This window comes from Rutidosis leptorrhynchoides, chromosome 4 (assembly GCF_046630445.1).
Source record: "Rutidosis leptorrhynchoides isolate AG116_Rl617_1_P2 chromosome 4, CSIRO_AGI_Rlap_v1, whole genome shotgun sequence".
In the NCBI taxonomy this organism is placed as follows: Eukaryota; Viridiplantae; Streptophyta; class Magnoliopsida; order Asterales; family Asteraceae; genus Rutidosis; species Rutidosis leptorrhynchoides.
Genome location: NC_092336.1, coordinates 566,427,683 through 566,499,771, shown reverse-complemented (window position 1 = coordinate 566,499,771; position 72,089 = coordinate 566,427,683). Strand labels below are relative to the sequence as shown.

General features: G+C 33.6%; 3 protein-coding genes and 1 non-coding gene across 6 annotated transcripts; 1 reads left to right on the top strand and 3 right to left on the bottom strand.

Annotated features, from left to right (window-relative positions):
- The first annotated feature begins 27,475 nt into the window (after positions 1 to 27,475).
- LOC139846182 (small nucleolar RNA R71) lies at positions 27,476 to 27,582 on the top strand. Its single transcript, XR_011758918.1, has one exon. It is a non-coding gene; the product is annotated as a small nucleolar RNA R71 (small nucleolar RNA).
- Positions 27,583 to 48,867: 21,285 nt separating this feature from the next.
- LOC139839697 (probable LRR receptor-like serine/threonine-protein kinase At4g37250) lies at positions 48,868 to 53,527 on the bottom strand. The gene is made up of 2 exons (XM_071829830.1): positions 51,415 to 53,527; positions 48,868 to 49,801 (listed from the first exon to the last, which is right to left on the bottom strand). Exons 1-2 carry the CDS (start codon positions 53,102 to 53,104, stop codon positions 49,107 to 49,109), a joined length of 2,385 nt encoding a protein of 794 aa, XP_071685931.1. The 5' UTR covers positions 53,105 to 53,527; the 3' UTR covers positions 48,868 to 49,106.
- Positions 53,528 to 53,917: 390 nt separating this feature from the next.
- LOC139839699 (protein TIC 21, chloroplastic-like) lies at positions 53,918 to 60,066 on the bottom strand. Of its 3 annotated transcripts, none has more exons than XR_011757032.1 (5): positions 59,764 to 60,066; positions 59,327 to 59,584; positions 57,776 to 57,982; positions 57,436 to 57,622; positions 53,918 to 56,412 (listed from the first exon to the last, which is right to left on the bottom strand). XR_011757032.1 is itself a non-coding variant. In XM_071829831.1 (4 exons), the coding sequence occupies exons 1-4, from the start codon at positions 60,034 to 60,036 to the stop codon at positions 57,509 to 57,511; spliced, it is 852 nt and encodes a 283-aa protein (XP_071685932.1). In that variant the 5' UTR covers positions 60,037 to 60,066; the 3' UTR covers positions 57,241 to 57,508. The 3 variants fall into 3 exon arrangements, 1 of the variants encoding a protein (XP_071685932.1); XR_011757033.1 differs by having other exon boundaries at positions 53,918 to 56,047; XM_071829831.1 differs by lacking the exon at positions 53,918 to 56,412 and having other exon boundaries at positions 57,241 to 57,622.
- A 1,046-nt stretch (positions 60,067 to 61,112) lies between these two features.
- On the bottom strand, positions 61,113 to 63,784 carry LOC139845353 (reticulon-like protein B10). Its single transcript, XM_071835614.1, has 5 exons — positions 63,605 to 63,784; positions 63,302 to 63,443; positions 63,154 to 63,223; positions 62,886 to 63,059; positions 61,113 to 61,397 (listed from the first exon to the last, which is right to left on the bottom strand). The coding sequence occupies exons 1-4, from the start codon at positions 63,742 to 63,744 to the stop codon at positions 62,893 to 62,895; spliced, it is 519 nt and encodes a 172-aa protein (XP_071691715.1). The 5' UTR covers positions 63,745 to 63,784; the 3' UTR covers positions 61,113 to 61,397; positions 62,886 to 62,892.
- Between the last annotated feature and the right edge of the window lie 8,305 nt (positions 63,785 to 72,089).

Genomic DNA, 72,089 nt, shown 5'->3' with positions numbered 1-72,089 from the left:
ACCAAAAAGCTCAAAAGAACAAAAGACAATCAAAAAGGTTCCAATTATTGATAAGAAACGTCTCGAAATCACAAGAGTACAAGATTCAAAACGCAAAGTACAAGATATTAAATTGTACGCGAGGACGTTCGAAAAACCGGAACCGGGACCAGAGTCAACTCTTAACGCTCGACGCAACGAACTAAAAATTACAAGTTAACTATATATATAAATATAATATAATATATAATTAATTATATTAATTATATATATATTATATATATATATATATTTAAAACCGTCGGCAGCAGGAAACTCCAAGGGTGTAAACTGAAAATACCTCTCCGCGACTCGCGGAGTTTGAAGGCCATTTTGCCGCGAGTCGCGGAGCCCCAAAATTCACTTCTGGCTATAAAGCCAACCGAATTCTGATCGAATTTTACATCATATTTTCATCTCTCTCTCAATATATACGAGTAATATATATTTATATTTATAATTTATATTTTAATTTTAATTATAATTCTAATAATAAGGGTATGTTAGCGAATGTTGTAAGGGTGTAAGTCGAAATTCTGTCCGTGTAACGCTACGCTATTTTTAATCATTGTAAGTTATGTTCAACCTTTTTATATTAATGTCTCGTAGCTAAGTTATTATTATGCTTATTTAAAACGAAGTAATCATGATGTTGGGCTAATTACTAAAATTGGGTAATTGGGCTTTGTACCATAATTGGGGTTTGGATAAAAGAACGACACTTGTGGAAACTAGGCTATGGGCTATTAATGGGCTTTATATTTGTTTAACTAAATGAAAGTTTGTTAATGTTAATATAAATATTTACAATTGGGCGTCCCTATAAATTACCATATACACTCGATCGGACACGATGGGCGGGGTATTTATATGTACGAATAATCGTTCATTTAACCGGACACGGGAATGGATTAATAGCCACTAGAATAATTAAAACAGGGGTGAAATTACATTCAAGGGTAATTGGTGTAATTGTAAACAAAGTATTAAAACCTTGTTACAATTCGAATCCCCAATTAGTTGGAATATTTATCTTCGGGTATAATAATAATTTGACAAGGACACTTGCAATTTATATTTATGACTGATGGACTGTTATGGACAAAAACCAGACGGACATATTGAATAATCCAGGACAAAGGACAATTAACCCATGGGCATAAAACTAAAACCAACACGTCAAACATCATGATTACGGAAGTTTAAATAAGCATAATTCTTTTATATCATATTTTATTTCCTTTATTTTATATTTAATTGCACTTCTAATTATCGCACTTTTATTTATTGTTATTTCATTTTATCGCACTTTTAATTATCGTACTTTTTAATTATCGCAATTTAATTTTTATCGCATTTTTATTATTCGCAATTTCATTATCGTTATTTACTTTACGCTTTAATTTAAAGTCTTGTATTTATTTAATATTTTACATTAGGTTTTAACTGCGACTAAAGTTTTAAAATCGACAAACCGGTCATTAAACGGTAAAAACCCCCCTTTATAATAATAATATTACTTATATATATATTTGTATTTTTATAAAAGTAAACTAATATAGCGTTGAGCTTTGCTTAAAGATCTCCCTGTGGAACGAACCGGACTTACTAAAAACTACACTACTGTACGATTAGGTACACTGCCTATAAGTGTTGTAGCAAGGTTTAAGTATATCCATTCTATAAATAAATAAATATCTTGTGTAAAATTGTATCGTATTTAATAGTATTTTCTGCTAAAATTTAATAGTATTTTATACCCCTCTGCTACCACATCAAGTATTTTTGGCGCCGCTGCCGGGGAATTACTCTTAAAAGCCGGAAGCGCAACGCTAATAAAAAAAAAAAGATTTTTATTTACTTTTATTAAAAGTCGTTTTTGTAAAAATTACGTTTTAATCATTCAAAAATATAAAAAGAAAAACAAAAATATAAGTATTTTTAGGATTTTGTTAAATATTTAAGTTTTATAAGTTTCTTTATCTTTATTTTAATTTATAAAAATATAAATTTTATTAAAAATCGTTTATTTAAATTAAAAACAGAAAACAGAAAATAATAAAAAAAAAAAAAAAAAGAAAAACGCGTAAAAAAGTGAAAGCTGTCAGCAGAATTCCTGAACTCCGCGACTCGCGGGGTTTTCCTCTTTATTTGCCGCGACTCGCGGAGGGCTTCTGACACACGGACAAAACCCTAAAATTGCATTAATTACGGAGTTTTAATTTATTATTATTATTATTTACCTTAATTATTATTATTATTATTATTAATTTTAGTTTTTTTTACTTTTTACTTTATATTTATGTATTTAGTTTTAATAAGTTTTTATTAAATTGTAAAATTAATAGTTTAGTAAAATAAATAATATAAAAATAATATTTTTATAAAAATTGTACTTTTTACAACTTTTTGTATATTTTCATATTTTGTACCTTTTTAATCGTTGTAGCGTAATATTTATATTTTTAGCTCATATTTAATTTTAAACTTAGTTTTTGCTATAGTTATTTTTACTCCTAGATTTTTAGGCTTTGCCGTAGAATTCCTTAAGTACTTTTTCTTTAGATTAAGATTTAGGTGCTTTAGAATTTTGCGATGCCTTTTTAAGTTTTAGTTTCTTTTTAAGTTATTTCCATTTGGGATTTAGTTTCTCCTGTAAGCTTTAATATTTTTAGACCGTTTACTATGTATCAATTATCATTCCAATTAGTAATTTCAATTTGCGATTATAATTTTAAGTTAGTTGTAGTAATAAGGTTAAATTAGTTGAGTATTTTTAAGTTTTGATAAGTTTCTTTTATTTTTCCGTCACCTTTTATTTTTCAACCATTTTTTCTTTTTCGACATTTTTCGACGCGCAATCTTTTTCTCTCTTATTTCTCGCCATTCTAGTTTTTAGGACTTAGAATTTTATTCTACTTCTTATCTAAATTTCTAAAAATTACGAAAATTTATTTTGAGTGGTTAAATTGATAGACATCAAAATTTTCTGGTTCGTAGTAATAGTTGGATTTGTACGTGGACCGGGTTATTGGAGCCAAACAGTCCTCAATTATATTGAGACCAAACGAATCCTGCCCCTCTGCTGCATCTTTTGGCTATTCGAAACGTGGGCAAAATCAGAAAAGTCTATTGATTGGATAACTTATTATAATTTTTCTTTCCTTTTTAAAAACTAATAGGATATTCTGTGAATGCACCGAGCAAGACGTTCACCACCTTTTGTACGTTCACCACCTGTAACTCGATCAAGACATCGTTTAACAAATATAACCGCCGTTGATTTTTCTTTAGAATCGTCATCCAGTCGACCAAGTACTTCAGTTCAAATTTCCGATAATCCATTTTTTGAACCCGACCTCACAATTGAGAATCCAGAAAATATTCAGGAACGGTTCATAGATCCTGAACCATTAAACTTTCCTCCGGAACCACCAATCATTCAAACAGAGATTGTTGAGGAACGAACCATTAAATCAGAATCATCTAGTGATACCGATTCAACAAATTCAATTATGGAGAATCTGGAACCTTTAAGTATGGAAGACCGAATGAGAGCTAAACGCACTGGCCAAGGTCACGCAATTACTCATCCAGACATTAATGCGCCAGATTATGAAATCAAAGGACAAATTCTACACATGGTAACTAATCAATGCCAATTTAGTGGTGCGCCGAAGGAAGATCCAAATGAACATCTACGTACCTTTAATAGGATCTGCACACTATTTAAAATCCGAGAAGTGGAGGATGAACAGATATATCTCATGTTATTTCCCTGGACTTTAAAGGGAGAAGCCAAAGATTGGTTGGAATCGTTACCTGAAGGGGCGATCGATACATGGGATGTTTTAGTTGACAAATTTCTTAAACAATTTTTTCCTGCATCTAAAGCCGTAAGACTTCAAGCAGAAATTGTTACGTTCACACAGAAACCAAATGAAACTCTATATGAGGCGTGGACAAGATATGGAAAGTTGTTAAGAGGATGTCCGCAACATGGTTTAGACACCTGTCAAATAGTACAAATATTCTACCGAGGATGCGACATCACTACAAGAAAAGACATAGATATAGCAGCTGGTGGTTCTATTATGAAGAAAACCGAAACTGATGCTTACAAAATTATTGATAATACTGCTTCCCACTCACATGAGTGGCACCAAGAAAAAGATATCATTAGATCATCTAAAGCAGCTAGAGCCGATTCTAGCCATGACTTAGATTCCATTTCCGCAAAGATAGATGCTTTCGAGAGACGAATGGAAAAGATGACTAAGGATATTCATGCTATACGAATTAGTTGTGAGCAGTGTGGAGGACCACATTTGACAAAAGATTGTCTCAGTATTGAATTAACAATGGAACAAAGAGAGAATATTTCATACATAAACCAAAGGCCTGGAAATAATTATCAGAATAATTATCAACCGCCAAGACCGATTTACAATCAAAACCAGAATTATAACCGAAATATTCCATACAATAACCAACAAGGTCCTAGCAATCAACAAGTATCCAATAATACTTACAATCAGCAAAGACCGAATTTTCAAAACAAACCACCACAACAAGCCGATGATAAAAAGCCGAATTTAGAAGATATGATGACGAAGCTAGTTGAAACTCAAACGCAGTTTTTCACATCTCAAAAACAAACCAATGAACAAAATGCTCAAGCATTTAGAAATCAACAAGCTTCTATTCAAAATCTGGAACAAGAAGTAAGTAACCTAGCAAGGTTAATAGGTGAAAGAAAACCGGGAAGTTTACCTAGTGATACGAATGCTAACCCCCGGAATGAAACGGCTAAAGCTATTACCACAAGAAGTGGTACAACACTTAAACCACCTGAAATACCTGTAACTTCTGATGAAACTATTCCTACTCCACAAGAACCACAACCTGATCAGGATAAGGAAAAAGAACCGGTAGTTGAAAAGGTTAATAAAGATAACACAGTTAAGGATAAACCTTATGTTAAACCATACCAACCACCACTTCCTTACCCGAGTAAAATGAAGAAAGAAAAACTTGAAGCCGAGCAATCCAAATTCTTGGATATGTTTAAACAGATAAATGTAAATCTTCCTTTCATTGATGTGATTTCAGGAATGCCAAGGTATGCTAAATTCTTGAAAGATCTAATCACGAATAGAAAGAAAATGGAAGAACTCTCGGCTGTTACTATGAATGCTAATTGTTCAGCAGTGCTGTTGAATAAGATACCAGAAAAACTATCTGATCCAGGAAGTTTCACAATTCCATGTTTTCTGGGTAGTCTTAGTTCAATAGAAGCATTGGCAGACTTAGGTGCTAGTATAAATCTAATGCCGTATTCACTATACGCTAAACTAGACCTTGGAGAATTAAAACCAACAAGAATAAGCATACAACTAGCCGATAGATCAATAAAATATCCTAGAGGGATAATGGAGAACATGCTAGTTAAAGTTGGTACTTTAGTATTTCCAGTAGATTTTGTTGTTTTAGACATGGAAGAAGATTCTCAAGTTCCTCTCATATTAGGAAGACCATTCTTAAACACGGCTAAAGCAATGATAGACGTGTTCGGTAAGAAACTGACCCTAAGTATAGAGGATGAGAGTGTTACCTTTTCAGTTGATAGAGCAATGCAACAACCACAATCTGCAGATGATACATGTTATTATATTCAAACTATAGATGCACATGCAGAATTATTAGAAGAATTTCCAGAATTACAAGGAACAGGAGAATGTTCTTTAGGAGAAGGTAATGAACCAATTAATGAAGCCGAAATGTTAGCTACACTTATAGCTAATGGATATGAACCAACAACAGAAGAAATTCAAATGCTAAAAGAAGAAGACAGATATCGATACAAATCATCGATAGAAGAACCTCCGAAATTAGAGTTAAAGCCACTTCCAAACCATTTGGAATACGCTTATTTACATGGTGAATCCGAATTACCTGTAATAATATCGTCTTCTCTTACTGAAAATGAGAAATCACAGCTCATTTCTGTGTTGAAAGCTCATAAACCAGCCATTGCATGGAAGATTCATGATATTAAAGGAATAAGTCCTTCGTATTGCACACATAAAATCCTTATGGAAGAAGGTCATAAAACGTATGTGCAACGCCAACGAAGACTAAATCCTAATATGCAAGATGTAGTTAAGAAAGAGATTATTAAACTGCTAGATGCAGGTTTGATATATCCAATTTCTGATAGTCCATGGGTAAGCCCAGTTCAATGCGTGCCTAAGAAGGGTGGCATGACTGTCATCACAAATGAGAAAAATGAGCTTATTCCTACTAGGACTGTAACAGGATGGCGTGTATGTATTGATTATAGAAAATTAAATGACGCCACCAGAAAAGATCACTTTCCCTTACCTTTCATAGATCAAATGTTGGAAAGATTAGCCGGAAATAGTTACTATTGTTTTCTAGATGGATTTTCCGGATATTTTCAAATTCCAATAGCACCCGAAGACCAAGAGAAAACCACATTCACGTGCCCTTATGGTACTTTTGCTTACAAACGCATGCCATTTGGACTTTGTAACGCCCCTGCAACCTTTCAAAGGTGCATGATGGCGATTTTTCACGACATGATAGAAGAATGCATGGAAGTATTCATGGATGACTTTTCAGTCTTCGGTGATACATTTAAATCATGTCTAGTTAATCTGGAACGAATGCTAATTAGATGCGAAAAATCAAATCTAGTACTTAATTGGGAAAAATGCCATTTCATGGTTAAAGAAGGCATCGTTCTTGGACATAAAATTTCAAAAGAAGGAATCGAAGTGGATAGAGCTAAAGTAGATGTAATTGCTAAACTTCCACATCCCACCAATGTTAGAGGAGTTAGGAGTTTTCTAGGGCATGCCGGTTTTTACCGACGTTTCATAAAAGATTTTTCTAAAATTGCCACTCCTATGAATAAACTCCTAGAAAAGGATGCGCCATTCATCTTTTCAGATGAGTGTATCAAATCTTTTAATATTCTTAAAGAAAAACTCACTAATGCGCCGATCATGATAACACCAAATTGGAATCTACCATTTGAACTAATGTGCGATGCAAGTGATTTTGCAATGGGAGCCGTTTTAGGACAAAGGATTGAAAAACGATTTCAACCTATATATTATGCTAGTAAGACGTTACAAGGAGCACAAACGAACTATACAACTACTGAAAAAGAACTCCTTGCTATTGTCTTTGCTTTTGACAAATTTCGATCATATCTCGTTCTAGCAAAAACGGTGGTCTATACCGACCATTCTGCTCTTAGATACCTATTTTCAAAACAAGATGCTAAACCAAGATTAATCCGTTGGATCTTACTCTTACAAGAGTTTGATATTGAAATCCGAGATAAAAAAGGAGCAGAAAATCTCGCCGCTGATCATCTTTCTCGTCTTGAAAATCCCGAATTAGAAGTTCTGAATGAATCAGCCATACAAGACAACTTTCCTGATGAATATCTATTGAAGATAGATTATAAAGAAATCCCATGGTTTGCAGACTATGCAAACTACTTAGTTTGTGGATTCCTTGAAAAAGGATTATCGTACCAAAGACGAAAGAAATTCTTCAGTGATATAAAACACTATTTCTGGGAAGATCCACATCTGTTTAAAAGTTGTCCCGATGGAATAATACGCCGATGTGTATTTGGAGATGAAGCTAGTAAAATTTTAAACCATTGTCACACAGGACCAACAGGAGGGCATTATGGGCCTCAACTAACAGCAAGAAAAGTTTATGAAGCTGGATTCTATTGGCCTACAATTTACAAAGACGCACACCTTCTTTGCAAATCCTGTGATGCATGTCAAAGAGCCGGAAAAATAAGTCAACGTGATGAAATGCCACAAAATGTCATCCAAGTATGTGAAGTATTTGACATTTGGGGTATTGACTTTATGGGTCCATTTCCAAAATCTCATAATAATCTATATATACTCGTAGCCATAGATTATGTATCTAAATGGGCGGAAGCACAAGCTCTCCCAACTAACGATGCACGAGTTGTAGTCAACTTTTTAAAACGTCTTTTTGCAAGGTTTGGAACACCGAAAGCTTTAATAAGTGATCGGGGTACTCATTTTTGTAATAATCAACTTGAAAAAGTTCTTAAAAGATATGGAGTAACTCATAAAATCTCCACCGCATATCATCCACAAACAAGTGGACAAGTTGAAAATACCAACCGAGCTTTAAAACGTATTCTAGAGAAAACCGTAGGATCAAATCCAAAGGAATGGTCCATTAAATTGGAGGATGCACTCTGGGCTTTTAGAACAGCCTACAAAACTCCAATTGGAACCACACCTTTTAGACTTGTTTATGGAAAAGCATGTCATCTTCCAGTAGAAATTGAACACAAAGCATTTTGGGCTTTGAAGACATGTAATCTTGATTTACATGAAGCCGGACGTCTACGATTAAGTCAACTAAACGAATTAGAAGAATTAAGACATGAAGCATACGAGAATTCGTTAATATATAAAGAAAGAACGAAGAAATGGCATGATAAAAGAATCAGAAGTTCAAAAGAATTTAAAGAAGGAGACAGAGTTCTTCTTTTCAATTCACGATTCAAGCTATTTCCTGGAAAATTGAAGTCAAGATGGTCTGGACCATTCATAGTCAAAAGATTTTTCCCATACGGAACGATAGAATTGATAAATTCAAATGGGATTGAATTTAAAGTTAATGGTCACAGAGTTAAACATTACATACATGGTCCGATGGAGGTCGACAACGAAGTTAATCACAATTTCGATGCCACAGCTAACTAAGTGTGAGGAGAATCAAGTCTTTAAAGGATAATATATATTTCTGTTAGAATTAGATTGTCTGTTTTCGTGTAGTTCTCGAAAATGGAACACGTATGGTCTTTCCCTAGCAGACCCTAAAGAACTAGTCTTCTCCCCCCATTCTGAATTTTTATTTTTTTTAGGTTTTTACAAAATGAAGACTGCCTGTGAACTAAACCATGGTCTAATGCTACACGCTTTGATCACTAAACGTAATAATGACATACTCCCGAGTGAAATAGTATCAGTAATCAGAGAAAGAATGGACGGAGTTAGAAAAGGATCCAGATGCGAAGATAATAAGTTACAATTTGGTAAAGGAAAATCAAAATCCGCAGCGAAAAGAAGAGCACGACACCTAGAAAGATGTCACAAATGCGGAAAATGGTCACATGGAGGTAAATGTTCAAATAATCAAACCTATTCAAATACAGAATTTGTTACTTTATGCAGAGACGGACCGTTCATGTGTTTAGAAGAAAAGACAATGAATGCTCGAGGTTACGCCTATGCAGCCATGGAAAACCAATTAAACCGACTATCTTATGAATATAATAGATCATATAACTAAGAAATCTATTTCACAGGTATGTCTGTACAGTTTTTATTTTTATTTTTATTTTTAACCTTTTGATAATAAACGCTAATTTGTTCGCTAAAAAGTATTAAATTGGTATTAAATAAAATTAGGTTTGGCGACCGAAATTATTGATATCCTTCAAAAATTTATTACATCACTGCGAAATTTAACGTTTATTCTTAAGGTATAAATATCTTTAATCAATCAACCCAAAATATTTCAAAAATTCGTCATGAGTTAAATTAGGTCTTGGAACCGAAATTACTTTACCGAAAAGAGGGGCGCATATTTTTGATAATATTTGATTGATTAAAGTGGGATAAAAAGACAAAAAGATTTTTAATTTTACCATATTTTTAAAATTAATATTTAAATCTTAAATTAATATTGTAAACTTTGTAAAAACAATATATTTAAAATTGTAAATATTAGAAAAATTAATATAAGTTTGGTGTGAATTTATAATATGAATTTTTAAATTAAGTTTGGTGTGAATTTTTAATTTTTAAAATATGAAATTTTAATTTTATGCATTTTAAATTTTAAGTTTGGTGTGAATTTTGAATTTTTAATATTAATTTTGAATTTTATATTTATGTTGTGTGAATTTAAAAACAAAAATTTACTTTATCTCAATAAGTTAAGAATATGATTTTTAAAATTCGTCGTAAGTTGAAGACTAGGTCTTTGAACCGAAATTGCTTTACCCGAGGGAGGGACGAGAACTTTTATTATCATTATTTTTAATCTTATTGATTTAAAGTATGCCAAAAACATTAAAAAACCCAAAAATCTTAGCTTTTAAAAACAATCGCTACAAAAAGACAAATTTTAAAATTTTGTCGAAGGACGGACTAGGACATCAATCCGAAACGACCTCGTCCTAAATAACAAGGGAAACAAAATTTTAAAATTAATTTCTTAATTGTTTTATAAGTTAAAAAAAAAAAAAAAAAAAAAAAAAAAAAAAGGTAACTCCGCGACTCGCGGAGTTTTCAGTGAAAACCTCCGCGACTCGCGGAGGGACCGAAACACAGAAAAAAAAATAAAACAGCTGAATCGATCAGTGAACTCCCACCACCAAAAACACAGAAATTTTCTGCGAAAAAGCACCCGAAAACCCACGAAAATCACCCCCAAAAATCTCAATTTTTAACCGTTAATCACCAAATTTTTTGCTAAAATCATGTTGAGAAGGATGATATCTAAGAATTACTCAAGAAAACAGGTACAATTACACCCCAAATCACCTTTAAATCCGAATTTTAGTGTGTTCTTGAGCATATTTTCATAATTTGAATTTTGTTAATTTTTAGTGTAATTAGTGTTAAATTGTTAGTATATTATGCATGTACAACCTAGATTGATGCTTGTTAACATGATTTGAAGCCAAAAACTTCAAAATCTTTAGAATCTAGGGTTTGTGTTCTTGAGCAAATTTGGGGCTTTTTGATATAAACAGGTTATGGCCGATTTTTGTCATGAATTATTGCTAAATTGAGTAGTGTAACATGTCTAGGTAGTTAAATGATCCAAACTTTGAGCCTAAACATGATTTTGAGAATTAAAGTGGACTTTTTCAAGTCCAAAATTCATGAACTTGATTTTTGAAAGATAATGCCATTTGAGACTTGTTTATTTGCTAGTAATGATTATTTTGACATGTTATTTGAGTTGAATGCTTATGAACTTGGCAAAAAAATTTTCGTATATGCTTATTTGAAAAAGTGTAGATTTGATAAAAATGTGAAAATAAGCTTAAGTTTGATGTAAATTGATAATGTCATTGTAATTATTTTGATTGATGATTTTGCTGACACTAATGCATATTTGGATGCACAAAATTTGTGTTTGATGTGTTTTGCAGAATGAAAGGGGTGAATCTTCATCCCAAGCCCGCCATGCTCCTGCTGAGAACTTGGAACAACAGGAGGTAGATAACTACTACAAGCAGGATGTACCTCATCCAGTCATGACCTTTTCAGATATGCACTTGGAACAGTTGCACCCGAACCTGCGATTTGACAGACTTTGGATAGATTATCCAAAATATCAACGGGGTTTGCATACTCTTCATTCCAAGGTTGTTGAGGTACCGAGGGTCATAGAATGGGGACCCTTGGAAGCTGTAGAATTGGCCGGGCCAATTAGGGAATTACTGGTACAGAGGTATGGTAATTCTTATTTTAATGACTGGATATGTTTATTCACCATACGCAGACCTGTATATAAAGTATGGTGTGAAGAGTTGTTATGTAGTATAGAGTTGAATGATCGGGTAGCTAGTTTAACCGATCGTTCTTTTATTAGATTTTTGTTAGGCGGTTCGATGCGCCACATGTCTTTACTGGACATGGCTCAGGCTTTACGTATATATACGCCTGAGGAGTTAGCGTCTGCCGATTGTAGAGGATTGATACTAAACGGTAGGAAAATAGATGAGAATTTTGATACACACGGTGTGTGGAGTCAAATGACAAGCCACCACCGTTTCAAAGGGGGAAACTACTCTTATTTGGATATAGATAGAGCCGAATTAAGAGTAATACATAGGTTTTTAGCTAATTCGATTACACAAAGGGGTAAAAACAAAGAAAAGGTAAATGAACAAGATTTGTTTTACCATATGTGTATTCGAGACCCACACAGCGCTGTAAGTATACCATATTGTGTGGGTTATTATTTATCAGCTATGGTTCGAGGGATGCGTCCACATAGCATAATAGGAGGTGGTATTTTTATTACTTTGATTGGTGAATATCTCGGTGTGGATATAAGTCGGGGGGGATTATTAGTAGAAGAGCCGGAACCCCGCGACACTATAGGTTTAAATGTATACCATGGTGCGAAAGTGTTGAAGCGGCGAAATAACGCCGCAGTACGATACAATGGTAGACATCCACAGGTAGAGAGAAACCAGGAACAAGGTAATGTAGGAGGGGGGAATGAGATGCAAGAAATGCATAGGTTTATAGCTTCTCAGGAATACGAAAATGCTAGACAGAGAGCATTTGAAGATTGGCAAGTTCATCAGAACCAGATCATAGCGCATTGCCAACATATAGGTAGAAACTATATTCCTACACCGAAGCCCGTCTTCCCTCCTTGGTCGATAGAGATGCAGCCACCATATCCTACGTATGACCCTGCCGAAGCATTCTATAGCACTTATGGTTATGCGTGGAACCCCTATTGGTACCAATATCATCCTTAGTTTACTTATTTTTTTTTTATTATTATGTAATTTGTAATTATTGATGTATTTAATATTTTTGTTAATATTGTAATCATTTTTATAATTATCTAACTTTTATTATTAGATTTTAATAATTTTTGAATGTGGGGTAATAAACCAAACTTCAAAAATATGTATATATGTTTGCAGTTTATCTTATGTAAACAACAGGGTAAAACAACGCATTTTCAAAGACTGGCATTAAGTTCAGCAAAAGCAAGTAATTTTGACGACAATGATGCAAAATATATGTGAAATAACAACAAGACGGAATGAACAAATGATGTGCACCATTTATCATTCAGCAAACAAACGCCAATATATTTGGAAACTTTGGTAAAAATTTACTCATTTTCACACAAATCACCCTCAATAATTTAAATTGTTACTGATTTCTTGCAAATGAGGGCATTGCAAGATCTTAAGTGTGGGAAGGGATTAAATTCTTTCGGATTTTAAAATTTTTATATTAAACACTTGGTTACCATTAAAAATACTAGTAAAGCAGTAGTTGTATTAGAATCTAGTGCTCTCTGATAAAAAAAGAACAGCCCTAGTCTTATATACTGACTACCCAATTCTAGTAAAATTTTTCAAAATTTTCAATTAAATGAATTCAAAATCATGTTTATACATATTTATGAACGATAAAACTAGGTTTTAACACCGAAATTATTGTTACCTCAAAAAGGACATAAATTGAGAAACAAACTAAAACGTCAAAATTCATTTAAAATGGAATAGAGGACGATAAAAAGAAAAATAAAAAGCCAAGTGTGGGAAAATTTACCAAGTTATTTTAAACATATGCCACATATATTTGTAACAAATAACTGAAAATACTTTTGCTTTGGACTAAACTAAACTGTTTTACCCGATGAAAGAAAAGAAGAGATGAATCTACACGATGAATCAATTCCATCATTAAAAGGAAGTAAAGTCTTCCGAAAAAGAAACGCGCTTCTTGATTTAGGTCATGAAGTTGTCGTCCAGACCAGCTGTAGGTTGACGAAAAATCTAGAAAAGTCATCACTAAAATCAGCAGGAAATCCACGGACCTCAGCATTAAACAGGGTCGCCAAGTGGTCAGATTTATCCTAACCATGAGAAGGATTTATCTCGTACAATGGGGAGGCACCGTGCAAATTAGCTGGATAAGACTAATGAATCAGATCCCCAGAAAGGATAATCTCCTTAAAGATTAAAAATCAGCTTTTAAGACTGATATTACTCAATCCTAGAGATTGACCTTAAAGATTGAGAATTCAAACTCATGGAATTCAATGATATCTAAACTCGAGCTTAAACGAGAAAATATTTTGATCAAAAATACAAACCGATTTGTTTTCTGAAAACCCTATTTTCAATGCGTTCATTACCATTGAACGTAGAATCCTAGGAATTCACCTGGAATTCATTAGGTCACCTGAACTAAATCGGGTGTCAACCGTAAGAACGGTGGTTGCATAGCATGGTCAAAGACAGGACCTTGTGCCAGACCGACAAATTATAAGGGTGAGCTTTACTATCACTCCTACCAAGGATAGTAATTGCGTCCGACACGTTATAGACCATAATCAAAAGCATGTCACGGGACATTGCCTTAACAGTTGCTTGTTCAACGCTTTCCTTTACAACCGGACGGTAGTTTGCCGAAAGGTAATATACGGAACAAGTAAACTGGACGTGTTGCTTTCCAAATACAAGGTTAGCAAGTGGGTGACACAAAACCGCAAGTTTTGAGCTAAAATTTTCAAATCTGAAACCCACCAAACCCACAAAAATATTTTGCAAACACCGGTAAAGGGTTATTCCGGAAAACTTATCTAGGGTAAAAACTAGATTTAATTTTCAAAAGATCAAATGTTTTTATAAAGATCCAATTGCCTTAATGGATCTAAATTTTTATAGTCATGTGGGACTGTAAACCATATCGTTACTACCATTGTTTATACCGCCGTATAGAAATCACTGATGTACAAAGTGTGAAGAATAAAGAAGTGATTCTAGTATTTCAAGACAATATTGCTTGAGGACAAGCAACGCTCAAGTGTGGGAATATTTGATAATGCTAAAAACGAACATATATTTCATAGCATTATTCCTCAAGAAAGACAAGCTTTTAGTTGCAATTGTTCTATTTACAAGTGATATTCGTTTAAATAATAAAAGGTGAAGACAAAAGACAGATTCGACGAATTGAAGACGCAAACGACCAAAAAGCTCAAAAGAACAAAAGACAATCAAAAAGGTTCCAATTATTGATAAGAAACGTCTCGAAATCACAAGAGTACAAGATTCAAAACGCAAAGTACAAGATATTAAATTGTACGCGAGGACGTTCGAAAAACCGGAACCGGGACCAGAGTCAACTCTTAACGCTCGACGCAACGAACTAAAAATTACAAGTTAACTATATATATAAATATAATATAATATATAATTAATTATATTAATTATATATATATTATATATATATATTTAAAACCGTCGGCAGCAGGAAACTCCAAGGGTGTAAACTGAAAATACCTCTCCGCGACTCGCGGAGTTTGAAGGCCATTTTGCCGCGAGTCGCGGAGCCCCAAAATTCACTTCTGGCTATAAAGCCAACCGAATTCTGATCGAATTTTACATCATATTTTCATCTCTCTCTCAATATATACGAGTAATATATATTTATATTTATAATTTATATTTTAATTTTAATTATAATTCTAATAATAAGGGTATGTTAGCGAATGTTGTAAGGGTGTAAGTCGAAATTCTGTCCGTGTAACGCTACGCTATTTTTAATCATTGTAAGTTATGTTCAACCTTTTTATATTAATGTCTCGTAGCTAAGTTATTATTATGCTTATTTAAAACGAAGTAATCATGATGTTGGGCTAATTACTAAAATTGGGTAATTGGGCTTTGTACCATAATTGGGGTTTGGATAAAAGAACGACACTTGTGGAAACTAGGCTATGGGCTATTAATGGGCTTTATATTTGTTTAACTAAATGAAAGTTTGTTAATGTTAATATAAAGATTTACAATTGGGCGTCCCTATAAATTACCATATACACTCGATCGGACACGATGGGCGGGGTATTTATATGTACGAATAATCGTTCATTTAACCGGACACGGGAATGGATTAATAGCCACTAGAATAATTAAAACAGGGGTGAAATTACATTCAAGGGTAATTGGTGTAATTGTAAACAAAGTATTAAAACCTTGTTACAATTCGAATCCCCAATTAGTTGGAATATTTATCTTCGGGTATAATAATAATTTGACAAGGACACTTGCAATTTATATTTATGACTGATGGACTGTTATGGACAAAAACCAGACGGACATATTGAATAATCCAGGACAAAGGACAATTAACCCATGGGCATAAAACTAAAACCAACACGTCAAACATCATGATTACGGAAGTTTAAATAAGCATAATTCTTTTATATCATATTTTATTTCCTTTATTTTATATTTAATTGCACTTCTAATTATCGCACTTTTATTTATTGTTATTTCATTTTATCGCACTTTTAATTATCGTACTTTTTAATTATCGCAATTTAATTTTTATCGCATTTTTATTATTCGCAATTTCATTATCGTTATTTACTTTACGCTTTAATTTAAAGTCTTGTATTTATTTAATATTTTACATTAGGTTTTAACTGCGACTAAAGTTTTAAAATCGACAAACCGGTCATTAAACGGTAAAAACCCCCCTTTATAATAATAATATTACTTATATATATATTTGTATTTTTATAAAAGTAAACTAATATAGCGTTGAGCTTTGCTTAAAGATCTCCCTGTGGAACGAACCGGACTTACTAAAAACTACACTACTGTACGATTAGGTACACTGCCTATAAGTGTTGTAGCAAGGTTTAAGTATATCCATTCTATAAATAAATAAATATCTTGTGTAAAATTGTATCGTATTTAATAGTTTTTCCTAGTAAAATAATAACTATTTTATATACTACCCCGCTGCACATCAATAGGGGATATTCTTATATGCATCTTGTTAATGTAGGTTACCAGGTGTTCACCATATGAATGATTTTTGTCTCTATGCATGGGACGTATATTTATGAGAACTGGAAATGAAATTCTTGTGGTCTATTAAAATGATGGAAATGATTATTTATGTTAAACTAATGAACTCACCAACCTTTTGGTTGACACTTTAAAGCATGTTTATTTTCAGGTATGAAAGAAATCTTCCGTTGTGCATTTGTTCATTTAAGAGATATTACTTGGAGTCATTCATGACATATTTTGAAATACGTTGCATTCGAGTCGTTGAGTTCATCAAGATTATTATTAAGTCAATTATAGTTGGATATATTATGAAATGGTATGCATGCCATCAACATTGATGTAATGAAAGTTTTTCTTTTAAAAACGAATGCAATGTTTGTAAAATGTATCATATAGAGGTCAAGTACCTCGCGATGTAACCAAATGTTATTGTATTCGTTCTTATGGATTAGGACGTGTCTTTACATGTAATAATAATAATTAACTTAACAATAATAACAATTAATAATGATAATAGTAATAATAATAATAATAGTAATAAAAATAATAATAATTATAATTATAATAAAAATAATAAATAGAGTAAAAATTACTACCTCAAAGAAGTAGTCCTTAAAAATGCCCAAGTCCGAGTTTGAACCCGCGATGTCCCGCTAACCCGTTAACACTCCTTAATCACTGATCCGTCTGTTTTATTTATGTTCTAATTAGTAAACTAACTTTCTTTTAACCAATTTTTCTGTATGTCAACTTCTTAAATAAAAACCCAATTCATCATCATCACTAATTGTGATCACCATCCTCATTATTATAATCATGATCACAACATCATCATCAAATATCATGTTTCATTACTTTATCATAATCAAAATCATATAATTATCATCTCCATTTAATCACGATCAGAGAACCATCATTTCTTAATCATCTTCATCATAAAATTATAACAACATCATCTTCATTAACATCAATTACACTCGCCATTAACATCATCATACCATTATCATAATCACGTATCATCCATTTATATGTTTTTCACTCGTTCACAGTTTCAAGAAAAAGGAACTAGAAAATCTTATTTAACCCCGTATGAATCAGTGGGTTTTATAAGGCCCAAAAAGAAGCCCAACATTCGGCAAGTCCAAGAACAAATGGAACCCACGACATAGCAGCAGCCCAAAAATCATTCGGCCCAAATTGATGCAGTTTAAAACCCGACTAATTCATTCAATCGACCTGATATCATTTTGAGTTTATTTGTTTTGTAACTGTCATACAGCTCGTCACTCTATATCATTCTTAACATCATGATCCCTAAAAAAAAAGTATATATATATATTGTGTATGTTTATAATGGATCGTGACTAGTTGTGGAGTCGTTACTTTATCATTTGTTCAAATCATAAATGTCTCTTTATTGTATATAAAAAAATTCACCTTTGTGATCCCACTAGTGTGTAAGTGGGTGGGTATCATGGTGGATGTCGGCCCTTCTATAATAATAAAAAAATCAACAGCAATCGTATTCTTTGATTTATCAAGTGGGTGAGATGGGGTTTTGGTATCACTGGATCAAGTATAAGGCAGCTGTTAAGCAGTAGGAAATAAATCACATGTTTGTAGTTCTATGGTGGTGATATGATCGAAGGACAACAGCAAAACAGTAGCAACGATACAAGTAAAAAAAACATTTTGTGGTTTATGTGACGGTTTGCAGGCTGTTTACATTAGCTATTAATAGTAACAGCTGCAATAGCAGTTAACGAGTAGTAGAAACAAGGATGGTTTGGTGGTACCTTGGACTGAAACAGAAATAAAAACTGCAGGTGTGAAGGTGACGGTTTACGATTGAAGAAGGGCGATTCATGGTGTAGGGTGGTGGGTATGGAGGTAACGAGATGGACAGATGGTGATGGTTTACAAGGTAGAGAGGGAGAGAGAAGAGAGATGGAGGGTGATCGAATATCATCAGGTTGGTTGATTGAAGTGATCGAACTGCAGCAAAATAAATGATGATGATCTGGGTTGGTTTATAATCTTAACATTAGCAATCAGAAGGGTGTTCTAACTTGATGGTTTGTGGCTGCGACATGAACCGAATATTATGACCAATTCGATTGATAGTTTGTTGGATAGAACCGAAAACAGAACTGCAGCAGTAGCTAATTGACGAGCAATTGTAGCAGTCTATAGATCGAGGTGGATGTGGTTATTGGTTGGCTCAAGTAACTCAAGAGGTGATGAATGGTTTCATAAATGAAACAGAAAACGAATGGAAGTAGTTAGTGATCGATGATGGGGTGGTTTTTGGCTTGGAGCTCGATCAAGCAAGAGAGCAAGATGATGGTAACGAATGATTGATTGTAGCAGACATGAAGATATCGATTATGGATGATAGTGGGATTGTGGAAGACAATGGATCACGAGCAGAGAGAAAAAAAAAAGATTGTGATATATCACCCTAAATTACGCGTACCATATCTGTCTTAATATTGATCAAGTTTTGTTTGGTGGTGATGATTTGATCGACAAGGTTAAACGAGTAGGTAGGAGAATCAGGGGAAAAAAATAAAGATGAAAAGGATGTAGATTGTAATGTGGTGAATATGATATGTCATATGCATATATAAGTGATATACATATATATCTTCTTGTACGTGTAAGGAAAAGGCAATGAGTACACTAATCATCAATTAGCCACAGTATTTCAATTAAACACAGTACATCACTTTAATAATTTCAATTATGGATCAAGTTAAAGCAAATGAGAATGGAATATATAATGAATGTATATAAACGTGTGAAATTAATAAGTTAGCAGCCTCATTCATGTTTCATCTTACCAACAGTTTCCACTGAGTGCTACATCGTACCCCGTGATAAATTTAGTGGCGGATAAAAGTCTTCGGATAAATTCCAAATAATTAAATTCCTTTATTTATTTAAGTCATTATGGTATAAAATTCGATCATTAATTTATTAAATAAAATCACATCAACTGTCCCACTCGATTCTGGGTAAAATATAAAAAGTGTTAAAATTTAATAACTAGATCCTTAATACATTTTTAGTAAGCCTAAAATTTATAGAACTCATTTTCGGATCTCCGTTTATTTTAAAATCATATAAGTTTGTTTAAATAACCATTTACTTTTTTTTTTGAATTACATTATATTTACATAAATATATATTAACTAACAATTTAATTATTAATTCAAATCATCAAATCATATAATACTTTATTTAATATTTCTAATTATTATTTATATACCTATATATATATACATATACATATATACATATACATATTTATTTACAATTAATTGTTCGTGAATCGTCGGAAGCGGTCGAAAGGTAATTGAATGTATGAAACAATTCAAAAATTTTGAGACTCAACCTAACAGACTTTTCTTATCGTGTCGAAATTATATAAAGATTAAGTTTAAATCTGATCGAAAATTTTCGGGTCGTCACATAAATAATACAAATTAATGAAAATAATTGTAATACGCCAAACATACATGTTTTCATTAATAACATCGTTTGGTTACATCCATCAACAACAAAAATCAAAAATTACAGATAACCTAATCTACTTGGGGATCAACCCCTGAATCTTCTCCATATCCAGCCCTAACTGGCTCCTAATCTCCTCCACAAAACGCACCTTAACCGCCTTCACTTCGGTGGCGGCCTCATCATATTTGTCATATGTGTCCAGATCCAAATTATTTACAACTGTGTCAGGTAACGGATCCGAAAGCATGACGTTTTCATTCATCACGGTGTATGTTTCAAGACGCCCCACGTCTTTTGCGGCGTCAAGAAGTTTGTTAAAGGGCCCCAAGACGTGAGGGGACGTAATGGCCTTGGTGAAGATGTGAGGAATCATAGAGCATAACTGTTGAAAATCATCCGTTGCCTTCTTATGGGCAAGAGTTAGTTCTTGAACCTGCGTAGTGGGAGCTCCTTGCTCGCCTTCTCCTCAGCCAACTCCTTTTGGTCCACCACTAAGTCGGCGAGGGCCTGTTTTTCCTTATCCATAATGGTGGTTAAGCTCTTAGCAGCCCGTTGTGCCTCCCTTAATGCCACCAGCTTTTCATGCTGCGCCTCCGCCACAGCCTTCTTGTGGCCCTCCATCTCATCCCTTAACATTTTGGCTTCGTCGCCAACCTCCTTCACCATTGCTTCTGCTTTGCGACAACGCTGCTCGGCGTTATTCAAGCGAACAATATCATCACGGGTCAGTGCTAGACCCTGATGAATATGTTGTATACGTGCTCGACACGCAGCGTTGTCCGGCATCTTCTTAAGCTCATCCACCAGAGCAGAGGGGCATATCCTTTTAAGGTACTCAAATTGTGAGTACGCGTCGCCATGAGACACGACCCATATGACATTAAGTTGAGAAAACGTCGGCTGTTTGCCAAACCCGGGAGAATGAGGAACCTCCCGGGAATCGTTGTGATGACTGGACTATTGATGGCTGGAACTGGTGCCAGAGCTTGACAACGTGACAACCTTTTCGGGTTGCTGCACGTGAGAGATGTCCTCAATGTTGATCACCGGAGGATTGGTGATGATGTAGCGTGAGGGTACGAAATAGTATTATTTTTAATACAAAATACTACAAAATATGACACAAGTTTTAATTATTTATAGAGTGGGATATACCTAAATCTTGCTACAACACTATAGGCAGTGTACCTAATCGTAGAGTAGTGTAGTTTTTAGTAAGTCCGGTTCGTTCCACAGGGAGCTGGTGATACTTACTATATTTTTAACAACTATATTTATACAAAATATATATAATTATATAAGTAGTAATATTATTATAAAAGGGGGGTTTTACCGTTTAATGACCGGTTTGTCGATTCTATATTTTAAGCGCAAAGATAAATGACGATAATTAAAGTGTGTAAAATAATGACAATAAATAAAATGACAGTAAATAAAATTGCGAGTAATAAAATGACAGTAAATAAAGATACGATGAGAAATATAATAAAAGAATTATGCTTATTTAAACTTCCGTAATCATGATGTTTGACGTGTTGATTTTAATTTATTACCATGGGTTAATTGTCCTTTGTCCTGGTTTATTTGATACGTCTATCTGGTTTTTGTCCATAATAGTCCATCGGTCATAAATATAAAGTGCGAGTATCCTCGTCAAATTACCCTTATACCCGAAGTCAAATATTCCAACTGATTAAGGATTTAAACTGTGACGCAGTTATCACTTCTGTCAACAATTACACCAGTTATCAATGTATGTAATCCACCCCTGTTTTAATTAGTTTATGAATATTAATTCATCCACTTGATCAGAATGAATAATCAATTACCCAACCCAATTGATTAATTAAATGATTATAACAGATTCCATATGAACGTCACTAAATAGGACAACCATAATCATTATTAATTATTAGGTTAATTAATTTGAAGATAGGTTCGACAGACTCCAATGAGTTGTCACTCAATTAGACAATACCCCCCATCTATTAATAGTCAATAATCCAATTTCCACAAGTGTCGGTCTTTTGCCCAAACCTTAATTATGGTCCAAAGTTCAATAACCCAATTTTAGTAATTAGCCCAACATCATGAGTACTTCATTTTAAATAAGCATAATAACGACTTAGCTACGAGACATTAATGTAAAAAGGTTGAACATAACTTACAATGATTAAAAATAGCGTAGCGTTACACGGACAGAATTTCGACTTACACACTCAAACGATCTCTATCATAAATCTTATTATTATCATAATTTAAAATTAAAATTAAGATTATTGTTATATCTGATTACATTAACATTATGATAGAGAATTATAAATATAGATATTGATATTTGATATAGAAAAGTAAGAAAAAGATAGAAAAAATGATCGAAAAAAAAGTCTCCTCAAATTGATCGTAAATCATCGCTTTTATAGCGAAATTAGAATTGAAATTTTCATTTACGACCCCTGAACTATGCTCAATTAACAACTTTTTATTATTTAATATTATTCTTATTATGAATTATTTAAATATTATATTTTATTCTTGTGCATAGTTGACTCGTAATTTTTACACCGTTGCGTCGAGCGCTGAAAGTTGGTTCATGCCTCGGTTCCGGATTTTCGAACGCCCTTTCGTACAATTTTATATCGTGTACTTTGCGTTTTGTAACTTGTACTCTTGTCATTTTTAGACGTTCTTCATCAATAATTTGAACCTTTTTGATTGTATCTTGTACTTTTGAGCTTTTTGGACCTTTGCGTCTTCAAATCTTCGTTTTCGCCTTTTGTCTTCGCACTTATTTAAAATAAACGAATATTACTCGAAAATGGAACAATTGCAACTAAAATCTTGTCTTTCTTGGGGGATTTTGCTATGAAATATATGTTCCTTTTTAGCCTTATCAATATCCCCACACTTGAGCGTTGCTTGTCCTCAAGCAATACAGTCTTGAAATAATATAATACATCACACGAATCACTTCTTTATTCTTCACACTTTGTACATCAGTGATTTTGATAGAGCGGTATAAACAATGATATTAACAATAAAACCATGGTTAAAGGTGGGTGTGTCATCCACAGTTGCCTTGGGTTTAGGTCAACGACACTTGCAATCAAATAGCCGATTTACTTTCGGTTTCCAAAGCAAAGTGCACATTTAAAAGGCGGTTTACAGTCCCACGTGACTATAAAAATGTAGATCCTTTAGGAAATTGGATCTTTATGAAAACATTTGATCTTTTAAAAATTCAAGCTAGATTTTACCCTAGACAAGTTTTCTGATTTGACCCACCATCGGTGTTGCAAAATATATTTGTGGATCAATATTTTGGCTAAAAACATTTAGGTTCGTGTAATCCACTGCTATCCCGGTATCGGAAAGCACACATCCAGTTTACTTGTTCCGTATATTACCTTTCGGTAAACTACCGTCCGGTTGTAAAGGAAAGCGATGAACAAGAAACTGTTAAGGCAATGTCCCGTGACATGCATTTGATTATGGTCTTTTAACGTGTCGGATGCTAGAACTATCCTTGGTAGGAGCGATAGTAAAGATCATCCTATGATTTTTCGGTCTGGCACAAGGTCCTGTCTCCGACCATGCTATGCAACCACCATTCTTACGGTTGACACCCGATTTGGCTCAGGTGACCTAATGAATTCCAGGTGAATTCCTAGGATTTTACGTTCAATGGTAATGAACGCATTGAAAATGGGTTTTTAGAAAACAAATCGGTTTGTATTTTTGATCAAAATATTTTCTCGTTCAAGCTCGAGTTTAGATATCATTGAATTCCATGAGTTTGAATTCTCAATCTTTAAGGTCAATCTCAAGGATTGAGTAATATCAGTCTTAAAAGCTGATTTTTAATCTTTAAGGAGATTATCCTTTCTGGGGATCTGATTCATTAGTCTTATCAAGCTAATTTGCACGGTGCCTCCCCATTGTACGAGATAAATCCTTCTCATGGTTAGGATAAATCTGACCACTTGGCGACCCTGTTTGATGCTGAGGTCCGTGGATTTCCTGCTGATTTTAGAGATGACTTTTCTAGATTTTTCGTCAACCTACAGCTGGTCTGGACGACAACTTCTTGACCTAAATCAAGAAGCGCGTGTCTTTTTCGGAAGACTTTACTTCCTTTTAATGATGGAATTGATTCATCGTGTAGATCCATCTTTCTTTCAAATATATTACAGTAAACCGGGTAAAACTGATTAGTATCATCCAAAACAAAAGTACCTGCAATAATCTTGTACAAAGATATGTGATAGATAGTTTTTAATTGAATAACTTGGTACATTCTCCCCACACTTAGTTTCTTTCTTTGCCTTTTTATACTCCTTTATTCCATTTTAAATGAATTCAAGCATTTTAGGTTGTTTCTCAATTTATGTCCTTTCCGATGTAACGATAATTTCGGTATTATCACCTAGTTTTCACCGTTCATAAATATGTATAAACATGATTTTGACTTCATTTAATTGAAAATTTTTCAAATTTTCACAAAATTTGGCAAATAAACCAAGTATAAACCTGAGAGAATTTATAACCCTTCCCCACACTTAAGATCATGCAATGCCCTCATTTGCATGAAATCAGACTATAATTTAAATTCATGAGGGTGATTAGCGTAGAAAAGTGATTAAAAATACCGAGTTTGTAATTACAAAGCTCGTCGAATGATAGATGGCGCCTCATCGTTCATTCCTTCATTTGTTATATCATATTTGTTGTTTTGCGTCTTGTCGTCAAAATTAGTACCTTTTGCTGAACTTTAATGACAGTCTTTGAAAGTGCGTTGTTTTACCCTGTTTTGTACATAAGATAAAATACAAACATATATATATATATATATATATATATATATATATATATATATATATATATATTTGAAGTTTGGTTTATAACCCCACTTTTCAAAAATTTATAAAGTATAATATTTTTGGCATACTTTAAATCAATAAAATTAAAAATAATGATAACAAAATTTGTCGCCCCGCCCTCGGGTAAAGTAATTTCGGCTTAATGACCTAGTCTTCAACTCACGACGAATTTTAGAAATCATTTTTTTCAACTTAATGAATTAAAGTAAATTTTGTTTTTAAAATTCACACAAAACTTAAATTAAAAAAAAACATATTAATTTTATATAAAACCTACAAAACAAAAATTCAGAATGGAGGGAGAAAACTAGTTCTTTAGTGTCTGCTAGTGGAAAAGACCACTCGGATTCCATTCTCGGAACTACACGAGAACAGAACAACTAACTCTAGATAGCATTTTCTTTTTAGAACACTTGAATCTCCCCACACTTAGGTAGCTGTGGTGTCAAAATTGTGATTAACTTCATCGTCAATTTCTCTTGGTCCATAATCAACTTGCATATCTGTGACTTTCTCTTTAAGCCATTGGTCGGATTCCTGTGTAATATCCACAATTTCAACTAGCTTCACCTTTTCTTTAGGCGATAGATTGGATACTAACCGGTTACATAACTTAAAGTTCCCCTTGGTTATAGCATCGCGAATCCGTTTAATAAGTTTCTTCATTGAACTATTAATAACGGGGTAATTTAATTTCTTATCAACAACGGGGTTCTTTGTTATCATGTCATCATTAGGTGTTACTTCATTTTCCCCACACTTAGGCGTTTTATTATTGTTAAGCACTACCGTTGGAGTTGGTAAAACAACATGGTTCTTACCAATCGTTTTTGCTGGTTCAACGGTTTTGGGTGGTGGAGATTTAGACTTTCGAATCATAAAGGTGATCGATTTGTCACCACTACTAAGTGTCATTCTACCGTTTCTTACATCAAAGAACGCCCCGGTGGACGCTAAGAATGGTCGACCTAAAATTAGAGGAATGTTTGGGTCCTCTTCTATGTCAATGACAATGAATTCGACTAGAAAGGTTAAATTACCTACTTGAATGGGTAGGTTGTCAGCAATTCCAACTGGGTGCTTAATGGTTTGATCAAAGAGTCGAACACTCATATCCGTTGGACTTAACTCACCTACTCCTAATCTCTTATATAATGAAAGAGACATAACACTCACACTTGCACCTAAATCTGCTAGTGCATTATACATGACACAATCACTAAGTAGACAAGGAACAATAAATTCACCCGGATCACCTACCCTAGGTGGAGGTTTTGGTGGAACTGTATTCACCGGGTTTACTTCTACGGCTTTTGTTTCTTGTACTTTCTTATTCTTTTTCTTCTTCTTCTTTCCAGAAGTATCACAATCTTTATTACTTATTACTTGCTCATACTCAACTCCTTTTCTTGGAAACGGGATGGGTGGTTTGTATGGTGTCACCACTGGCTTTACATACTCGGGTGGTGGTGGTGGTGGTGTAACTTCTTCATTGTTACTCACATCTAAAACCTTCCCATCTTCTGGTGCTGGTTTTTCAGAATTCGTTGACACCATATTAACATTCTCATTCCGAGGGTTTACTTCAGTATTACTCGGTAGCTTTCCTTGTTCCCTTTCACTCATCATGCTAGCAAGAGTACCTACGTGTTTTTCTAGATTCAAAATGGAAGCTTGTTGAGTTCTTAATGACTGATCAAACCTCTCATTCGTTTGGGTTTGAGATGTAATAAATTGTGTTTGAGATTCAACTAGCTTTGCCATCATTTCTTCTAGATTTGGCTTTTTCTCTTCGGGTTGTTGTGGTGGTTTATATAAGCTAGGTCTTTGTTGATTGAAAGTGTTGTTTTGAGTCGGTTGGTTATTCGGACCTTGTTGGTTGTACCAGTTATTTTCGGGTCCTTTTGGATTGTAAAGAATGTTTTGATTTCGATTGAAGTTTAGCTTTGGCGGTTGATAATTATTTTGATAATTATTTCCAGGCCTTTGGTTCATATAGGAAACATTCTCTCGTTGTTCCAATGTTGGTTCAATGTGACAATCTTTCAATAAGTGTGGTCCACCGCATAGCTCACAACTGATTCGTATTGCGTGAATATCTTTATTCATCTTTTCCATTCGTCTTTCGAAAGCATCTATTTTTGCGGAAACGGAATCAAAGTCATGGCTAGAATCAGCTCTAGCCGCTTTAGATGATCGAAAGATATCTTTTTCTTAGTGCCACTCATGTGAGTGGGATGCTGTGTTATCAATAATTTTGTAAGCTTCAGTTGCGGTTTTCTTCATAATTGAACCACCAGCTGTTATGTCGATGTCTTTCCGTGTAGCAACGTTGACACCTTGGTAGAATATTTGTACTATTTGATAAGTGTCTAAACCGTGTTGAGGACATCCTCTCAACATCCTTCCGAATCTTGTCCACGCCTCATATAATGTTTCATTTGGCTTTTGTGTGAACGTAACAATTTCTCCTTGAAGTCTCACGGCTTTAGATGCCGGAAAGAATTGTTTAAGAAATTTTTCAACTAAAACATCCCATGTATCAATCGCCCCTTCAGGTAACGATTCTAACCAATCTTTGGCTTCTCCCTTTAAAGTCCAGGGAAACAACATGAGATAGATTTGTTCGTCTTCTACTTCTCGGATTTTGAATAGTGTACAGATCCTATTAAAGGTACGAAGATGTTCGTTGGGATCTTCTTTTGGCGTACCACTATATTGGCACTGATTAGTTACCATGTGTAGGATTTGTCCTTTAATTTCATAATCTGGAGCATTAACTTCTGGTTTAATAATGGCGTGACCTTGGCCAGTGCGCTTAGCTCTCATTCGTTCTTCCATACTTAGAGGTTCTAGATTTTCCATGATTGGATTTGTTGTATCCGAATCACTAGAGGATTCTGATTTAACGGTTTGGGGTTCAGGATCTTGGAATTGTCCTTGAATATCTTCCGGGTTCTTAGTTGTGAAATCGGGTTCAAAAGATGGATTATCGGAAATTTGATTTGGAGTACTTGGTCGACTAGATGACGATTCTAAAGAAAAATCAACGGCGGCGATATTTGTTAAACGATGTCTTGATCGAGTTACAGGTGGTGAACGTATGACCGGCGGTGAACGTCTTGCTCGGTGCATTCACTGAATATCCTATTAGTTTTTAAAAAGGAAAGAAAAATTATATAAGTTATCCAATCAATAGACTTTTCTGATTTTGCCCACGTTTCGAATAGCCAAAAGATGCAGCAGAGGGGCAGGATTCGTTTGGTCTCAATATAATTGAGTACTGTTTGGCTCCAATAACCCGGTCCACGTACAAATCCAACTATTACTACGAACCAGAAAATTTTGATGTCTATCAATTTAACCACTTAAAATAAATTTTCGTAATTTTAAGAAATTTAGAGAAGAAGTAGAAAAAAAAATCTAAGTCCTAAAAACTAGAATGGCGAGAAATAAGAGAGAAAAAGAGTGCGCGTCGAAAAGTGTCGAAAAATGAAAAAGACGAAGAGTGGTTTGTAAACACGCGGTTAATCCAACCTTATAACGATCACTATCTTAAAATTAAAGCTACAAATGGAGATCACTAATTGGAATTGTAATTGATACATAGGTAAACGCGTCGAAAAATAAAAATAAGAAAATAGCGCGAAAAATGGCGTCGCAAAATTCTAAAGCACCTAAAACTTAGTCTAAGGAATAAGTACTTAAGAGATTTTACGGCAAAGCCTAAAAATCTAAAAATGAAAATAACTATGGCAAAACTAAACTTAATACTAAAAGTTGTGACTGAGTCTAAAAATCTAAAGGTAATAAAACTTAAAATAATTTTTTTTTTTTTACGTTTTTTTTTTACGTTTTTTTTTTTTTTTTTACGTTTTTTTTTTTTTTTTACGTTTTTGTTTTTTTTTTTTTTTTGCGTTTTTTTTTTTTTTACGTTTTTTATTTTTATTTTTTACGTTTTTTTTTTTTATATTTTTGCAAATATAAATTAAAAATATAGCGTTTTAGTGCTCCCCGGCAGCGGCGCCAAAAACTTGATGATGTAGCGTGAGGGTACGAAATAGTATTATTTTTAATACAAAATACTACAAAATATGACACAAGTTTTAATTATTTATAGAGTGGGATATACCTAAATCTTGCTACAACACTATAGGCAGTGTACCTAATCGTAGAGTAGTGTAGTTTTTAGTAAGTCCGGTTCGTTCCACAGGGAGCTGGTGATACTTACTATATTTTTAACAACTATATTTATACAAAATATATATAATTATATAAGTAGTAATATTATTATAAAAGGGGGGTTTTACCGTTTAATGACCAGTTTGTCGATTCTATATTTTAAGCGCAAAGATAAATGACGATAATTAAAGTGCGTAAAATAATGACAATAAATAAAATGACAGTAAATAAAATTGCGAGTAATAAAATGACAGTAAATAAAGATACGATGAGAAATATAATAAAAGAATTATGCTTATTTAAACTTCCGTAATCATGATGTTTGACGTGTTGATTTTAATTTATTACCATGGGTTAATTGTCCTTTGTCCTGGTTTATTTGATACGTCTATCTGGTTTTTGTCCATAATAGTCCATCGGTCATAAATATAAAGTGCGAGTATCCTCGTCAAATTACCCTTATACCCGAAGTCAAATATTCCAACTGATTAAGGATTTAAACTGTGACGCAGTTATCACTTCTGTCAACAATTACACCAGTTATCAATGTATGTAATCCACCCCTGTTTTAATTAGTTTATGAATATTAATTCATCCACTTGATCAGAATGAATAATCAATTACCCAACCCAATTGATTAATTAAATGATTATAACAGATTCCATATGAACGTCACTAAATAGGATAACCATAATCATTATTAATTATTAGGTTAATTAATTTGAAGATAGGTTCGACAGACTCCAATGAGTTGTCACTCAATTAGACAATACCCCCCATCTATTAATAGTCAATAATCCAATTTCCACAAGTGTCGGTCTTTTGCCCAAACCTTAATTATGGTCCAAAGTTCAATAACCCAATTTTAGTAATTAGCCCAACATCATGAGTACTTCATTTTAAATAAGCATAATAACGACTTAGCTACGAGACATTAATGTAAAAAGGTTGAACATAACTTACAATGATTAAAAATAGCGTAGCGTTACACGGACAGAATTTCGACTTACACACTCAAACGATCTCTATCATAAATCTTATTATTATCATAATTTAAAATTAAAATTAAGATTATTGTTATATCTGATTACATTAACATTATGATAGAGAATTATAAATATAGATATTGATATTTGATATAGAAAAGTAAGAAAAAGATAGAAAAAATGATCGAAAAAAAAGTCTCCTCAAATTGATCGTAAATCATCGCTTTTATAGCGAAATTAGAATTGAAATTTTCATTTACGACCCCTGAACTATGCTCAATTAACAACTTTTTATTATTTAATATTATTCTTATTATGAATTATTTAAATATTATATTTTATTCTTGTGCATAGTTGACTCGTAATTTTTACACCGTTGCGTCGAGCGCTGAAAGTTGGTTCATGCCTCGGTTCCGGATTTTCGAACGCCCTTTCGTACAATTTTATATCGTGTACTTTGCATTTTGTAACTTGTACTCTTGTCATTTTTAGACGTTCTTCATCAATAATTTGAACCTTTTTGATTGTATCTTGTACTTTTGAGCTTTTTGGACCTTTGCGTCTTCAAATCTTCGTTTTCGTCTTTTGTCTTCGCACTTATTTAAAATAAACGAATATTACTCGAAAATGGAACAATTGCAACTAAAATCTTGTCTTTCTTGGGGGATTTTGCTATGAAATATATGTTCCTTTTTAGCCTTATCAATTGGTCTGACCCCCTGAAACAATAACTTTTATTAGCGGACCTTGGTGAAGTGTTAACGTTATTATCAGGATTGAAATAATACCCACCCTGACTGGGTTCGTGTTGGAAACTATCCAAATTCCTCTCGGCAATTTCCCTAGCGCTTTTCGGTATTTTGTTGCCACCAGGGGTCACCAGAAACGTGGCAGTGCTGTAGCATTTTTCCCCTTTTTGCGGCACCGGTGGCGCAACAGATATCGGCTCCGGGTTGGAAACTGGTGTGGAAGTCTGCGTCTGTGACACGCCACCGGTTTCGGTGGTAGCGTTATGTAACGACCCTACTTTTTCCGTTATCTTTTACCGTTAACTATTTAACGACCGTTAACTGTTATTCGTGCCACGTCATTTCTATGACCTATATTATTATTTTTGTAATAATATATTAATTATTATATGTCAAATGAATATTTGTATTCATATTTTAATTTATACGTTTCTACGTCTCGCGGATTTCCATCCGGCGAATCTTTTCGGTTTTCAAACCAACGGTCGAGTTTTTGGGATTTTTAAGTCCTAATTATTTTAAATATGATATTTTGATGTCATATGATTATATATAGTGTTTATATATTTTATTTGTCGCGTGTGCGTTATCTCTCCGAATATTTAATCGCGTAGCGGTGTTTTCGCGTTTCGGGCTTCGTTCGGGCATTCGGGCCACAAGCTATTGGACATTTATCAAATTTGGGCCACAAAGGGCCCACCCTAGTCAATATTCAGCCGAAAATTCAAGGGGGAGGGGGTATATCCACATTTTGTTTCATTTTGAGATAATACTTACACTTTAAACATTTTCTCAAAACCCTTAATTTCTCTCATTCATTTTCTCCTCCCTCTTTTCTCCTTTGAGTGCCGTCGCCACCACCATCCATAATCCTCATCATCTTCTTCAATCAAGCAAGCAAATCAAAGGGCTTTTATCATATTCGGATTCCTCTCGTTCTTCTCTACACGATCATACTCTTCGATTCTTGATTAGGGTATAAACCCTAACCCTAACTTTTCAATTTTTCATTTATTTTTCTGATTTTACATGTTATATTAGTAGTATGATGATTATGTGTTATTGTATTGTTGTTTGTATGCGTAGAATTACTCGATTATACATGTTTTCGGTTTGATTATTTTGGGACAGCAGCTTATTCGTTCATTTCTGGTTTTGTAACTGATATAAAAGTGAAATTAAATTGTTTAGATGAGTTCCTCTCATCAAGACATTAATTTTAGACTCCGGATTCATGTCGTTTCGATTCCCGGAGCTTAAGATATGATTAAAATGGTGTTTTGTAAAGATTAAATGGTGAAAACGAATTGGTTCAGTTATGGTCCGACTTTGTGACCATTTTTGGAGTCCTTAGGGTGTACTAGTGTGTTAGGATTGATGATGGGATGAACTTTCATGTTCGGGTCATCGAAATCCGAGCCACGGATCACCCGTTATGACTAAAATACGTTTTTGAGCGGATTAAAGGTACAAATTGTTTAAGGGCTGTAAGTCACGACTTGGTGACTGTTCTTGGAGTGTTCTTGAGTTCATAATTGTGTCGGGTGGTTTGAGTAGGTGGAGTTGCATATGTGGCTTGCCCGAAACCGACACCCGGGGCTCAAGATACGACCCGATGAACTTTTAAACTTAAAACTTATGGTTAAATATTGAAACTTATGATAAAAATAATGATTTTCATTATTCATTAATTACTTATGATATAAGAAGTAATTATTATCATTTAAGACTTATGATATATATTTATTATATCATTTAATTATTACTTATGATTTAATTAACATTTTAATTAAACTTATGATTAATAATACTTTTATTATTAATGAAAAATACTTATGATAAGTATTAAATTTATTTTATGAGGATATTATTTTAAGACTTATAATAAAGTTTAAATAATTATTTAATTATTATAAGACTTAATTATTATTTAATTATGATTTAATTATTAAATACTTATGATTTAATAATTTTAATTAGAAACTTATGCTATAATTAATAATTCATTATTAATTTTTAATACTTATGATATGATTTAAATATGATATGATTTAAAGATTATTATTATTAATAATATTTATAATATGGTTAATATTTAATTAATTAATTAAATACTTATGTTATACTAATTATAACATTTCAACTTATATTAACTTTAATAATTCATTTTATCTAATTAAACTTATGTTAAGACATAATTATACACTTTTGACTTAAATTAACATTATAACCTATGTTATTATTATAATTTACACTTTTCAAATTAATGTTGACTATGTTTGACCAAGGTTGACTTTTGAGTTGACTTTCGGTTGACTTTGACTTTCAGTTGACTTCTGTTGACTTTCTAAATAAGGAAACTTTCCTAACTTAAAACTTTCTAAAAATAGAAACTTTCTAAATTTGGAAACTTTCCAAAAATAGAAACTTTCCAAAAATAGAAACTTTCCAAAAATAGAAACTTTCCTAAAATAGAAACTTTCCAAAAATGGAAACCTGCTAAAAATAGAAACTTTCTAGAAATAGAAAGTGTGTGTCCGTACGCTGTTCCGATCAAACCGATGCATGTTGAGTATTGTTCTATGTCTACTTGCAACATGTACAATAGCTATCATACTAAGACTTGACCTAAGTTAGTTATTTATATCGACCTGCTTTATTTATAGGTCGGCGTTGTGATCATTCATGATCACTTTACTTCATTTGCTGTTCGCATAATTGTGTGGTTACTTCGTTTGCTAATAAGGTGAGTTATAGTCCCATTTTTCTATTTTAAATCTTTTGGGATGAGAATACATGCAATTTATTTTATATTTTGGACACAAGTGGAAGTTGGTTTAAATTATTCATTGTGAGTTGAACAAAAATATTCCCTAGTCTGGTAACTGTAATCACTGGTTTCTACTGGTGAACGCGAATCCTATGGATAGATCTATCGGGTTTGACAACCCCATTTCGAGCTAGTCGCGCTAGCAATTTATAATCGGAATGTTTAGTACTTCGTATTTTGTTGTAGATACACTTGTTCGGTGTATATTATTTATTGTGTTTGGCAAGGGTAAATAAATGGTTAAGTGGTTACCAGGTGGCTCACGGAAAATGGAATAATGTTTTATTATATGTTTTCTAGCATATAATTTGGTGGTTCAAAAAGGAGTTTTTATGTTTTCAAACATAAATTTTTATTGTTTAAATTAAATATTGTTTGCAATATTAAACCTATAATTCACTCAACATTTTTGTTGACAGTTACTCGCATGTTTTATTCTCAGGTTCATGATTGATTGCTTCCGCTGTGCTTAGAGAGTCTGCATATTTATGATGGCAGCTTTTGTTAAACATTAACTTGCATTCTATTTTGTTACATTAAAAAGTGGTTGTTTGTTGACTTTATTTTGGTCAACTTTTGGTTAAAGTATTATTGTATAGTTTTTCTAAACTTATACATTTTAGTAGATTTCCTTTATAGGAAATCATTTTTAAATAAAGAATGCAAGGTTGTTTTATTAAATTCATATAGAGTTTCGATCAAGCTGTGGGACCAAGTGACGGAGCCGTTAAGTGTTTTGACGGAGTCGTCACAGTTGGTATCAGAGCTCTGGTTGTAGGGAATTAGGCTGCATTGATGTCGTTACCCGGGTCAATAGGGTGCATTAGTGAGTCTAGTCTACAGCCCGGCCTATTATATATTATTATATGTGATTATTTGTGTCGTGTTGGTATGTATATTGTTATCATACATACATTTCTATTATATTCTGAATCCGGGAGGAACTCCCATTCCGATTTAAACGTATTCTCCGACTCATGCGAGTTCATCTTTTAAAGGAACACCTCGGTTAGTGAAACCGAGGGGGTGTCATTCTTGACTTCTGGAATTCTCGACATTTCTATGTCATAATTAGTGTTTATTGATATAACGTTTAAGTTACATTACGTGTTCTAGAATTCTCGGCATTTCTATGTCATCTATTATGGTTATGTATATAACGTTTGAGTTATATTACGCGAGATGTCATTCTTGACTTCTAAATGCTCGGCATTTCAATGTCAGCTATTATGTTTAGGTATATAACATTTTTGTTATATTACGTGCATTTGTGCCGTTGTGCCTATGTGCTTTGGTTGTTGAAACGGAAAACGTCATTCTTACTTTTAGAGATTCTTGGTACTTCAAAGACATTTTTATGTCATCGTTACTTCTATTCATTACTTTCGATGTCTTTGTCTCTTGTGCTATCCTTAGCACATTGTTAAGAAATTGTTTTAGAGAAATTGTGTTGAAATTCGAGGTTGACCACGTGTCCTGACCTTATGTAGTGATATTGGAATGGAACTATGAATTAACGAAAATATAATGGCGTCAGGCCAACGTGATTATATTACGTTAATTCATAAAAAGTCTCAATATTGTGACATGAGGAATAGAAAGTTAGTCAAAGAAAATTTGTACACCACTCATTCGGAAATTCTAACGTTGTTACATGAGTAAGGAAGATACTCATTATCTTATTTGTTGATATACGAGAGACTCGTCTTAACCGAACTACTTACCCCATGTTTTATCATTCATAACTCGCTTGTTAGTGACAGCTTCGCACGTGACTAGTTTTGACCCAAGGACTTGTGTCCTGATAAAAGTCAAAACAATATTTAACTCATTGGTTCTCATGACCTCGTAGCATTTATTGATTAGATGTCGCAAGACGATTCAAGTCCTTCACCCGAGCTTTAACGGTCTTACTTCAACTCGTAACCTTTGTAATGCGGATACCCTGCTTTTCATTTAAAATTTTTACACATTTGTGTAATTGGGCGGTTCTCATGAGATTTATGGGCGAATAGAAGTAATGAAATATTTTGTCATGTATACTAATTATAAAATCATATATGTACGTATGAATTCGAATGGATAAATTTACCCTTACCTATTTTGGCTAGTATACACTAAATTGTACCTTCAAAATTATTTTAAAATCACTCATGTCGAGTTGTCTAGTTAACTCAAATTGTTTTACGTAAAATGGTACACGTTGTACATACTTCTAAATTTACTAAGAGCTTCGTTCCATTTATGGGGTTACATCAGACGTTTAAAGCTTTTTCAAAACTTCTTTGATTGATTACATTAGAATTTTCGCATTACTCTACAGAGTGTTTGGATCACCGTTCTTCTCATTCTCCATTTAAGGATGAAATTTACCATTAAGTTCATTGATAGAAGTTCTTACACCAGTTTGGATGCCGGTTTTATAAAATTTGTTGGAAAGTCTTTGCGCCCATAAAATTTTCCCTCTTATGGTTGGACATGGCCGAAACGCGGACCGATAAATCAACTTTCTGGGGTACACTCGGTGGTCACCCTATTATAGAAAAGGCGCTAGGTGGGTTTCTACCCCAACTGTTGTTATAATGGGTATCATGGATATATTACTCTAGACCGTTTGAGGAGTTTCTACTCTCAATTTTCGCTGTCAACCGCAACACCCTCGTAAACATCAATCCTAGGATTCGATACTTTAGGGTGCACGAAATTATTTTTGGAGATTCATCTCACCTGGAGTCGGCCATTCTTTATAACCCATGATTCGCGTTCTTTTCATCCGCACATAAATTTAAGAATATGGATGAATTATAGATTTCCTCGCTAGTTGTACAAGGAAGTTCACTCTCGATGAAATATCACACCTTTCGTACGCATTCCTTTCGGGAATGTAATGAAAATTTACTTTGAAGACCATGATCCTCGTTATCTCCTTTGAGAGAATTGCCTTATATATCTATGTCACCGATGTGACTACTCCATATAGTTATCCCTTCATTGTTGCGACTATGTTTCATTCGTCCCAGTTCGTCTCCTTGGGGAGCTTCTGTTTTGTTTGATAAGAAGAAAGATGGTTCGTTCCAATTGTGTATTGATTATCGCGAGTTAAACAAGCTTACTATTAAGAATCGTTATCCTTTTTTTGAGAATTGATGATCTGTTCGATCAGCTTCAAGGTTCGTCTGTTTATTCAAAAATTGATCTTCGTTCTAGCTATCATCAGTTGCGTGTTAAAGAATCTGATGTTTCGAAAACTGCTTTTCGCACCCGTTACGGTCACTTTGAATTTCTTGTTATGCCGTTCAGATTGACTAACGCACCTGCTGTGTCATGGACCTCATGAACCGTGTGTGTAGACCTTGTCTGGACAAGTTCGTTATCGTTTTCATCGGTGATATTCTTACCTATTCCAAGAGTGATCATGAACACGAAGAACATCCGAAGTCGGTGCTTGATTTGTTGAGAACGGAAGAGCTTTACGCTAAGTTCTCTAAGTGTGCGTTCTGGTTGAAAGAAGTTCGGTTCCTTAGACACGTTGTTAGTAAGAAGGGAATTCAAGTTGATTCCGCTAAGGTTGAGGCGACTGAGAAGTGGGAAATTCCGAAAACTCCTACTCAGATTCGCCGGTTCCTAGGTTTGGCAGGCTATTATAAAAGGTTCATTCAAGATTTCTCTCGTATAGCGAAACCTCTTACTGCTTTAACGCACAAGAGGAAGAAGTATGAGCGGAAGGATGAACAAGGGATTGCTTTTCAAATTTTGAAGAAGAAGTTGACTACCGCTCCGATATTGTCCCTACCTGAGGGTAATGATGATTTTGTTGTTTGTTGTGATGCTTCGCGTCAAGGCTTTGGTTGCGTTTTGATGCAACGAAAGAAAGTTATTGCGTACGCGTCACGACAGTTGAAAATTTACAAGCAGAATTACACAACCCATGATTTGGAGTTGGGGAATGTTGTGTTTGCGCTTAAGATTTGGAGACATTATCTTTATGGGGTCAAAAGTACAGTGTACACTGATCACAAGAGTCTTCAACATATTCTTGATCAAAAACAGCTAAATATGAAGCAGCGATGACGGGTTGAGACGATGAATGATTATGATTTCGAACTTTTATATCGTCCTGGAAAGGCCAATGTTGTGGCTGGTGCTTTGAGTCGAAAGGAGAGAGTTGAACCTCGTAGGTTTAGAGCCTTAAATATGACCATTCGAACAAACCTCACAAGGCAGATTCTTGCAGCTCAACAAGAAGCCTTGAAGGAGGAAAATTTTGTAACGGGAAGGTCCGAGGCTTGAGTAAACAGTTAGAGGTACAAACCGATGGTAATCAGTATTTTGCAGGATGCCTTTGGGTTCCGAAGTTCGGTGATCTATGAAAACTTGTTTTAGATGAGGCTCATAAGTCTAGGTACTCTATTCATCCTGGTTCAGGAAAGATGTATCATGATCTTAAGGAGCTGTATTGGTGGCCTAATTTGAAAGCTGATGTGGCAACGTATGTGGCTAAGTGTTTGACCTGCGCTAAGGTTAAAGCTGAACATCATAAACCGTCTGGACTTTTGGTGCAACCTGAAATCCCCGAGTGGAAGTGGGAAGGTATTACGATGGACTTTATTACGAAATTACCGAGAGTTGTGGGTGGTTATGATACCATTTGGGTAATTGTTGACCGACTCCCTAAGTTAACTCATTTCTTGCCAGTTAAGGAAACAGATTCAATGAAGGAGCTTGCTCGTTTGTATTTGAGGGAGATTGTTTCGAGACATGATGTTCTCGTATCGACTATTTTGGACCGAGACAATCGATTTACATCGAGGTTTTGGCAGTCCTTACAAGATGCTTTAGGAACTAAATTGGATATGAGCACCGCTTATCATCCACAGTCGGATAGTCAGAGTGAAAGGACTATCCAAACGTTGGAAGGCATGTTGAGGGCATGCGTAATAGATTTTGGCAATGATTGGGATAGATACTTGCAGTTGGCTAAATTTTCTTATAACACCAAGTTATCATGCAAGTATTAAAGCCGCACTGTTTGAAGCTCTGTATGGTAGAAAGTGTAGGTCTCCTGTTTGTTGGAATGAGGTTGGGGATGCTCAACTCACAGGTCCATAAATTATTCATGAGACTACCGAGAAGATCGACAGATTAAAGAAAGGTTAAGAACCGCCAGAAGCCGGAAAAAGAGAGCTATGCCAATAAGAAGAGGAATGATATTGAATTTCAGGTCGGTGATCTTGTTGTGTTGAAAGTATCACCTTGGAAAGGTGTGATACGTTTTGGTAAGAGGGGAAAGTTGAATCCTCGTTTTGATGGACCTTTTGAGATCATTGAGAGAGTTGGACCCGTGGCTTATCGTTTAAAATTTTGCCACAAGAACTCAATGCTGTTCACGATGTTTTTCATGTATTGAATTTGAAGAAGTGTTTGGCCGAGGCCGATGAGACAATTCCTCTTGACGAACTTCATGTTGATAAGCAACTACGTTTTATTGAGGAACCTGTTGAAATTCTGGATCGAAAGGTTAAGACTCTTAAACAGAGTAGAATTCCTATTGTTCGAGTTAGATGGAACGACGCGGTCCCGAGTTCACTTGGGAGCGTGAAGATTAAATGAAGCAGAAGTACCCGCATTTATTCCCAGATGCTGAGTCAACCCTGCACCTGCTTAAATTTCGGGACGAAATTTCCGTAACGGGAAGGTACTGTAACGACCCTACTTTTTCCGTTATCTTTTACCGTTAACTATTTAACGACCGTTAACTGTTATTCGTGCCACGTCATTTCTATGACCTATATTATTATTTTTGTAATAATATATTAATTATTATATGTCAAATGAATATTTGTATTCATATTTTAATTTATACGTTTCTACGTCTCGCGGATTTCCATCCGGCGAATCTTTTCGGTTTTCAAACCAACGGTCGAGTTTTTGGGATTTTTAAGTCCTAATTATTTTAAATATGATATTTTGATGTCATATGATTATATATAGTGTTTATATATTTTATTTGTCGCGTGTGCGTTATCTCTCCGAATATTTAATCGCGTAGCGGTGTTTTCGCGTTTCGGGCTTCGTTCGGGCATTCGGGCCACAAGCTATTGGACATTTATCAAATTTGGGCCACAAAGGGCCCACCCTAGTCAATATTCAGCCGAAAATTCAAGGGGGAGGGGGTATATCCACATTTTGTTTCATTTTGAGATAATACTTACACTTTAAACATTTTCTCAAAACCCTTAATTTCTCTCATTCATTTTCTCCTCCCTCTTTTCTCCTTTGAGTGCCGTCGCCACCACCATCCATAATCCTCATCATCTTCTTCAATCAAGCAAGCAAATCAAAGGGCTTTTATCATATTCGGATTCCTCTCGTTCTTCTCTACACGATCATACTCTTCGATTCTTGATTAGGGTATAAACCCTAACCCTAACTTTTCAATTTTTCATTTATTTTTCTGATTTTACATGTTATATTAGTAGTATGATGATTATGTGTTATTGTATTGTTGTTTGTATGCGTAGAATTACTCGATTATACATGTTTTCGGTTTGATTATTTTGGGACAGCAGCTTATTCGTTCATTTCTGGTTTTGTAACTGATATAAAAGTGAAATTAAATTGTTTAGATGAGTTCCTCTCATCAAGACATTAATTTTAGACTCCGGATTCATGTCGTTTCGATTCCCGGAGCTTAAGATATGATTAAAATGGTGTTTTGTAAAGATTAAATGGTGAAAACGAATTGGTTCAGTTATGGTCCGACTTTGTGACCATTTTTGGAGTCCTTAGGGTGTACTAGTGTGTTAGGATTGATGATGGGATGAACTTTCATGTTCGGGTCATCGAAATCCGAGCCACGGATCACCCGTTATGACTAAAATACGTTTTTGAGCGGATTAAAGGTACAAATTGTTTAAGGGCTGTAAGTCACGACTTGGTGACTGTTCTTGGAGTGTTCTTGAGTTCATAATTGTGTCGGGTGGTTTGAGTAGGTGGAGTTGCATATGTGGCTTGCCCGAAACCGACACCCGGGGCTCAAGATACGACCCGATGAACTTTTAAACTTAAAACTTATGGTTAAATATTGAAACTTATGATAAAAATAATGATTTTCATTATTCATTAATTACTTATGATATAAGAAGTAATTATTATCATTTAAGACTTATGATATATATTTATTATATCATTTAATTATTACTTATGATTTAATTAACATTTTAATTAAACTTATGATTAATAATACTTTTATTATTAATGAAAAATACTTATGATAAGTATTAAATTTATTTTATGAGGATATTATTTTAAGACTTATAATAAAGTTTAAATAATTATTTAATTATTATAAGACTTAATTATTATTTAATTATGATTTAATTATTAAATACTTATGATTTAATAATTTTAATTAGAAACTTATGCTATAATTAATAATTCATTATTAATTTTTAATACTTATGATATGATTTAAATATGATATGATTTAAAGATTATTATTATTAATAATATTTATAATATGGTTAATATTTAATTAATTAATTAAATACTTATGTTATACTAATTATAACATTTCAACTTATATTAACTTTAATAATTCATTTTATCTAATTAAACTTATGTTAAGACATAATTATACACTTTTGACTTAAATTAACATTATAACCTATGTTATTATTATAATTTACACTTTTCAAATTAATGTTGACTATGTTTGACCAAGGTTGACTTTTGAGTTGACTTTCGGTTGACTTTGACTTTCAGTTGACTTCTGTTGACTTTCTAAATAAGGAAACTTTCCTAACTTAAAACTTTCTAAAAATAGAAACTTTCTAAATTTGGAAACTTTCCAAAAATAGAAACTTTCCAAAAATAGAAACTTTCCAAAAATAGAAACTTTCCTAAAATAGAAACTTTCCAAAAATGGAAACCTGCTAAAAATAGAAACTTTCTAGAAATAGAAAGTGTGTGTCCGTACGCTGTTCCGATCAAACCGATGCATGTTGAGTATTGTTCTATGTCTACTTGCAACATGTACAATAGCTATCATACTAAGACTTGACCTAAGTTAGTTATTTATATCGACCTGCTTTATTTATAGGTCGGCGTTGTGATCATTCATGATCACTTTACTTCATTTGCTGTTCGCATAATTGTGTGGTTACTTCGTTTGCTAATAAGGTGAGTTATAGTCCCATTTTTCTATTTTAAATCTTTTGGGATGAGAATACATGCAATTTATTTTATATTTTGGACACAAGTGGAAGTTGGTTTAAATTATTCATTGTGAGTTGAACAAAAATATTCCCTAGTCTGGTAACTGTAATCACTGGTTTCTACTGGTGAACGCGAATCCTATGGATAGATCTATCGGGTTTGACAACCCCATTTCGAGCTAGTCGCGCTAGCAATTTATAATCGGAATGTTTAGTACTTCGTATTTTGTTGTAGATACACTTGTTCGGTGTATATTATTTATTGTGTTTGGCAAGGGTAAATAAATGGTTAAGTGGTTACCAGGTGGCTCACGGAAAATGGAATAATGTTTTATTATATGTTTTCTAGCATATAATTTGGTGGTTCAAAAAGGAGTTTTTATGTTTTCAAACATAAATTTTTATTGTTTAAATTAAATATTGTTTGCAATATTAAACCTATAATTCACTCAACATTTTTGTTGACAGTTACTCGCATGTTTTATTCTCAGGTTCATGATTGATTGCTTCCGCTGTGCTTAGAGAGTCTGCATATTTATGATGGCAGCTTTTGTTAAACATTAACTTGCATTCTATTTTGTTACATTAAAAAGTGGTTGTTTGTTGACTTTATTTTGGTCAACTTTTGGTTAAAGTATTATTGTATAGTTTTTCTAAACTTATACATTTTAGTAGATTTCCTTTATAGGAAATCATTTTTAAATAAAGAATGCAAGGTTGTTTTATTAAATTCATATAGAGTTTCGATCAAGCTGTGGGACCAAGTGACGGAGCCGTTAAGTGTTTTGACGGAGTCGTCACACGTTAGTCGACGACTCAACGACAGGCTCTCCTCCCTTACGGGGATCACCATTGGAAAGCTTGGACTTCTCTACTTTCTTGAGCTTTAAACCCTCAAGCGTGGGGCGGCGAATGGCTTGCCGGAAGTCCATCTCTACACAAGTTAAGAATATATATATTAAAATATTGACGAAGGGAGTACTTACAAAGAACGCTACGGCATCAAGAGCATACCCATTCCGTTATGAAGAATCATCGGCACCTTGTTCGCCCATGGACAGTAACATTGAATGTTACCTAGCTTCAGTATCACCTCCGTGTAAGGACGCATGTCTAGTTCCGCGTCCTTACAGAATTTGAATAACGCACGCTCCTCCGGATTCAAATCCGGTGTCTTTGAAAGATCGGGTGACCGGCTGAAGTGCCACGGGACCAAGTGGGCATGCCCTTCGCCAAGCACGTTCTGGTGAACATAAACATACATATCCCTCCAGTCATGGAGGGAGGGAGATTTCTTCGAAGTGAAATTGCACTTCTTCTCGAAGGTATACCAACCCTTCCCGGAAGCAGATAATTTAAAGGTCGCTCGAAAAACGTTTAGGAGGGCAGGACGGTTCTGCCCCCTAAAAAACATCTCAAATATGATCACGCGTTGCCACGCATGAGGATGAAGCTGGGAGACACTAATATGGTGGTGTTCAAGAACAGACGCTACGAAAGGTGATAGCGGTAAGCGCATATTGCCTATCGAAATCGCCTTCATATATAACGTGAAGTGTTTTGGAGGAGGGATGTGAGCACATTGTTCATTCGTCGACACCATAACATGCCAATTGGCAAGCGGTGGATATTCACCTATAAAGTCTTCAAGTTGATCGGTCGTAACGTTACTACGTTCCGTCACAACATCTGTCTTAGACATTCTGCACTAACCTTTGAAAGAAATAACGTGACGGTACGCAATGAAAAATGTGGAAGTACGTGAGTATATTCGCAACAGATGGCTTGAATATAAGTGTGCAAACGCTAGGGGTAAGTGAAAATGAGGAGGTAAAAACCCTATTTGTGATGACCCGGAAATTTCTGACCAAATTTAAACTTAATCTTTGTATGATTAACATTTCTGACACGATAAGCAAAGTCTGTAAAACTGAATCTCAAAATTTTTGAACTACTTTTATATATTTAAATACCCTTCGGTTGTTTTCGACGATTCGCGAACAATTATATTAAATAGATACATATATACTATAACTTGAAAAGGTAACAATGTATTAATTGTTTGATACCGTACATTAAACTTATTGGTTTAAATATTTATTTGAATATATATGATAAGTTGAAATATTTATTATTAAAATTTATTTATAAATAACTTCCAATGTGTATTTAAAAAACTGATTTATATATATTAAAAAGATTATACATTACCATAATATCAAGTTATTTAGTAAACGATAGTAACATTTCAAATTGCTACAGTACCCAAAATGCTACAGTGTTTTTAAAAATCACTATTTGCTACAGTGAAATTGACTTTGCTACAGTGAATTGCTACAGTAAAAATTGACTTTGCTACAGTAACTTTGCTACAGTGGTATATTTTATGGATGATTTAAGACTATATTTTGACAAAGGTACGATTCACGAAACGTAAAGTACAAGTTTTCTCAGCGTACGAAAGGGCGTTCGAAAAACCGGAACCGGGACATAAGTCGAGTGACAACGTACGACTTATCGGAACAAAAATTACAAGTCAACTATGCACGTGAATTTAATATAATATATAATTAATTAATTTAAATTATATATATTATATTTATATTTATTTTATATTATGTCGACAAGCTAGGAGCCAAAACAATGTGAGCTGTCCCTGGTCCTCATGCGAGTCGCATGGCCAGAAGGCCATTTCCATGCGAGTCGCATGACTCCAGATTTCAGGCCACATCTATAAATTTCAGTGTTTTCGCTCGATTTAAATCACACACATACACAAATATATATATACTCCGTAATATTATTTATTATTATTTATTATTATTATTATTATTATTATTATTAAGATTATTATTAATCTTATTATTATTTTTTTATTATTATTAGTGTTATTATTTTTGCGATACAAAAATAATAATGTACAAAAAAATATTACGACGGAGTGATGTCCAAGTAATTTTCAAAACGAGTTTCCGAGCGAGCTAGAGCTAAAGAAAATATGGGTTATTGCCAAGGAAATTATGGGTAATGTTCGGGGGTATTTTTGTGAATCAAACCTAGTGTTTATCATCTCCGATGCGTCTACGTGCTTTCCTGCAATATTGTATATCAATATTAAACTGTGAGTTTCATATGATCCCTTTTACTCTCTATATTTTTGGGCTGAGAATACATGCGCAGTTTTATAAACTGTTTTACTAAATGGATACAAATACTAAAACTGATTTTGTGTGAGTTTCATATGATCCCTTTTACTCAATATATTTTTGGGCTGAGAATACATGCGACTGTTTATAAATACTAAAAATACTAGATTTATATGCGTGAGTTTCATAAGATCCCTTTTACTCTCTACATTTTTGGGCTGAGAATACATGCAAATGCTTTATTAACCGATATACAATATTTATATGTGTGAGTTTCATTGATCCCTTTTTAATTGCTTTTACAATATATATTTTTGGGCTGAGAATACATGCACTTTATTTTAAACTCAATGGATACAAGTACATACTAAATTCTACACTGAGTTTGAACCGAAAATCCCTTAGCTTTGGTAACTGTTAACTGCCAGTTATAAGAACTGGTGGGCGCGAGTAGTAGTATATGGATCCATAGGGCTTGACATCCCCGTCCGAGCTAGAGCGCTAGCCTTTTAACGGACGTATGCTATTTGAGAAGCGTACACGTTGGTTTGCGTGTATTATTAAGATGATTATACAAAGGGTACAAATTATATAAGCGTTAAAGTTTAGTTACCAGGGTGCTCAATTTTGTAGAACCGATTGATAAACGTTTCGGATGAAACAACTGAAATCTTGTGATCCACCTTTTATGTAAAACCTATTGATAAACGTTTTGAATAAAACAACTGAACTTTTGTAATCCACATTGATATACGGATTATGTGTAATATTAAAACTATGAACTCACCAACCTTTGTGTTGACACTTTTTAGCATGTTTATTCTCAGGTTTCGTAGAAGTCTTCCGCTGTTTGCTTAGATGTTAGACAAGCTATGTGCATGGAGTCTTACATGACATATTTTTCAAGGAAACGTTGCATTCACCAAATCATCATCATGTATCTTATTTTGACTGCATTGTCAACGGAAGTACTGTTGTAAACTATTATTTATGGTGATTGTCTATATGTAGAAATCATCAGATGTCGAAAACCTTTGATTTAAATATTCATTTATGGTGTGCCTTTTCAAAAGAGTGCAATGTTTACAAAACGTATCATATAGAGGTCAAATACCTCGCAATGAAATCAATGAATGACGTGTTCGTTCTTATGGATTTGGAGCGATCGTCACACTATTTATAGGAACAACTTTGAATGGGCCTCAACTGTGGGCTTTAATCTTGAACGTCCACGTGTCTTTTCATCATGCATTCGTAACCGTTAGATTCGCGTCGTTTCACTTCTTACAACTGTAATAATGATGGCGTTTACCTAGAAAATAGTGCGTTTGACGGCTGATTGGAAGTCTTTGGTGTCAGAATCACTCATGATGTTAGTTAAACATTATAAAAATAAGATTAGACATTTTTATGATGTACAGATATCATTTCGCATGCCGTACCGCTTGTGGTGTTAGATTTACTTAGTTTGGTCACGTACAAGTACATTTTGTACCCAACCAAACTTGGGGGACTTAATGACGTGCGTCACGCCATGGGTGACGTCACGTGCAACGCATGATGTCCAGCACATGAACCGGTCGGGAACTTAATGTTGTGTCACGTGTAACAAACATGATGTCCAGTAAACGGTCAACTCATGTACTCAATTCACTGTCACGCCACTGGTAGCGTGACGTACTGTTAAGGTTGACTTGGTATTGCTGAGCTGGACCACTCTCCTACAATTCGGGAACGTGGAGAACGTGGAATAGGTTGTAGGCATGATTAGGAGGTTCTAGTGGCAGTTATAGATCGTGGGTGCTATTATCATGCATAACCGTCATTTTTCAATCTATAAATAGCACACCCTGGCCTCATTTGATGCCTAATCAATGATCTAACCAACTCGCATACACTAACCTTCTTCTGTAGCTTACCTTGGAGGCTCGGAAAAAGACAAAAAACACCACCACATCCATCCCCCATTCAACCGAAGGAACCCCTTCCGAAAGTTAAATTCTCTTTTCAACTCACTTGCACTCAGACCGAATAATTTTGGTTAGATCATTCAACATAATTTTTTTCCACTTATAACCAAGAATTACTATACTAAATATCATTAAATCTTTATTTTGCCCATCTTTATAACTCTCAATCACTTATTTTTTTTTAATTATATTACTCACATCAATGACATAACTTTCTTTTATCACTATCTGTTGTAAAAGTACAAATTAAAATTTAATATCAGATATAGAAAGAAATAAATGTATGCATATAAGTATAGAGTAATCTCCCTCTGCTACCAATTGATTTTAGAGTACTAAGAGACTCTTGAGCTTAAATGTAGGACATGGTGTTTGGACTGTTGATCGTATCTCTTGTTTCAGAGCTAGGCTATAACCCGAATGTGGTGGACGGCGCAGTGGGCGCACCCCTGAGCGCGCACAGTGACGTGTAACACTCCTTGGTTAGCAACAATGATGAGTGGACTCGACTATCGCTCGAGGGGTGGCCCAGATGGACTTGAGTTTGAGGGAAGGTATAAAAGTCTAAGGGGCCCTCTCTCTACTACCAATTAGTTTTAGAGTACACCTCAACACCACGTCAACACTTCCTTTATATCATCAAAGAAATAACAAATGAATGCGAGGATGTAGTCCGTTATACAATATGCTATTTGATGACATTTTTGGGTAAGCGAGAAAACCCTCCTATGAACGAGCACATTGGCTCCCCCATAAAAGGTAAAACCTCGGGTAATCAAGCCTCCCGAGCGCGAGACCTGGTATCGGGTGAATTGCGCATTATGCGCACCCTCTAATCACAATCCCTTTTAGAATGGCTATGCTATTTGATGACATTTAGAATGGCTAATGATGAATAACACACAAGTGGCTAAATAATGTCATTGGTGTTATATATGACGGAAGACAATTACGATGGAATGGTTAAGGGGAGTAATATGTACACAACTCATTTTTATTATGTACACAACTATCATGCTTTACACTGTTGTACCATACAACACTGTAAAGCATGATGGTTGTGTATATAACAAAAATAGGTTGTGTACATGTCATCACCCAATGGTTAACGGACGGGAATGCTCTCACAATAAAATCCGAGGGGACGACTTGGAAGAAAATAGTACATGACGGGGCTAAAGAACCCAATAGCACTCCAACATTGTCTAAAAATAAAAGCCTTACCAGTCATTAACTTATGTTGAGATATACGAAAAGATGGCCCATTGTTTTGTTATATGAATGACGGGCATGACATAGACCCATTTACACGCTGGCCCGTTATTTTGTTAAATATAAATGCAATTAGCCCATAAGGCATTAACATAAATAAATATAAAATTATTTTCAACACTTTTCACTACATATATGATATGTACATGTCCTTTTTTTTTTGTCAGCTACATTATTTAATTAGCTGGGAAATTCAAAATTATTAATATTATTATTTTTCTACTCCAAAACTAAGGCATAACATATGAAACATTTGAGACTCTAATAGTAAGTTTCAGTCTTTTGGATAGATTTTAGTGGAAATGTAATACGATACTTTGCATTTAGTCCAAATGAATAAGACTTGATAAGATAGTGACAAAACAAACATCCATCTGTTTGTTAAGAGGATCAATAAAGTAAAAAAATCTAAAAGTGCCAAATATAAAATCTTACTTATGACTTAAGGAATGCATGCTACTTTTATTAATCAAAAGAGAAAAAAGATGAATAACATACAACACGTTTGAATCACATTATCAACATTCATCAATCGTCTCTGGAATCTTCATTTTGATACATAACTTACAAGTCAAAAGTTTCAAAGCTATGCACTTTAACCCCTTTTTTTCACCAAGTTGTTACCTTTTGAACCTTTGTGTGCATATTTCATCATCAAAAAGATTTAGATGCTATCTTTTCAAGTACTTGCAATGCCTCTTTCATAGAAGGCCTCTTTTGTGGATTCAATGCTGCACAACTAAACCCGAGCCTAAAACACGTGAGTGTGGCTTCACGTCTACCATCAACATCAGTCCTAATAGACATATCCGTTAGCCTTAAGATCGAGTTCTCATCGTCAATACTTGACGAACCTGCGTTCCATAATCCTAACTCCCGTTCCGAGAACAACTTCCCCGATATTAGTTCTAGTAACACAATACCAAACGAATAAACGTCCCACTTTGGGTTTGGTTTAAGGTTCTTCATTGACTCGGGTGCATGATAAGGAGACGTGCACCCAAGTAGCCCTGTGGCTGGAGCCATGTACGGGCTACTACTCGCTGAATGATGATGATTATGATAACCGTGATTAATCATAATTTCTTCACGTGATGATATTGATCGTTTACTACCAAAGTGGCGGTTTGATCCTTTTGTTTTATACGCGTGTTTACCTGATATGAGCCATTCTAATCCAAAATCACTAATGATCGGGTCCATTTCTGACGTTAACAGAACGTTGCTCGGTTTTATGTTGCCATGTACATGTTTCTTTTCGTGAATATAGGCTAACCCCATTGCAACCCCTTTCGCTATCTTGAGTCGAACCTCGAATGGTAACTGACATGGAGATGAACTAACCTTTTCTGTAATAAAAGCATAAAATAAATAATTTAGTACACAAAGTTAATTGATATATATGGTGTTTATACAATTAAACTGTGTCTATGTATGCTACTAGCCTACTAAAGACTTTAGTGGTATAAAAAATCAATTGCTATAGCTATAATTCATGATATTCGACCAAAAATATATGTTTAGTCCCTGTTTTTAACATATTATGTTGGAAATCACAAACCATTGACTCTTAAAGATTCATTTTAGCATAAAGGTAAAAACATGCCTTGTTTTATATGTATTATTAATATTAATATTAATTATTATTAAAATTATAATAATATTAGGCATAATAGTTACAAATATGGACGGTTGATAGATAAAACAAGTTGTTTGCTTTGTAAAACTTTTCACACCTCAAATCTGTTAAATTAATTAGATCCGTTATTGATAATATCTTTCGTAATTAGACGCTCAAATGTCACATGCTAATGGCTAATTAACTCTTGCTTTGTCATGATGCTTATGGAATTTAGTTGTATTCTTAACATTTGAAAATTAAATTGAGCAAACACGTAAGTGTACTATTTTGTAAGTTACAGTGATTATACAATTTAAAAACTTTCAACTTCAGATATTGCTAACAAATTAATTAGTTAATTAGAATAATAAAATCATTATCAACTAGGAATCAAAGTTAACCAAGGAAAAGATTATATATACACTTACACTTATGCAATAATACAAATACAAATATTAAGAATTATATAAATGCAAACTAGATCCTTATAAACACGCTTATGAACTTTTTGCTGTCAAAAGTTGTGTCATAAAAAAAGTACTAGTAGCATTTTGGAACATTACTAAACTGGATTTAATAAAATTATGTTGTGAAAAAAAATGTTATAAAACTTTCAGCTAGAAAATACTCCAGTAATAGTAAGAACTAGAAAAAATCCGACCGCGCGTTGCTGCGGTTGTATTCGACGCGCGGTCCAATTTGGATATACGATGTCCGTTTCGCGTATAGTTAGTCGTGTTGTATATGTATATATATGTATGTAATATAACCCGAAATATTTATTTTCTTTAACGATGTCCGTTTCGCGTATAGTTAGTCGCGTTGTGTTCGTAAAATTATTTCGAGTTGAATGGTGGTCTCGGAAAAATTTAACTCGAGCGTGAATATAGGGCCCGTTATTTAGTGTTTTTTTAACGATGTCCGTTTTGTATATAGTTAATCCCGTTGGGTTCGTGAGATTTTTTCGAGTTGAACGGTGGCCTCGGAAAAATTTAACTCGCACCGAACGAGAAGATAGGACCCGTTATAAATTCGGTTGGAGTAAGGTTTTTTTATTTTAATTAAATTATAAATTTACGTTTTTTAACCCTGGAAAAGTGTAAAGTTGAGGAGTTGTTGTGTAATTTGTGCGAAAGTTGGAGGATCATTTGTAGTGTGAGCGCAAACTCAAAACCACAGCTCGTTAAAACTGAAGCGACCAAATTTGGGAGGAGGTTTAGTATGTAAGTATAATATAATATAATATAATATAATATAATATAATATAATATAATATAATATAATATAATATAATGTTGAAATGAATTTTCAAAACAATTAAGTAAAAAAAAAAGAACTTACTGTAACCAGCACTAGTACCAGCTAAGCTTCCATTGTTGACATAATCATAAATAACAAGCTTTTCATCTTCACCCCAATAAAACCCTCTTAATCTCAACAAATTCGGGTGTCGTAACTTCGCAATAATCCTTACAGTATTCTCAAAATCGCGCATTTTCTCAACCCCACTCTCTCCAATCCTTCGAACAGCAAACGCCGTCCCACCACCGCCGCCACCACCGCCCAAAACCGCCTTGTACACTATACTCGACCCGCTTGCACCCAACACATAAGCTGAAGCTTTCAACAATGTCTCAATCTCCAACTCAGTCTCACCATCTACCATCACTAAACACTTTTGTTTCTCTTCATCACCTTTTGACTCAACCTTTATATCATTATTAATATTAATATTAATATTAATATTATTCTGATTATGATTATTGTTCTCTTGATCAGTATCGGACCCTGTCCCCGTTTCTGATGATTCGTCCCCAGTGACACCGTTTAAGCATGAACATGTTGTAGATTGTGGCGGTTTGGTTGTCGTCGTGATGTTTTTCGTAATATTCGATTTGTTGTTTCTGAATACAACGAGATCATTCTTTTGATCCTTGTACATTTTTTTCTTGCGCAAATTGTACGCGTAGATAAATAGAATTGCAAGAAGAGCAATACCAGCTAAGTCTCCAACCACAATGGCTGCTATTTTAGCTGGCTTGACTTTCAACCCACCACCATTTGTATCTACATGTCCGGTGGATGATGACGTGGACGATGATGTGGATGATGATGAAGGAGGCGGGTCCATGTTTTTAGGCATGACTGCTATTGCAGCAGTAGCTGAACCATTTGAAGTAACATTTGGTGGACTTGATAATGATGAAGGGATTGTGCACATTTTATTAAGTGGTTTTCCACATAAATCCAAATTCCCTGCAAAGAATGCGGTTTTCGGATGCGATAACAATAACGACTGTGGGATTTCGCCAGTGAGGTTGTTGAACGAGAGGTCGATTGTGGCGTTTGGGTTTATTTTCGCGACGAATGCTGGTGAAACAGAACCTGAAATTTTGTTATTTGATAGATTCAAGTAACTTAACTTTTCGCCACCGAAATCGACAGGTAAAGTTTCGTTGAACGCGTTAAAAGACAAATCTAGAAACTCAATATTGTCAAATCCACCAGGTATACTTCCAGAAAAAAAGTTGTTTTTTAGAGAAAGTCTAGTTAAGGTGTTTAAGGTGGCTAAACTTTTTGGTAATTTGCCGGCAAATTCGTTATCGGATAGATTAAGGAACTTGAGGGAGTGCAAATCAGATAATGAATTAGGGAGTTGGCCAGATAAGATGTTTGAGGATAAAGAAAGGGACTGAAGAGATGAAGAATTGAAAATGGAGGGTGGTAAGCTGCCATTTAAGGAGTTATTAGAGAGATCAAGGGAATGAAGATTGGGAATGATTCCCAAATCTTGAGGAATGGAACCAAGAAGTTGGGAATTAGGAAGGATTAAGGTGGTGACTGAAGATGATGGGTCACAAGTGACACCTTTCCATGAGCAAGGAGTTGGGTCATCATAGTTCCAGTTATCAAGAACAGAAAGTGGGTCAGAGAGAATGGAGTATTTGAATGAAAGAAGAAGGATTCCATCAGAGTTGAGTGAATAGATTGAAGAAATTAAAAGAGAAAATGTGAACAAGAAGGTGATCATGATGATGATGATTGGTTAGTTGGTTGGTTAGTGGTGAGGAATGTTAATGGAGAAATGGAGTTATTATTAGGAGATGAAAAGGAATGGAAGGTAAACAACTATGAGCATTGTTGTTTTGGTGAACAAAAAAAGGTCAGAAAGAAAGAGTGGTTTCAGTGTTGCAGAGATAGAAATATATGTGGAATTTAGGAATAATAAATAAATATACTTACTTATTTCAATCACTACAGTTTTAGTATTCAGGGTCATTCAACAAGGGAATCCATGCTACTATTTGTTTAAACATTTTTTTAATTTAAATTTTAACATCACTTTTTCCTAAAAAGGAGATAATGCCTTTTCTTTAAACCTGTCTTGTCTTATAAATCATGCTCAATTCTGAAAGCGGTTATATTATCATTAGGGATTTAAAGAAATCTATCATAAGCATGCATTACGAACTTGTCCTCCATACACATTATACACATGTAATGTAAATTTACTCTACAACAACAACAACAACAAAACTCAATCCCAAATATGTAGGCTATGGAGAGATAAGATGTAGACAATCTTTCCCATATCTTAAAATAAGGACAAATCATTTTTCAACTCAGAGTGTAACACCTCAAGAGTAGAGAAAATTCTTCCTCTCAATGTTTTATGAAAAGAGAGATTGCTTCCGAATGAACCTCCGGTCAATAAGTAGGTTAAAAAAAATCAAAAGTATGAGACCCCATGAAAATGGTAAAATCAAATTTTCATGGATTTTAAACCTGCCTAAAGTTCAATTGAGACTTTAAGTGGCAGTCAAGTCGCTAATAAATCGACGCTTGATGTTGACTCGATTAATGGAGCCAAATGTAATGTACATTTACGATAGATTTATAAAAATTCAAGTGACTTCATCAAATATGTCAAGTCACCGTAACATAAAACGGATAAGATTTTCATGTTCAGGCTACTAGAAAAGTAACGATATTTTTACTCAGATGTATGTATGCGACCTAATTGGTCATATCTCGTGACCGTTTGTGACCAAACTCTCCCTGACCACCCCAAAATATGTTGGTAGTTAGGTCTGAAAAAAACTTCAAATTGACCGATAATGTTACATAAATTGGAACATTTAAATATACTGTATAGTTTAAGTTTATAAATATGATGACCATTTTTTTTTTAAATAATCAATCAAGGTATTTTGTATTCAGACAGAAACTGGATAGGAGTTTATGAATATGATGACCATGTTTTTATAGTCAAATGAATGAAGGTATTTTGTATTCAGACAGAAAATAGTGGGGTATGTGTGAAAATTATTTGAAAATAATAGTAGTATTAGTATAGGCGTGGAATCTTTGTGTTTTTTGCTACAAGACATACTCAATGAGTTGGAACCCCACCGCCTGCTCTGCAAACATACCTAAAACCCAAAAACAGAGGGAGAAAAAAAAAAGTAATAGTAACTGTTTATTTACAAATAAGTCCATGCGTTTGTTAATACTTTCGATTGACTTGTTGATATTTTAGACTATACTCCATCCATCCCATATTAATAGTTTTAAACAAAAAAATATACATTTTAAGAAATCTTATCATTACACTGTACTATTTATGTAATTTAAAATTTTATTCCTTACTATCACCTATTTTTTTTTGTCTTATATGTAAAAGTTAGGGGCGAACTTTGTCTTATTATTCTTATATATTTATGAATATGAAAGTAGACTATTAATTTGAGACGGCTAAAAATGAAATACTGAACTATCAATATGAAACATAGAGAGTAACAAATAAGTTCTCAGCTTGTAGAAACTAGATGTGTCAACATTCTGATTTTTAGGAGATAACTTTATAGCAAGTTTCGTTATTACAGGCTGGGTAGTTACTAGAAAGGATCATAGTATCATACTAATGATGTAGACAAATACACAAAATTCTCGGTGAAGATGCTACATAATTGGCTCTCACAATTCAGAGACAAGTGTTCTAATAAGTGGATAAGTTGTCTAATCGTTGGCATGTTGAATCATATACATAATGAGTTGGTTTAGATCGATCTTAACCAGATGATTATCAACTACTTTTTTCAATCGAATAGGAAATAAAAATCATTCATTATAGAATACATATGATTCAACTGCTACAAAATCAAACTTCACCATGTATGTACTATAGGTCTATAGCAATATAGCATACAATGATATTCTAAGGTTGAAGTTTTGATATATTGAGAATAGATTTTATCTTCAAACCTCACTAGCAACTTATCTTGAAATGACAAGGAAAATGTTCAAAAAAATCACAGTAAAACCTGATTAAACCGCATAGATAGAGTACAAGTATTTACCATCCCCGAGTGGCCTAAAAAAGTGTCCATTTATATTATATTTATCTTGACTTTATGGTACAGATAAAAGTCGTAACATATATAAGTAAGGTATACAATTACAGTTTAACAAATTATAGCTTTTCAATTACTTTATAGTAAAGTTTGTGACACTAGCATCAAAAGATGTAAATAAATAGTACTTCCGGCTTTTCTTATCGTGATTCATGGTCTATTACTTAATTCAAAATTTCATATATGTATGAAAGTCAATAAAACAACCTTTATAAAGAATACTAGAAAGCCTCCACACTAATTAACAATATTCAGTTACTTGCATGATGTGGTAAGTATCTATATATATATGTTTGTTTTTTTTTTTAACCAGCAAAATGTGTATATAATTTTATTTTATCATCTTCAACTCATCTACGACAAATTTTATAAACCACGAGTTCATATAAGGCAGCTGAAATTTGGTATTTATGCTTAATGAATAAATAGAGTTTGAGCTTGTAACTAAATATACACGAGCACACTCATTTTGATCTAAATTTGGATTCGGATTGATACAAAACCAGTGCTTCGAGCCTTCTAGCATTATTAAGACTGTCAAGGTACTCGCGAGATTTATCCTGAACGAAACATATAATTAGATTTAATATGATCCGTAGATGTTGATCTATAAAAACTAACCAAATCACAGTTGAACATAAAGACTACTATAAGCTAGGACCCTACTGCAATGACTAATCAGCCATTAACCCGGCAACATAACCTTAACCTTGGCTATATGCAAATATACAGAGTTTATCTTGTAGGATGGGGCCAAAAATGTTGCCATCAAAGTGGGTATGTAATGTAGAAGTGACCAAAATCCTACTCCATAATAGAGCTTCAATGAATCATTTATGTGGCTTTTTCTATCATCCCGTGATTCCTAAAAAGCTTCCACTTCCACTTTTGTGATGGTGACCTTCATTACCTCTTCCAAAACTTTCTACAAGTTCAAAATATTTTCTCAATATAAACGGGTAGATAAGGTTTTCATGTTTAGGCTACCCGGAGAAGAAGAGTATTTTACTTAGATGTATGCGGTCTAACTGAGTCATCCAGATGTACGCGCCTAATCGTGTTATCATGGGACCGTTTCTTACCTTTTTCTCAGTCCACCTCAAGATTGTTGCTAGTAAAGTTTGAACATGAAACCTCTTGTGAAAATATCATGAGCCTAACCACAAAACGATATTGGGATGGTTCAAGATGATGTTGAGGGTAAAATTGGTTTTCTCAATGATAAGTAAATCCATAACCCATTGTCCCATACAAGGCAAGAACCATCCGGATACCACTAAGTTTTGAGTGTTGCGCCTTGAATCACTTAAACTTGGTACCCTAACAACAATGGTAGTACATATTTAGTTTGAAAGCTCAAAAGAATAGCCAATAGGCAAATAGGCCAACAGTAAGCATCCAACGAACCAAATAGAAGGTTTTAGATTGGATTGAAGAACAACTTTAATATAATCTAACTTCAAATATGTTCTAATCTAACTTAATCTCAACCATTGATGATTATTTAAGATGATAATTTCACCACTGATTGGTAAGGTTATTTAAGATGATAATTTCACCATTGATTGGTAATGTCATATTTGCCTATCTTATTTTTCAACCATTAATTAGTACTTCAACCATTAATTTGGTAATGCAAACACAAATTAATTTCATATTTTATTATTTCTTATTTATTTATTATTATCATTATTAAATATAAATTACTTAGTACCTCTTAAATTATTAATTATTAGTTATAAACGAGTTATAATATAGAATGGTTTCGTTTACTTCACATATAAGCCGAGATTGTTTTTTAGTGAACAAATATTACCACAAAATGATCAAAGACGTCAAATTTTGCTAAAAAATTAGCGACTCATGGGAAGAAAACACTAGCACCCTAGTTGAAGCACACTACAAAAGTCTATCAAGTGAGACTTTAAGAAACAAAAGATTTATTTACCATCAAGCAACAAGCATAGCCTTTTCATCCGCTCATCGTTAAAAAACCTTGTTGAGTATGCAAATGAAAAGGATTATGCTGCCCGAGCAACCGGAACGGCATCTGAAGGTGGTACTGTAACCGATCTTAGTAGCTCCAGAGAGAATACAAGTCCCAAGAAATGTGATAGAATCGTATTTGCACTTGCCTGCAACCATCAAACAAGGATGAGAACATAGAACAAACTTATAACCAGTGGTTCACAGTATTTATTTTTATAATCGTTAAAATTTAAGGTCTAATAAAAAAAGTAAATGGTAAGTAACGAAATTCAAGAGCTTGAATGAAAAGTAAAGTATACCTGGACCAAGAAAACATCCAACGCAAGAATAGGGCTGTTTCCGGCAGCGATACCCCGGTAATATGAATTAGATGATGATGTTGTGAGGGCCTTGGCCACCAGCAGTCCAACAGTAGCTTGCATCCCAAGAATGGCAGCACCCATACCCAAAATGTTCACAACGATTCCAGTTTTCAAACTGTTTATAACATCAGAACGAGGGGGAGCCTGAAAAAATACATGTATTTGTATCACACCAATTATTTTTCTGGTTACAGTTCAGGAGATTAAGAGCTAATTTCATTTATCAAGATTGTTTAGCAACAAACACATCTAGAACAAGTACAAACAGGCCTAGAAAACGCATCCCCATGCCGAGTGCTGCATGTGTCACTGGTTTCTTTTTTTCTGATAAGGGGTCACCATCTCATATATACCTAGGGTTGTAAAAGTCGACCAAGTCAGCCGATCAGTCAGGGATTAGTTGGGTTTTGGGACTAGTCAGACTAGACTAAGCAAAAAATCACTAGTCAACATTGGACAACAGGTCAAACCGGTCAAAAGTCGGAAAAAGTCGATGAAAATCGGAGTTATTCGATCAAACTTCAAAGTCAGACAATTTAGGTCAAAGTTGAGGTTGGTCAACATTTTAATATGAATTAAAATTAGGGTTTTGGAGTATATGAAAAGGGTATTGATATTTCCAACACTCAAAATGATAAATCCACCACATCTATGCAGTAACTGTTTGTACTGTACAAGTTTTTAATGCATGAATGTGGTGGATTTATATGTTTATGTTTGTGGGGGATGATTCTAACACATCATTTTTTGATCCTCACACACCTATTTTAACCTTTTACTCTTCTAATAATACTCCATTTCTTTAAATTGGTGTGTGAGGATAAAAAAAGAGTGTGTTAGAATCATCCCCCTTATATTTATGGTTCTCACTTCTATATTTTACAAATATAATAATATGTAAACAACTCAAATTTGACTAGTTCCTACAAAGTCCCCGCCGATCAGTCCCCGACTATTGACTTTTACAACCATAAAATATCCACATAAATCCTATCCTCGAGACAATAATATAATATAAAAATGCGATGATACTCATAACACACACCGGGGAGATGTTTTTAGTGACCTACAGCCTACTCTAAACCAGATTAGAAAGCATTTGTTGTAGAGACATCTAAAATTGAGCAGCTGCTTCATATCAGACATTATATCAATATATATGAATCAAGCATAACATGTTTTTCCATTCCAACAATTGATGGAACTTCTGAATTGTCGAACTGACAACAACGATAAAGCCGTTCAAAATCTTTGAATTAACTGCAACATGCCAACAAGCTTATGCTATATCTTTAGAACTTAGAATTCATAAGTGATGTATCTTCGTTACCAATTTGTTAGAGACGTATATAAAAAGAAAACAGTAGCATGTCATTACCTATTACTCCAATTTGTTACTACAATATTGCTAATTAATCACATAACAGTGTAGCTTATGAAATTCATGTAATCATATGCAAGTAGAATCTTTAATATCAACGAAGGTACCTTTTCAGGGTTATTCACAGTTTTACGAAGCCTATCAGAAAGACGAATATAACCAAACGACATGAAAACGGAAATGAAAGCAGCAACAATACCACCAGCAGTAGCATAGAACGTAGCTGGTGAAGTGACCTTTCCAGTGATCACAACCGAAAACGAAAGGATAACGGCAGCTACAATTGTACTAACAAGCTGTCCCCAAAACCCTAAGCTACCTAATCTCTTGAAATACCTTGATGTACTATCTAATCTTTTTGCAACCTACATGATTAATTCAATTCACAATATTGAAAAAAGTTAAGAAAATAAAAAATACAGTACATTATTATTCAGTCATTCATAACATATGGAAGAAAAAAAAAAAAAAAAAAATTAATAATAACCCCAAGTAAATAAAGAAATTAAAATAGTGAGTATATAGATTATAGTATACGGAGTACCTGAGCAAGTTTAGCTTGTTCGGGGTATTCATTGTAAGCGACGGAAATGGGAGCTGGAGCGAGTTTATTATTAGGGTTTTTAAGGATTAGATGGCGATTTGATTGTTGCGAAAATAGAGATGTTGATGTAAAGGAAAGAGATTGATTAGTAGAAGACGAGTGGGAATTAAGGACGGAGTGTGTTTGCCGGAGTGTGGGTAGTGAGGGCTTTGTTAGAGTGAACGACGGCGGTGCATTGCCGGAACGAGCTGCCGGCAGCAAAAAAGTTTGCATTTCGGAAGTGGGTAGTGTTGAAGGGGGATTCTTCTTTTCATTTACAGCAACTATTTTAATTTTTAATATTTCAATTTCAACACATAAATTAAATTAAAGACGCTTAAGAAAGAATCAAACTAACGTTAACTTTTTCTTTTAATCAATGTCACGCATGTATCACGAATTCTTTCTTTCAAGTAAATACATATTTTAAATTTTAATGAGCCAAAAAATAATCATTTTGAAGAGTCAAGTTGTGCGTGAAAGTTTGGTGACATCTCAGATTGTGAATGCTTCGCGTTACTATGTTCTAAAAGTTCGAGTGAAATCGTAGACCGAACTCGAGGTTTAGTTTGAATCTTAGTAATATTTTGAACGTTCAGTAGAAGGTGAAGTTTTGTTCATCTTTAGTTACTAGCTACATTATTTAGCTGAAGGAACGTGTACACCTCATGATGCAAGTAAATAGATATTGTGTGGTCTTTTTGAGGGGCGATTAGTCCTGATACAGCAGATCACTCCGATTTAGTAGTTGCTACACATAAAATAAGATTCGTGTAGTTAACTTACAATTCTTATTAATTTCATTTAAACTTCTACTTACCTCACATAAAACAAGTGTATTGTCGTTTCTTTTCTATATAACCAAACTGTTAAACATTTTTCAAGATATACATTCATGTATAGTATTGTTTCAAATCATCCAAAGAATTCCATTGTTGATGTATTATTTACATGTTAACCATTGTATATTGCTAATTTGCAAGCCTTGATTACTTGACTTCATCTCATACTACTGGCCAATTTCATTAGTCACTAGCCAATACTGTATTAATGCCTTCTCCTAAACCTTTGACCACCTAAGTTATTAAAAAGCAGCTGGCTAAGACGCAAAGAGGCTGCTAGGATCCTTGATAGGTTAGCAGCAAGTGTTGCTACGAACCCAGAAATGGGGACAGCTGATCTTACAAGTGACCTGCATTTTTTATACCTCGGGTGACATCTTTAGAGCAATCAAGAATATGCAGAGAGGTGTGGTATCTTGTATAACGTACGATGATGAAACTAAAACATGGGAAAGTATAAGCGCTAAGTAGCAACAAAACTATAATTCATTGCGACCATTAAGAGATAATCAGTATATACCCAAAAAAGGTGCGTAGACAGAAAGGTACTTCACATAACTTCTCACACTATGTATACTTCCGGCAGAACAAACATGTCAAAAAAACTTGCTACTAAGCACCAGAGCCTAGAGGCATGATCAAAAACAAAGTATTAACTTTTGAGACCCATTGGTAACCATATCTCTGTCAAACCTTTGATGTAGATGTCGCCCATACTAGACTTTTGATCTTTAAGCATACGGCACAAGCTACCTGAACGTAAGCACCAAGCAAAAAAAAAAGTAACTGTTAGCCCATTATATTGTAAACGGCACAACATTAGAAACACACAAGTAATTTGTTTCATATAACACAATGATTTTATTTTTATGTATAAATTTTTAAAAAACTGTTTTACCACGTTGATACAAAGTTGGTAGATTGGTAAAAAGACCTTATATTTTAAATTATCCAACATATCCCTAGTTACGCTATCCACCAGACCAATGACCGTGTTGACTTGAGAAGCCATAAAACTTTAATGTGATGTGAAGAAAATGTACATCTTGCACATACAACGATTCGTTAACAATCTAGATGTCAACTCATAATATCTGCGCACCAAAGTTCCACCGAATGCCGGTACAATAAAATACTCTAGCTTTGAACAATTGGAAATAGGAAACACGGGCAACTCATGAACAAATTATACTAACAAGCCAGCAATGAAGTATGACTAAACATGCTTTCAGTTGGTGGAATAAGTGTTATAAATAAGACATTAATTAACTTAGCTAATAGCACAATAATAAAACATATTTTAAACATCTGGTGCACTACATAAAGTTTATTTAATATACTCTCATTTCCATACATAATGGAATTTACAAAGGTATGAATATGATAAACATAAATATTTGTCTATACTACCTGATCAATTGACTGCAGACTTAAAAGACATGCAAATGAAATAAGTGTCTAGCATCCACTGGCAGCCTACAGAGCCAAATTTAATGCAAAACAAACAAGTACACATAGAATTTCAACCAATAAGTACATTTCCCAAACCTTTCCTTGAATATTGAAGGCCTCCAAAGATCAAACTCTGTCTTGTCTATAATCCAGCCTTCAGTTAAGCACATAATGTTTAATTAAAGGTTCAAAGACGAAAGCTTAAACACTCTCCCTACATAACCAAGAGAGGAAACCCTCTCTACTAGGTGAACAACCTCCCCATTCCACAAATCATCAAAAAACTTATCTGCCCAGCCATAAATGTTACTAATCCTATAGATGCCATGTCAGCTCATAATTTAAGCGACGTAAAGTATTAAATATGTTTTAGAAATGTTACAAAATGATTGTGCCTTGATTTCAGTTAGTAAATTGTCAACAAGAATTGGACTTTACATGTGGCTCATAATGTAAGATTGATCAACTATTTAATTGTATCGTTATAATATATACACTAACGTGCAACACATGGTATATAACACTAGTATCTCCTAAATTAGTAGGAAGTTTCTAATGTCAATAAATTAGTGCCATCAATACACAACTAACAACATCAATAAACGAAATCAATCACGTGACCTATTTTCAGTTTTAAACTGTAGCATAGAAAAAGAAAGAATGAGCAACTTATAATTTAAGTATCATAGCTGCCACATACATAGCCTACAAAACTTAAGAACCAACCAAACATGTACACTCTTTTTGTATATTATTCTTAGTTTGAAAAGGATAAGGAAGCATACTTACCAACAGCTTATTCAGTCTTCTTTTGCTTGTTTAGGGATGTTGGAATTTTTTGTAAAATGGGATCAACCTTCTCGAATATTGTGCTCATGTACTTGCGTACAACTATAAACTTTTCATCTACTTGACCCTGGAATGTCTCGTATAAGTAAGGAACTGACAAACTAAGAAGAACCCCTGAAATAAAATGAAGGTAAAACAGTAAGTCGTGAGTAATATCAAGCTTAGTGTCATAGAAAATTCGAAAGTGTAGCACAGAAAAACAGCTCACCGATATAGATCAGCGTAAGAAAGTTGAAAAAACTACCGACATAGGAAATGAACCATAAGCCGAAAGCAACCTGAAAATACAATACACATAAAACAATTATATAACAAATGCTTTCAAGTTACAACTCAGAAAACAAGATCAATATTACCAAGATTAAAGTTCTCAAGTTTCCATCAACTGCAATTTCATGCAAGGTTGCTAAAGCACTATTAACCCACACTCGTATCTCATCAGCAGCAACAAGAACCAATTCCTCCGAAACATCCAGATCAGGAATCGGTGGCAAAGGTCTACAATTAAGCATACACAATCAATCAAAAACATTACTGAAAAAAACATCATCAAATAAACCGAATAAAAAAACTACACATAAAAATAAGATTGCAGCATTAATCCATTAACAATAAAACTAAGCATCTGGTGATCAAAATACCATGAAGGATACACACACCTATTAAGCAGAGAAGCAGATTTAGCCCAAAAAAAGATGATCACAACCAATAACAGTAAAGTATTAGCAACAAATGCTAAAAAATTATATCCTGCTTTTTCAAACAGAATCCACATAACAGTTGAACCAATTAACAACATGATTCCACCGTAGCTTTTCCTCCATAACAATGTATCCGCAACTGTAATACAAAACAATCGGCAACTTAGATTCAAATATATCAATTAATCAAACTATTCAATCCATTCGACGGAAATTGATTTGATCGGAAAAAAAAAAAACCTAAAATGCAATTCGAATGCAGTGTAATTGAAGAAATTATAGATGATATACATACAATAGAATCATATGTAAAATGATAATGATAGATACCTGTACCACCTCCGAGAGCATCGTAGACTGAAAATTGACGGAGTTCGCTCATGGTGATTTAGGGTTTCTATTTTTGATGGAAAAGGGGAGGGAGATTTTTCAAGGGGTTGGTAATAAGTTTATGAAAAGCGTTTTATTTTTATCTTCTGTCCGTAAAAGGTTTATTATGCGTAGATTGTAACGGATTGGTCGAACTGATCTTTCGTATATCGTGCATCATAACATGTACAGTACATGTTACGCTTAATAACGACACCAAATCGTTGCACCACAACGACTCTGTGGGCCGTTGTCGGTCAAGCCGTTGTGCTGTTGTAGGGGCGGACAACAATAGAGACAACGGGGTTTGAGTCGACGTGGCGCTAGGGTATTCGACCAAAGGCGTTGAACATTGACATTTTTTGGATAAGAAAAAATACAAATATATTCAATATAAATAGGATTTTTCTAAACATAACCTTTAGGGTTATGCTTAGGAAATTATTGTGTGCATGATTGATAGTACAAAAAGATTAGGAAGGTGGTTATTAAAAAGTTAGTGGGGTTAGTTTTCAACTAGGTACAACTATTTAATGCATGTCTTAAAAACCTAACCCTTAGAGGGCTATGCTTAGAAAAATCCAAATACAAATTATACACACGCATTTTCCTTTTCATCTTCATCATTCTCTCAAAAAATCCTACCAAAATGACATTGTCTTAAATAATTCGTTAAATATTGATTCACTGAAAAATGGAACCGTATCACCTGCATCAGTTTATGTAAATGAGCACCACTACACAAAAAAAGGTATTATCTTTCTCACGTTATATCTTCGTATTGAGCAACACTTATTAAAGGGTATTCACAGCCTACAGATGAGAAACGTGTGAAGTTCAAAAAGTTTCAAGAAAGTGCCCAAAATAATATTGAGAGGACATTTGGTGTTCTTCAAAGAAGATTTGTGATTCTGAAATAGCCCATAAGATCTATAAAATTCAACAAATTAAGGGAATACATGAATACTAGTGTATTGTTGCACAACATGATTCGAGAAGATAACGAATTTCAAATTAGCTCAATTGAAGAAGCAATGATTGCTGACCCAGAGAATCGTCCAAGAAGGAATATCATAAATAGATCAAGGGATATGATTAATAGAGAGTTACGAGATCGGAAAGGGACGATAAACTATGAGACGACCATACCAATCGCGTTTGTACCTTGTCAGTAAACTTTGTAGTGAATACCACAACAAATGGTCTAAACAAGGTAGCTAACTACTTCCGCCGTACAATTTAACAGTCTCAGATAAAAAAAAATGGTGTTTAATAAATATCATCATCTCATTGTACTTTTATTTATTTTACATTGTTACCATAAGAGTACCTTTTTTACTTATTCAAATCTATTTATAGATGTGAACTATTAATTTGAGAAAAAAATCAAAAAGAAAAACGAGAGTATTAAGTTTGGGACAGAAAGAATAATTATCTTAACTTTAATAAAGGTATTGGATGTAATTTTTTGACATAATATCGCAGATGATCATGTGGTTTGTATAAAAAATTACTTGTGGTCCTTGTTCCTTTCTTTATTCATGGATGGTTCATATGGTTTGCTTTTTGAATCATTGATGGTTCATGTGGTGCATATCTACAGGAACCATCCTTGACGAATAAAATGCAAAAACCACATGGACCTCCGGCAATTCAAATGCAAATCATACGGATCATCCTTGACAGAATAAAGTAGAGGGACCGTTAGTGATTTCCGATCTAAACCACGAGGACCATTCGTGATATTTTATTTAATTTTTTAGGTAAAATTCTAAAGTCGTCATCATCTTCCAAACATTTAAGCAATTTTTTTTTTTTTTTTTTTTTTTTTTAAAAAGCAAACATTTAAGCATGTTGAGTACATCAATATAATTGTAACAACTCATTATTGCTTTGAATTTGCTATGTGTTGAAGTCGTCGTTGGATCATCGCATTTCGTTTTACATAAAAATAAATTGTGCACATGTGAATGCTGACTCTTTTATTTTCATTTATTTATTTTTTTCCAAATATATTTTATACTTATATATATATATATATATATATATATATATATATATATATATATATATATATATATATATATATATATATATATATATATATATATATATATAAGTATAAAATATATTTGGAAAAAAATAAATAAATGAAAATAAAAGAGTCATTTGATTTCCACTTTACAATTATTTAAACTAGCTGCAGACCGGCGACTTCGCGGGGTTATTCGAGTCATTAATTAAGAGAGATGCTTCGAATGTTTGTATGACATTAATATAATAGCATTCGGTTTCACAAAAGTATTATAAATGTCTATATAGTGTTAATTCAATCCAAAAGATTCATTTAGTTACATATACCTCAATTTGTGCTTGAATTAACGATTCAATCTTTTTTTTTTTTTTTTCTATCTTGTATCATTCTTTCCAATTGATCAACATATGCCTACACAATTTACAAGAAAATAATCTACTGTAGCAACAAAATGTTTTTGATGAAAAACAAAATAACGGTTATATATTGAATTTATTAAAAGTAAACACAGTTCGTATAGTTTAAACTAATTAAGTATGAGTAGGAACCTTTTGACGATCTCTAGTTCGCTTTGATGATTCAGCAGACTTGGCTCTTTTCAGTTTTAGCTACAACATAAAAGGAATGGTTACGTATGTAAAGAATATTATCATTCATATTGTTTCAGTAATTCGATATAGCAACATGATCGCCTTTATCAACATCACCCAAATACAACACACATCTTCTCCTCACCTTCTTCATCTCCACCAGTCATAACCCATTTAAATAAAATCACCAATAATCTCCATAATAAATCCATGTGTAACAATATTGGTTACACAGATCCTCTTATGATATTTAAAGAACACACATGTAAAAAAGAATTATAAAAGTTGGCACCAATGTGTCTGAGTGCATTTTAAATTTAAAAGAATACATATGAAAAAATGGTCTGAGTATAGAGTACATATGCACAAGTGGATCATAAAGTAATTGTGATCTTAATACATGATCACAAATGGGTCAGAGTACATCTTAAAATTAAAAGAATACATATGTATAAAAGAATTAATAAAAAAGCTGACCTAGTAAATCTTATTTGTATTCAATGCATAAGTGTTGAAAAATTAATACAGGTTAACATTTAGCTTATGATCAGATGCAATTAGTAGTTATTGCACTTGTTGCACTAATAAAGTATGTCATTTCATCATAGATACAATCCTAAAATGAAATCTTAGTGAGCTATATACCTTCTTCAATGCATTTTTATTAGATTCTAACGCATATAGTCTAGGAAATAAACATCGTTCCAAACCTCCTTAGATGTCATTCTTTTCCCCACCGGCAAGCCAAGAAAAGAAAAAGGAAGAGATGATGGGGTGCACGAAAGTGATCTGGCCAAATCAGAATTTCCCAAAGCAGACACATTAATGCCAATAAGCTTGCTTTCAGAAAACTTATTCCGAAGACCTGAAACATCACCAAAGAAACTAAAGATACTTAGAAGATTAGATGCATTGTCAAGAGACAACTCACCGAAAAAAGCGCATCATCAGCGTATTGGAGGTGTGTTAAGGATAGATTATGATGCCCTAATAGCCACACAACCTATTTTGTAGTCACTAATCAAACCCGCATCCGAACACTTCCAAAGTCACTTGGTAAACAGATAAAAATTAAAAGAATTACATGCCAAGAATCACGTGTGGTATTGAGAAGGACCATACGGCTTTTGGGATTCGAACCTATGTTTTGTGGGAAAAAAGCACTGCACAAGTAGAATACAAAGATGTCTCAGAACAACAAATGAATCAATGAGAATATAAATTTTCAAACGTACTATCGTGTTATGTTATTTGTAATAATACTTACCAAAATTTGGGTCAAGGTGGTTTGTGCAAATTCTTGGCAAATTTTTACCATCTTCTTGTTTAATTTATTCAAGTAAAATTCAGAATCTGATGATATTCTGTTCTTAGTATGTTAGCAATGGAACCAAACACTACACGTACATGTAAAGTAACAATACCATGATACACATTTCTAAGAATGTGCCCACCAGATACTTCACGCCTAAATTTGCACAAGGACAAACATCAAGATGAATTACAGATAAAGTATTCCATTTTAGTAGTAGAAGTATAGGTGTTGAAACGGGTCATTTTAGTACAGGTCAAAACATGTCAGTCTCATCTTAGTCGACCCACAAACAATTTGTTTTATCGATTCTCATGTAAATGTATAAAATGGACTGCGTACAGCCTTTAACAATAAGATAACATAATTAACTAATGCATAGAACCATAAAGTGTATCTTATCGAAATGAATGAAAAGTGTAATACCTGGATTAACCAATGTTGGCGTATTATTAACACCATTAAACAATGTGAGTGCTGTGAAACTTGAAGAAAGCAATGCCTGCATATTAATACTTTTAACCAATGCCCCTGGATTAAAGTCAATTATATTTCAAATTTTTGATTATATGAACATATAAGTTAATCAGAAATAACCTAATTAACTAATTAAGTGATTTGAATTTTTTGATTAATTGAACACATCCGAACAATTAAGATGTCATCATATTTGATATCATTATTTGCAGTCTGATTAATTTGCTATATGACAAACACTAATAACCTAATTAGCCTCTTTTTGATTATATAAACAGGTTTGAGATCAAAGATCTAAATGCACCTGAATGTACGAATTTTTTAAATTACCGAAGTAACTAAGTTGCATCGCGATAAACATATACCCACTAACTTATTATTTTTTTAATTTACCAAAGTTGCTGTACAGTAGCAGCCCAGCAGCAGCTGCAGCCTCCCATTTTGACAAACGTTTAACACCTATTTAGGCTCGACACACACAAACATATTATATACCATTAATAAAGGTTGTCGGGAATACTTTCTGTCACAATCAATTTTTTTATTGAACTTAACCATTTTTAACTTACGGGCCCACAAAGTAGGCCCGAGAGTTATTTTAATACCTTTACCCAAATTGACACCAAAATTAGTTATTGACCACAATTCTTATCCATTGTATTTGGAGTGACCCAAATTCACTCCACATCTCCAAAATGACATTATAAAGCTGTTGGAAACTTCAAATTACTAAAAATAGTACAAACAGGTCAAAATGGACATTTATGACCCAAATGAATCGAAGGTTATGACCCCATGTCATATTATATACCGTTTCAAAATGAAGCGTTGTATGGTTTTGAGAGTAACCACTATTTAGTATACCAATCTAGGAGTGTTGGTTCGTAACTGTTGATCTTGATTTTCTATTTTATTTGTGTGGATTAACTGTTACAAACTTGTACACCTAAATAAATACCGCATTTATTTATCAAAAGTAAAATAACTAAAAATAAGAACATGCACATTTGAATATATCAAATAGTATTGATTAAATGGAGAACCATGACCTGCATATGATATACTGATATATTAAAATCTCTAGTCGCGACCTAAAGTTCTGACAATGCATCAGTAAAGTGAGAAATTAGTTAAACATCATTAAGTATGATTTTCTTAACTTTGATTTAAAACATTATATATAAATGCTATAAACGAACCTTTGACTGCCAAATTCATTGTAATCTTCACCGTACTTCGCTTTTTTGGCTTCCTCTACCCACATCTGTATGTGCCCGCAACACTTTCATACGGAGAAAGATAGGCTTACCATGTACCATCAATAGCACCTAACATATGCCAATATGCTATAAAACATTAAGATCAATATCGAAAACATCAAAAATAGTTAGCTGATGAAAATAACACTTGTGATATGCTATTGTTAACTGTGAAATCATATTCAAGATAAAAAAAACAGTCATATATATTCAAGTAAAAAAAGGTCAAAAACAGTCAAAATAGTAAAAAAAAAAAAAAAAAAAAAAAAAAAAAACAATTTTAACCTTTTTTATGTTGTGATATACTAATGCTAATGCAGTCAAAAACAGTCAATTATCAAGATAAAAAACTGTCAAAACTAAAAAATCAATTTCAACCTATTATATGTTGTGATTTGATAATGGTAATGCACTCAAAAACAGTCAATTATCAATTTTAAAATTAGTTAAAAAAGGTCAAAATACAACATCTTTGCTTCAAGTATGTTGACTGCATACCTTGTCAAATTCATCTTTTGCAAAAAATGATCAACATGTTTTAACTTCAGTGTGCAAAAAACATGAATTATAGTCCAACTATTATAACTTCAGTTCAACTAAACAGAAATAATGGTGTTTTGATAACTTCAGTTCAGCACAAGGCATCGGTTTTTTCTGGCAATACTAATTGACTTATGCACAAATCTGCTATATCAAAATAGTCAAAAAAATATTGTCATAAATAGTCAAACTAATAAAAATAGTAAAAAAGAATAATCTAAGTTCAAAGATCTATGACGGTAAAATAATAGCATGAACTTGGGATTGATCATAAGTTACCATCAATAGGCTTAAATCTATATCTCTTTGTTGCCCTTGTACCTTTAGAGCATCTCATATCTAGAACTAAATATTAAGTTCAAAAAATTGAAGTCGCACACATTGTATTCAATAATTTATGTAGAAAGTAAAAACAAAAATGTAAATAGTTATCAATAACCATCATTGCCTCAACAACACATACCTACTCATAATCAATAACTAAATTGCAAACATCGTTATTTCAATAAAGTTCCTGATTACGAACTTGAACCCATTCGAAAAACTCAAAGTTAGTACTCATAATCTATCATGTTTACACAAAACATGTTGTTTTGGGTCAGCCTATACATATTGATCTTTAACAATATATACACATATATGAATATGTAATCAAAACGACACTAACCCTAAAAGGCAATTGAACAATCAAAGCCCCAAATCCCAATACCAAATATTTGAGCAAAAATATTTATATGAATACATAATAAGCATATTAAATCAAGATCATTATCTGAATCAATCCTATGAGACCTAATTACAAATTCAGATTAAATAAAAAGATAGCAAATCGACATACCTGATATTAATGATGTACAGTAGGAACAACACTAACGAACCCTAATAGGATTGGAGTAATCGATTTGATTGTATCGTTGGTATTGAATACGATTTGCGATTGCATCTGATACAAAAAAACAACAAATTTTAATTATATAAATAGATAAAAATCGAAACAATAAACGATATGCACCTCTGTCCAGTAACTTCCGATTGTCTCATATACGGAATCATATTGTTGAACGAATCGAATGTATATAAGATGAAATCAATCGATAACTATTGATTTACAATTATGTAGTTACAGATATGATAGATCAGATGAAACAAAAAATTGGTAATTGGATTTACAGATATTGTAGAATATGGAGCGAGTAATCGTTTGCCGAATATATTCATTGATGAAGGTTAACGAAAGAATCCTAATCATGATGTGCAGAGAGTATATGATCGAAGGGATACAGCAAGGAGCAATGTGAGATTGAACCCTAATTTTGCGAACATGATGCGTATGTTTTTTTGTAAAAGAAGGGTATCGTGGAGAATTTAGAAGGGCTCAAGGTGACTTATCACGTGATATGGTAGATGGGGTGGGATGGAGGGTTATGATTAAATGATCTATTTAGATGAATGGTTAGGATTGAAAGTTTTTTTTTGAAGATATCGCCTAATTGTGTGTTTCTTATTAGTGTAAGAGAGATTTGCAACAGCTATATTAATGTTTAAACTATCCGGTATGCGGTAGAAGGGGCAAGGTCCTAATGGCGAGCACCCTCGACAACGCAAGGCAGGGCGAGAGTGAGGGCGGTATTGTTAGGAGAGATCTTATGTCTAAAATTTATTTTGCAAATCCTTTTTTAATTTTTTAAAACCATAAAATCACTATTATATTAATGTCAAAGATACATTGAAAAGTTCAACGATAACTAGTGCATGTCCTACATCATACCTCGAGACTATAGAGTGTTAATCACAATGTGAAAAAATAACGAACTAAAAGTTTCAGAATTAATACTCACGCTAACATAATACTCACATTAGC

What these genes read in the sequence shown, in the direction of transcription:
- LOC139839699 (XM_071829831.1), bottom strand. Translation starts at nt 60,036, where the DNA reads ATGCAAACTTTTTTGCTGCCGGCAGCTCGTTCCGGCAATGCACCGCCG. An exon ending in CTGTGAATAACCCTGAAAAG is followed by an intron (nt 57,983 to 59,326) that starts GTACCTTCGTTG and finishes GTATTTTTTCAG; the next exon opens with GCTCCCCCTCGTTCTGATGT. An exon ending in TGGATGTTTTCTTGGTCCAG is followed by an intron (nt 57,623 to 57,775) that starts GTATACTTTACT and finishes TGATGGTTGCAG; the next exon opens with GCAAGTGCAAATACGATTCT.
- LOC139845353 (XM_071835614.1), bottom strand. Translation starts at nt 63,744, where the DNA reads ATGTTGTTAATTGGTTCAACTGTTATGTGGATTCTGTTTGAAAAAGCA. An exon ending in TCTGCTTCTCTGCTTAATAG is followed by an intron (nt 63,444 to 63,604) that starts GTGTGTGTATCC and finishes GCTTAATTGTAG; the next exon opens with ACCTTTGCCACCGATTCCTG. An exon ending in ACTTGAGAACTTTAATCTTG is followed by an intron (nt 63,224 to 63,301) that starts GTAATATTGATC and finishes TTGTATTTTCAG; the next exon opens with GTTGCTTTCGGCTTATGGTT.
- LOC139839697 (XM_071829830.1), bottom strand. Translation starts at nt 53,104, where the DNA reads ATGATCACCTTCTTGTTCACATTTTCTCTTTTAATTTCTTCAATCTAT. An exon ending in TGGTACTAGTGCTGGTTACA is followed by an intron (nt 49,802 to 51,414) that starts GTAAGTTCTTTT and finishes CTTTTATTACAG; the next exon opens with AAAAGGTTAGTTCATCTCCA.